This window comes from Gossypium hirsutum, chromosome A12 (genome assembly GCF_007990345.1).
Source record: "Gossypium hirsutum isolate 1008001.06 chromosome A12, Gossypium_hirsutum_v2.1, whole genome shotgun sequence".
Classification (NCBI taxonomy): Eukaryota; Viridiplantae; Streptophyta; class Magnoliopsida; order Malvales; family Malvaceae; genus Gossypium; species Gossypium hirsutum.
In genome coordinates, this window is record NC_053435.1 from 7404354 (window position 1) to 7476254 (window position 71901).

At 32.1% G+C, this 71901-nt stretch overlaps 7 protein-coding genes, 1 long non-coding RNA gene and 1 other non-coding gene across 11 annotated transcripts; 2 read left to right on the forward strand and 7 right to left on the reverse strand.

The window, feature by feature from the left end:
* Positions 1-4695: 4695 nt before the first annotated feature.
* On the forward strand, positions 4696-7690 carry LOC107927951 (ubiquitin recognition factor in ER-associated degradation protein 1). Of its 2 annotated transcripts, XM_016859090.2 has the most exons (10): positions 4696-4839; positions 5047-5091; positions 5187-5264; positions 5466-5490; positions 5578-5610; positions 5715-5836; positions 5964-6094; positions 6397-6617; positions 6993-7246; positions 7325-7690. In XM_016859090.2, exons 2-10 carry the CDS (start codon positions 5089-5091, stop codon positions 7418-7420), a joined length of 963 nt encoding a protein of 320 aa, XP_016714579.1. In that variant the 5' UTR covers positions 4696-4839; positions 5047-5088; the 3' UTR covers positions 7421-7690. The 2 variants fall into 2 exon arrangements, with proteins under 2 accessions (XP_016714579.1, XP_040938541.1); XM_041082607.1 differs by lacking the exons at positions 5466-5490; positions 5578-5610 and having other exon boundaries at positions 4797-4839.
* Positions 7691-8519: 829 nt separating this feature from the next.
* LOC107927960 (uncharacterized) lies at positions 8520-9697 on the reverse strand. Of its 2 annotated transcripts, none has more exons than XM_041082608.1 (2): positions 8962-9697; positions 8520-8854 (listed from the first exon to the last, which is right to left on the reverse strand). In XM_041082608.1, exons 1-2 carry the CDS (start codon positions 9305-9307, stop codon positions 8604-8606), a joined length of 597 nt encoding a protein of 198 aa, XP_040938542.1. In that variant the 5' UTR covers positions 9308-9697; the 3' UTR covers positions 8520-8603. The 2 variants fall into 2 exon arrangements, with proteins under 2 accessions (XP_040938542.1, XP_016714590.1); XM_016859101.2 differs by having other exon boundaries at positions 8520-8851; positions 8962-9669.
* A 449-nt stretch (positions 9698-10146) lies between these two features.
* On the reverse strand, positions 10147-13056 carry LOC107927969 (NADH dehydrogenase [ubiquinone] 1 beta subcomplex subunit 9). The gene is made up of 6 exons (XM_016859113.2): positions 12794-13056; positions 12673-12714; positions 12315-12396; positions 11639-11694; positions 10876-10948; positions 10147-10416 (listed from the first exon to the last, which is right to left on the reverse strand). The coding sequence occupies exons 1-5, from the start codon at positions 12923-12925 to the stop codon at positions 10907-10909; spliced, it is 354 nt and encodes a 117-aa protein (XP_016714602.1). The 5' UTR covers positions 12926-13056; the 3' UTR covers positions 10147-10416; positions 10876-10906.
* Positions 13057-17595: 4539 nt separating this feature from the next.
* Positions 17596-21665, reverse strand: LOC107927979 (uncharacterized). Its single transcript, XM_016859124.2, has 2 exons — positions 21550-21665; positions 17596-18711 (listed from the first exon to the last, which is right to left on the reverse strand). The coding sequence occupies exon 2, from the start codon at positions 18707-18709 to the stop codon at positions 17708-17710; it is 1002 nt and encodes a 333-aa protein (XP_016714613.1). The 5' UTR covers positions 18710-18711; positions 21550-21665; the 3' UTR covers positions 17596-17707.
* Positions 21666-22751: 1086 nt separating this feature from the next.
* Positions 22752-23983, reverse strand: LOC107939159 (uncharacterized). Its single transcript, XR_001695072.2, has 2 exons — positions 23315-23983; positions 22752-23039 (listed from the first exon to the last, which is right to left on the reverse strand). It is a non-coding gene; the product is annotated as an uncharacterized lncRNA (long non-coding RNA).
* A 10326-nt stretch (positions 23984-34309) lies between these two features.
* LOC107927988 (endoglucanase 24-like) lies at positions 34310-36580 on the reverse strand. The gene is given in 5 exon segments (NM_001327280.1): positions 34310-34918; positions 35007-35168; positions 35247-35546; positions 36168-36465; positions 36468-36580. Coding segments are annotated over 5 exon segments (1482 nt in total).
* A 27174-nt stretch (positions 36581-63754) lies between these two features.
* Positions 63755-65927, reverse strand: LOC107927995 (uncharacterized). The gene is made up of 3 exons (XM_016859149.2): positions 65213-65927; positions 64308-64514; positions 63755-64210 (listed from the first exon to the last, which is right to left on the reverse strand). Exons 1-3 carry the CDS (start codon positions 65741-65743, stop codon positions 64151-64153), a joined length of 798 nt encoding a protein of 265 aa, XP_016714638.1. The 5' UTR covers positions 65744-65927; the 3' UTR covers positions 63755-64150.
* On the forward strand, positions 65862-65933 carry TRNAP-CGG (transfer RNA proline (anticodon CGG)). Its single transcript has one exon. It is a non-coding gene; the product is annotated as a tRNA-Pro (tRNA).
* A 609-nt stretch (positions 65934-66542) lies between these two features.
* LOC107920719 (protein terminal ear1 homolog) lies at positions 66543-68494 on the reverse strand. The gene is made up of 4 exons (XM_016850554.2): positions 67811-68494; positions 67443-67583; positions 67207-67348; positions 66543-67124 (listed from the first exon to the last, which is right to left on the reverse strand). The coding sequence occupies exons 1-4, from the start codon at positions 68491-68493 to the stop codon at positions 66981-66983; spliced, it is 1110 nt and encodes a 369-aa protein (XP_016706043.2). The 5' UTR covers position 68494; the 3' UTR covers positions 66543-66980.
* Between the last annotated feature and the right edge of the window lie 3407 nt (positions 68495-71901).

Below are 71901 nucleotides of genomic sequence, written 5' to 3' on the forward strand. Positions count from 1 at the left end.
AGCATTAATTGATTTTACAACTTCATCATATGTTTTTGGATCCTCATCTATTAGGAAAGTATGAGAAATGGAATCACTTGTTGAATTTAAGTCAACAATTTCAATTATAAAAGAAGTAAGGAAGTTATGACCAAAACTAGTTGTAGTTTTCTATCTTTTAGTCCTCCTAGGATCATCATCATATTAAGAATCCCTAGCATGTTTACTAGTAGCGGAAGAAGCATGTTTGCTAGTTTAATGTCTGCCTTATTAAGAAGTCCACCACTAATCAAGTTTTTACATAAAGTAAGAACATACAAAACATTATTTAAAGCAAGCGTTTTGCCAGAAGTAAGCTTAAGTAAAATATTTAATTTACCAAGTACCTTCTCAATTGCTAGAATTACCCATGTAGACTTGTTCACCTTCAGCTACAATCTCAAATTCGGTGAATATCTCTCTGTTGGCACAGAAATATTTAGAAGCACTCGTGTTTACTATCCTGTAACACACCTCACCAGGCCTGGTTGCTAGACCCGAGTAATAAGATGCTACGACAAAATCCAACAATCAACAAATACTTTACTAAACAAAATCTCAATTAATTATCATTAAATCACGTATAATCAAATATATTAAAATTTTTGAATTCTAAAAGGACTTAATTGAGAATTTCAAGCATGAAAAACAATTGAAATGAAAAGTTTTCAAAGTTTAAAGGTTAATTTCAAAAATCCCTAGTTGGTGTCAATACCAAATCGATACCTTATTGAAAATCGATACCAAAATTTCAATTATGTTTTCTTTGCAAAACAAGGGTCTCGATATTTATTTCTTTTCAAAAATAGGCATGTTTAGCCTCATTTTAAGAAGCTTGGGCAAGTAAGTCACTTAGTTTGTTTTAGGGTTTTATTTTAGTTTTTATTTTATTTCAATTTAGTCCTTTAAACAATTTTTGTTCTTGTTTAACTTGGATTTGATTTCAATCCAAGCTTTTAATTTAATAATTTTTCTTTATTTCTTTTTGGATTCCAATTGCAATCAAAGTGATCTTCGCAACTGTTAAAGGAAATCCCACTTCTGCGCACAAATTGATATCAAAACAGATTTCTTTTCTTATTCCCTTCTTTTATTTAATTTACTGCTTTGTATGCTAAATATGAGTTTAAGGATTATTGCATTTAGATCCATGAGTATCTAGTTTCCTTATGAAGATTAACGAATGAATGTTTGACTACTTAACAGATAAATTAGGGTTTCAATCCGAGTAAGTTGGTATAAATTATGTGACATTAAACCCTAGGAAGTGACACCCCTGGGAAGTAATTAATGATAAACGAGATCGAGAGATAGTTTACCGAGAAAATTATAATTTATCCCGGTCAAAAAAATAAGGTTGAGAGGTAAGCGTGTATTGGCCGATTAGTTAATTAGTTAGAGTCGAGAGGTAATAACTAGTTGATTAATAGCTAACTCGATAAAACCGAAGTTCTGAAGTTAATTAGGAACACTGAAGTGAGTTAATCCCCTACTTGTTTTATTGGAATTCATTTCGATTGTTAATTGGTTGTTTTTATTTTAGATAATTTTAGGTTAATTTGATTAATCCATTTTCATTTGGTTTTTTTGTAATATAAATTTTAAATTAATAATATTTAGTCCTATTAGTGTGGAAAATTAATTTCAGTTTGATTCAACCACCCTTGGGTACGATCCTCGGAATGCTTCACAGTGTGTTTCGTTGTAACATTCTTTACTATATTACAATTTAACTCGTATAATTGCGGACACCGCTGTTTAATTATATATTTATTTATTGCAGTATTTCTAGTCTAGACGTTCGCATGTCTAGTGGCGGTCAATTAACACCGTGCTTCCAAATTCGTACACCCGAATGAGAAATAAAATCAAAAATAATTTTAAAAGTGGTCGAAAATTTTGGTTGGAAAAAAAAAACCACACTAGGATCAATTCTCAAGAAAGTTTGGAAGGATCACAAACGATCCAGCTTAAAACCCAAATTCCTCACCAAAACTTCATTTAATGTAATTTTTAATAAAATAACAAAAAGGATGAGGGAGACGAGAAGAGTGATAGAGGCTCTAATTTTCTTTTTTGGTGTTTGAAATATGAGGAAAATAGTCTCCTATTTATAGGATTCCCAAAGGGGCAAAATGATCTAAAAATTCAACGGCCATATTGCAACGATCAACAATTTAGAAGCAAAAAATAAATAAAAGGGCTAATTTCACTATTGCTCTTTTTCCCATCTTTCCAAAAATCTTTATTTCTTTTGCATTAGTGGGGATATGTTAGTAATGCAAAAATCTAACCGTTACAATATGATTGTTGGAATCTGACCATTACAATATGCTATTGGAATCTGACCGTTACAATATGCCATTGGAATCTAGTCGTTGCAAAATGGCCCTTGAATTTTGGGACCATTTTGCCCTTTTGAGATTATATTCCTCATATTTCACACAATAAAAATTAAAGTCGCTATCACTCTTCTCGTCTCCCTCATCCTTATTTGTTATTTTACTAAAAATCACATTAGATGAAGTTTTGTTTAGGAGTTTGAGTTTTAAGGGAGACTGTCCATGACCCCTCCAAACTTTTGTGGGAATTGATCCTAGTGTGGGTTTTTTTCCAGCCAAAATTTTCGACCACCTTTAAAATTATTTTTTATCTTATTTCTCGTAAACTTAAGAAGAGCAATATCAATTGTATTCTATCTTCCTCATTCAGGTGTACGAATTTGGAAGCACTATATTAGCCTTGGGGGCGACGTCCATTTTCGATTACACCGATCAGGGCAAAATCGCTTTTAAAGCAGTGGTTCTCCATGGCACAATATTTATTTATTTATTTATTAATTTGTCCCTTATTTTGTGTACTTGACAGTGTTAATGTCTTTATTTTGCAATAGTAATTATCCAACAAGGCTGTGTATTCGACCAGTTAAATTGATTTGATTTTTCAATTTTTATATAAATAATTAAATAACCAATTGAACCCGTCAATTCTATATGACTAAATTGAAATAATCAATCTAAATATCTTCGATTAAGGCTAGTTTGACATTGTTATGCAGTTTAAAAATGCTTTTAAAATTTTTTGTAGAAATACTTTTGAAAAGTTGTGATTAGTAAACGTGCTTTTGAAAAGTGTGTGGTTTATTAGTTTCATATGTTTGGCATTGCTATTAAAAATTACTGTTGGAAGTTAACATGTTTCTTTTATACAAAAGTAAAAAAATCAATATAATACTAGATATGAGTAATATAATAATAATTATTGTTAGTTCAATAATAACAAATACTATTTTTTTTTTGGTGAATTATAATAATATGATAAAGCCAGAACAACCAGCGTGACTCAAACTTAGACCATACTTGGGGCAATGAACACCCTTGACCATCAAGCAATCACATGATGTTCACAATTATTATTAAATCTATGCAACTTAAATGTTACTAAATTAATACATCATAACGTATCCAAGTTAAAACGAACTCATTAAACTACAAGCAATGATATTTCTTATAACTTCCATGAATTCATTGTCATCATCACTTTGTTTGTTAAGCACATTTTCTACCTCAGTAATATTTTCATATGTAGTATCATTAGTTTCATATTCCAAAAAATCCACATTATCTAGACCTTCATGTTTTTGGATAAAATTGTGTACCACTATTGTAACAACAACAATTAACCTTTGTTCTTCAAAATTGTAGATAGTGGCAAAATTGAAATCCCGATCTCTCTATTATGCTATCATTTGGGATTTAATTTTGGCATACTTTTGATCCTTTATTTTCACAATCACATTGGTTAGTCTAAGTAATTATCTTTAACTATTCCGATTAAAATGATGATGTTAATTTCTTTTAAAAATATCTTTGTAATATAAATATATATAATTTTCCATGAAGTTGGCATGGGTATTTTTTTTTTTAAAAGTCGACCTCAACATTTTAATAGGAATAATCAAGAGTATCAACTATTTCGACTAACTAATAATATTATGCAAATGAATCAAATTATATCAAATAAAATCTAAATTTAAATATGGTAGAGGAACCATAAGTTTAATTTAATCTAAAACAATCGAAACCTAACGCAACCATTTGTGATTTAATTTATTATACATTTGGATTTTTTAAAATATTATTTTGAATTAATTTTATTTAATTAAATAAGTAACTAACTATATGTTTTACTAAAAGTGAAGCCGAGAAAGAAACCTAGTACAAAATAAAGGAATACACCACTGGCGAATTTCTAGAAGGAAAAAAAAAACCAATCTCATAGCTACTATTATTATTATTACTAAATTGTAATGTGAAAAAAATACATAATAAATTTATTAAAAAATATTTAAAAATGAAATGAATATTTAGTTGAAATGGTAAAATTAAATGTTTAAAATGTAGTTCAAATCTTATTATAATTGAGTTTTTATTGATTTTATATATAAAAATAAAAAATAAAAAAACATCATAATAATAGAACTTACTTTAATAAATTTAAAATAAATTAGTGTTTAATAAGAGTAATTATTGATTTATTATTGTTATTTTAGATTGGGCATCTTTTAACTGTTATGGGCCAAAGAGCAGTCTGGTATGTACTTTGGGTCAGTTCCAAAATTTTCAGAATTTGGCCCAAAATTGATGATAAACTATCAGTTCTTTTAAATGAACGCGTGGCAGAATCTGAAGGTAGCGTGCAATAAACGCAGATAAAGCGAATCTTAGATGATTCCATTCACCACCTTACATAATCTTTCCTCTCCATCACTCCATCGATTTCCGATCAACGCACCTGAAATTGAATTTTATTTTCTCTCAGGTAATTTTATTCTGTTTTAATTTAGTCTTAGATCTGTTCACTTGTGCCATTCAAAACTAAATTACGGGATAAAAGTTTTGAATTTTAATTTAAAATATAACCTTTTCTCCCTTCAAAAGTTGTTGCTGTTGTATATAATATATAGATTTATGTATTGTTGGATATTATTGTTAATCTTTAGACTCATCTGATCTTTTATTCTTGTAGGGAAGTAAGTTATCCAGTTTGACTGTTTACAAGCATTACAAAATGGTAAGTGTTTACATTTTTAGAATGTTAATGCCTGCTTTGTTTGGGTTGTGGCATTGGAAATTGTTTTGAATTCAATTTTGAAATTGATGTGGCAGTTTTTCGATAGATATGGTTACCATGGGACATCATTTGAGCAGAGTTATCGATGTTACCCTGTATCTTTCATTGAAAAGGTCTGTAAAACTACAACTTTTTGTTATATTGTTGATTTGATTCAATATTTATATTCATTAATCTGTCATCAGCTTTGAAACCCCATCATACTTGATTATTTTGATTTGAAGGTTTATGATATTAAATCCTGCAAATCTTTTAGCTTCTTTCCCATTTATTCATGATTTTGGTCCTTTTTTTTTTCCCTTGTTTTCCCGCAGCCACAAATTGAAAGCGGTGATAAAAGTAAGTTTCCTGACCTTTAGTTCTTGTAATATGTTCCTTTTGGAGTATCACTTTCCTAATATATACATTCTTTCACTGTTCTTTCAGTTATCATGCCTCCATCTGCACTTGATCGCTTGGGTTCGTTGTTTGATATTGGCAGCACTTTTACTTTTGTAATTAGTCTTAGTTTCACATTAATCTGGCGGTATAATCCAAAAGTTAATTTATGACAAATTATGCAGCATCTCTGCATATTGATTATCCAATGTTATTTGAGCTTCGGAATGATGCTGCTGAGCGTGCCTCCCATTGTGGAGTGCTAGAGTTTATCGCAGAAGAAGGCATGATCTATATGCCATATTGGGTCAGTACATTTGTTGGATTATTATGCTTCACACTAGAATTATGGCATTGCTTTAGGTCCACTAAAATGGAGGAAATCTTCTACTTATATGATTCTTGACCCGTTGTCTTCAATGGTTATGATGTAGATGATGGAGAATTTGCTCCTACAGGAGGGAGATATTGTGAGGGTGAAAAATGTAACTCTTCCAAAGGGTACCTATGTTAAATTGCAGCCCCACACGAAGGACTTTTTGGATATTTCAAACCCAAAAGCTATGTGAGTGGATAGGATTGTGAATATATGTATGCTTGAGCCTTTGGTGTTTGATGGTTAGCGTAGAAAGGAATTTTGAAATTTTAGTAGTAAGTTATCAATTCATATACTCATATACCTTGAGAAGTTTGTGTAATTTAGATTCGTGTAAGCAAAATGAGTTTCTATGTTTGGTCTGGATTTGTGAGGAATGTAACTCCTTGAATCTGTTTTTTTCTCATGCTGTCATGGATGTAATCTACCTGTTGCTTTCCAAGTAGATTTAGACACCTCAACTCTAATCTCACTTTTGTTTCATAATGCAGCTTAGAGACGACACTCAGGAATTATTCCTGTTTGACTACTGGGGACAGTATTATGGTGGCATATAACAATAAAAAGTACTACATAGATATCATAGAGACGAAGCCTTCCAATGCAATAAGTATCATTGAGACCGACTGTGAGGTGGATTTTGCTTCTCCTCTCGATTACAAAGAGCCGGAAAGGCCTGCTGTTCCGACTTCAAGCAAGGCACAATCTCAAGGTGATGAGCTAATATCTTTGTAGATATCATGTAATGGTTTATCTTTAGTTCTTTGCTTTCTAACTCATTGTTCAGATTTCTAGTGCTGTATCTCAACGTAAGTTTTGCTTCTTTTTCATTTTATTAAAAGATTTCTTCTGGTATTCTAAGTTAAATATTCTACAACCACATAGCAAAAATATGCTTGGTAGGGATACTTTTCTCGTCTTGTTATACCCTAATTAATTCCGGTTCATGGGAATTTATGGATCTATGTTGACTGGTGAGATACAAAAGACATTCACATCTGTGTAGGATATTGCACTCAAGTTCATGATGCAACTTAGTAAATGTTTTTTTTATCTGTTCTGAGGAAAACCATTTTTTTTCCTTCAGTTGAAGAAGCTTCGGCAGAGACTGAACCAAAGTTCAGTGCCTTCACTGGTACAGGAAGACGGTTGGATGGGAAACCTCTGAAGCAACAGCCTCCTCCAGTTTCTTGGTCTGGGACCAAAGACAAGGAACCTGCTGTTTCCAATAGGAATAATAGGCAGCCTTCTTCAGGGGCTAGTTCACAAAGTAGCGCACGTCAGGCTCAGGGCAAGCTGGTATTTGGATCAAATGTCAACCGTTCTAAGGAAAAGAAACAGGTAGACCGCATGTTTTGGTTGTCTGGTTTAATGAAAAGAATGAAGCTATAAGATATGGTTGTTTCTTTTAATTTGCAGGAACCCGGAAAACAGGCTAAACAGGAGCAGCCTGAAAAGAAGGAAGATCCCAAGTTCCAGCCATTCACCGGGAGAAAGTACTCGTTAAAGGGTTGATTAAATCAGTCCTCAATTTCTTATGTTTTTTTTTTTTGTGGCTCGTGGAAAGTGACAGAATGATTATATATGCATCTTGGATGTTCTGTTATCAAAATACTCACCTGAGGGTTCTCATGTCAAAATGAAATTCCATTCTGTTGTGAAAGCTCGAGAGTTTTCCATTCTGTTAATACTCTAGGGAAGTAGGATGATATTGGAATTTGATTCCACAACGATTACGTTGAATTTATCTATTTATCATGGAACAGCCATTTCATTTGTCTGCAACCATTATTCATCTAACGTCACAAATTGACAACATCCTTTAAAATGCACTTGTTAGAACAAAACCTATGGGACTGCTGAACGTCTCCATTTTCATGGCTTTTTCATTTACAAAAAAACTAGTGAAATCATTTATTTTTAGAATTGAATTGATCCATGGGCCAGGCCCAAACGTTTTCCATGGCTAACGTTTCTGAAATGGTTTTAGCTAAAAACTTCTTTATGAGTCATTTTTTATGTACAAATTTCTGTTCAGGTTTTAGGCCTATGGGTTGTTGTTTCTTGAAAATTACTGTGTTTTGGGAGTGAAGAAAGCTGTTGATTGGCGTTTGAAACTTGTCTCATAAGAGCAGAGCAATTTGCAACTAATACTCGACTCTTCACCATTATTATGCGAAGACTGAGCTAAAAACCAGTCTTTCTTTAGAATTTGGCAGTTCTGATTCTTCATTTCTTCTCCGAAATAATCCTCTAAGACCCTGAACTTACATGCGAAATAATTGCACGTAACATACAATATATAACATCTGCTAATTTAAGAGGATGGCTGGATGATTTCTTTGACTGAACTGCCTGGTGGTGATAGTTTCAAACTGGTACATTATCTATTGTTTTAGGATGAACATGCTTATTATCATTACTGGAAATCTGATATGGATTTCGTCTATGTGATGTCCATGATATAAAACATTCTACCTATACCCAGATTCTCGGAAATGACATGATTTCTGAAGATTTTCTTGTTTGTTTAACAGGACAAACAGCCATATGCTTCCTTGTCTTCCACCTGCATGTTCTAAAGTGTGAAACAGGGAAAATTGGGAAACCATGCTTGCTGGAAAACTAAAGAATTTTCATGGGAAAAGCATTACAAGTCACAACCGTGATGAAATGTTGCATTGTTTCTGTCATTTTTCTATTGAGAACAGGAAAAAAATTCTAATACAAGCTCCTGAACAACAGCGAGTCCGATAATGAAATAAATTAAGCCAAATAAAATGGTGGTGACTCCGATGGAAACCGTAAGGAGGTATTGTTTGCTCTCTCCTGATTCGGTTGTAAGCCTAAATCCGGTGTACATTACCCACAATATCACGAACATGGTGATTACAGTTACCAGGCCTTGCCTTATTGCTTTCGACATCGTCCTTGTCTCCTGTTGTCCTGCTTCACGGAACACACATCCACCAACCATATGCAGTTTAAAGCAATTTTCCCACACAAATTTCCCAGATTATTCATTCTCAAAAAATAAAAACAGAAAGTGAGCCTACCTTGATGGACGCCAGATAGCTCCGGCAACTGTTCTGATATATTCAAAAGCATGTCAGCCAGAATGGAAAGGCCAACGATCAGGAAGAGAAAGCCGAAGATTATGGTGGAGATGCCAACATGGAAAGCCCGAGCACCGATGGCGCGGTATCGCCCAGGTTCAATGGTCAATTGGAAACCGCAGCAGATGGTTAATAAGAGCAACACCATGGTAACAACAGAGCCTGTTATACGCAACACTGCAGGCGTAGGGTTGGAATACCTGCGTTTCATCTTCTTCATCCTTCTCTTAAATTTATCATCATCCATCTCAGCTGGTCTTCCCAAGAGGAAACAAAGAGTAGGCATATATGAAAGGTAGATGAAATATTAGAATGACATAAAAAGGTTGGAATGGGAGGTTTGGGTCTAGGAATCACCGATGGGATTCCATTTGCATTTGCGGAAATGGTGGGTAGGTCATAGAATTTGCATGGAGATGAAGAACATGAATAACAGAGATGTCAATTGAGATGAAACATCAATCACCAACGTAATTGAAATTTCCAATTTGGAATCACGTTTTCATAAACGTCACTTCTCCCTTTAGAGGGAATGAATGAATATTCAATCCAATGGCGTATGGATGAGAGTATACATGATGTGGTGTGTTTTTAAGGAATCGAAGCTAATAAACCTCCTTGAAATGACATTTTCTTTTTCTTTTTTGTGATATCAAATTGTTGACCTCTCTTCCCAATTAGGCAATGAATCGATTTTGTTTGTCAAATTCACTAAATATATCCTCCGTATTCAATTTTTTTTTTAAATATTTGGATTTATTAAATTAACTCTTCTAAAATTAAACAGTGGATATAAATGACTGAATTCAAATAAGTCCAATAGTGATTTTGAATATAAATTCATATTTGAATCCAATATAATAAACAACTATAGCCAGTACCGCTTCAACTCTTTCTTTTTTTAAATACCCATTAGTTATGCCGGATATGGCACTTCAAAGCCTACTGATACAAAATAAAAACACGTACCAACAGGTTCACTAGGTTCCTACAACTTTTTTCATACTAATTATATCCAGTATGCCCGAAAGCTCATAGGTTGCAACCCTTTGATTCCAACGTCTTCAATGGCACAATGCACAAGTACCCAACGTAGGCATATAGACAAAAGATGCAAACATAAGATTTTGACAAAAAAGGATTCATGATCATAGTATTACTTTGCAAATGTCAACAACCATTTGGTACTTTCAATCTGAGCAATGATCTCATATCGTAAACCAGACACAACACTTAAGTCAAAAGGAGCATCAACATTAATGTTATTAAAGCTTCATCACGTTTCACTGGGATGAATACAAAGGAGTTGCTGCCAAGAGCGTATGAATAGTTCCGTGATTTTGGCTAAACGATTGTTGAATCCTTGCGTTGGAATCCCTCAAGGAGTCTCTAGACCTGAATCAACCAAAAATTGGAAAGTTTTAGCATCACAAAAAATAACAAAATGTTCAAAGCATCTAGTACCTACGTGATTTGACATGGCATTTTCTTAACAGAGGATGCTTTGGTAGAAGATTGGATCCTTAGTGCAAATATCATTCAAATTTGAAAAGATACTAACATGTCGAGTATCATTTATTTCGAGACAAGAACACACTAATCACTCCCTAAATAAACTAAATGATTTCAGGAGAGTGTATCTCGAAAAACCTTGAAATTATTTTCACAATAACACCCTGCTAATACATTTTTGCATGTATGTATTTTCAATATAAATCCAAGAGATTATCGCAACTAAACTTCTAAAGAAAAGCGCAACCAACCAGTGGCAAGTTGTAAGACACAAACCAAAACTTTGACAAGGGAATTATACAAAGAACAAAGAAAACCTAAATAACAAAGTAAATGGCTAACCTTTATTTGTTGGGGTAGAAAAGATCATGTTTTAATCATTTTCTTCTTTACCATAATCATATAAAATCTCAATCTGCATCAAGAATGAAATATCAGAACTGGATAAAAATTTAAAAAGCAATTAAATCAATCAGGAATTTTACTAATAGTTGCTTGAAAGCTCCTAAAAGGATCTAGGTCAGGTAGCTAAGCAACAGGGTAGAAACTCCATTACAGGACAAGATGAACACTCCTGTTCCCTTCACCCTATCTTTCTCCAGCAATTAGATCATTTTTTGACACCTACCGAGATAAATAATATACTCAAAGGAAGAAATGATTCTAAAATAGTAGGAAGAAAGAAGCTATCTGCTATAGAGAAACAAAACAAAGACAAGTGAAGAGGATTCTCTAATTACTTTTCTTCTAATCTGCAGCATGATGGGTTGATAATCACTATGAACATTGGATAGCCGTAGAGAAGGCCAATGGACAGAACAGAACAGTGCGGTATGTGAGAGGTGCAATCTCAATTTTCTCCAGCTAAAATACTGGATTTTTTAGATACCATGAACAAAGAAGAAACAAAAATAAGTGGATGTCTACTCTAAAAGCAAGAAAAGGATAGCTTACATTCATAAAGGTAGACACATGAATACTCCAAAAAAATAAAAATAAGAATGCATAGAATACAACAAGAATTGCAGACAAGTGAGGAAACATGCGAAAACAAAGAAATAGCATATTTGTTGGCAAATGGCAAGAACGGAACTAAAAGAATTACCCCAGATGGCGGGACAGGGTTTCGAGTGAACTTGGAACCACCAGGAGCCCAAGGAACTGCAAATGGAATTAAGATGTTAAGCTTCAAACCACATAACAGGTTTAAAACTGGAAAGTTAGCAACTTATAAGGAAATCGCAGTCAATCAGTCAAGTGTCACAACAAGAGCAAGACTTAACAGTAAGAACCAAGTACTTTTTACCAAATACAAGAATGTAAGTAGATGGCACCAAGCAAGGAGAGGTGAAGTACCATAGTACTAGTTTGGTAGCAATTCTCTTCACCTAAATACCTTGTTTCTCACAGTCAATGAAAATTCACTGGTAATAACCAAACTATTATTTATCTGAGATGGAATCAAAATCCTAACAAAGAGTAAATGAGTTACCATAAAAAATTCATCCTATTGTCAATTTTTTGAGCCATTTTCCTCTCAGTTGTTGCACAAGAACTTCAAAAGAACACACACGTATATATACAAAAATTCCTTCCACGCGAGAACTATTGAGATGACATAGACATTCGATTTCCAATACACTAACTCTGCCTTTGGTAATATGCATGTATCTTAGAGACCAAGTGTATGCATCAGAAAAAGAAAAGTTTCATATCCCATTACTTCAAACAGAAGTTCTCTTATAAAACCAACAACATTGAACATACTATTGTAATCTTACCAATATAAGGATCAGGATGCCGCCACTTATTATAGGTTGCTTCACCTGCAGCTATCATTTTGTCGATTGTGTCAAGATCTTCCTGCAAAAACCCAAATTATACAAAGCAACATCATCAAAGATACTTAGTGAAAAGCCAAAACAACCGCAAAGTTAAACCATTAAAAATATAATCACCATTTACATGAGTCCTTAATAAGTTCAATGCAGAAATTCAATGAGATCATTTTGTCATAATAGAAACAGAAAAACAGAACACCCAGTAGGTAAATCTTCATACAATTTATCACTGAATATGATTAATTAAAAAAAAAAGAGGATGATATAATGTGAAAATGGGAAAGGAATGAAGACGAACCACATGCTTGTTGGCTTCGAATTTTTCGCGAAGATCAGAGGCCTACAAAAAAGAAACTTAAAATCAAAGAATCGATCAATTAAGAAAGAAAAAAAAATGAGGGGAAAGATCTGAGAGATACATCTTGATAGAAGAGGTGGCGATGGACGGCCCAATTGAGGGTATCTTTGAGGGCACGGCGGTAGAGAATCCGAACCCTCTCTTTCTGAGCTGCTCTTCGAGCTAAATACGCTGCCGTCGTGGCTCCGCTCATTTCGGCTGCTTTTGCTTTTTCCCAGATTCTGGACTCTTCTTTCTCTGGCTCTTCCTACGCTGTTCCTGGTAGGGGAAGTGTTGATGTAAGACTGTACACACGGACTCATTAATTTTGAAACGACACCGTTTAACGTTTAACGTTTAAAGTAAAAGGGATTTAGCTGGTAATTTGTGTTAATTTTTGAGACTTTTTCTTAATTTGTTATTTAAGTTTTTTTCCATTTAGTACCTGAATTTGATTTTTTTTACTAATTTGATACTTAAATTTTTTTAATTCAATTAGATATTTAAATTTGACACTTTTTTTTTAATTTGGTATCTAAACTTATTAATTGTTATATAAATTACCAAAAACATTAACTATGTTACTTTTTTTTATAAGGGTATAGAAATAACTAATGCATGACTGATATGTGACACATAAAATGAAATTTAATGACAATAATAATTACATTTATTTGGAGTTTCCACTGATTTTCTAAATTATATGCTCGAATTTTACTTTTCATTAGGGTTAAGATTATTTTAAATAATTTAAAAGGGATCGCATGCTTAAATCATTGTTTGGTTTTCAAAAAGCTTTCAATTCCACAAAAATATCATCAGTATTAGAGGAAATCTAAGTTAAAAAATTGTACTTTGAGCTATACATGAAGAATGATTGAAGAAGAAAATTAGAGTTTAAAAAATCTAAAATAAAAGATACTCATTGTATTAAAATAAAAGAAATAAAATAAAAGTAATTGAACTTTTAGAATGCCAAAAAATATTTCATGTCATCCCTCGTATATCAATTATATATTAATTATTTTGTTACCTTGTAAGAAAATTATATTGTTAGCATATTAGAGTAATTTGTATAACGTATGACAAGTTTAGATAACAATTTGGACCAAAAAATATAGCTATCAAATTTTTAAAAAAATCAATTTCAAGTACTAAATATTATATTTATTCAAAAGATAAATACATATAAATCGATTTTTCTTCTTGCACATTAAAATTGTAATTTATTATAATCATATATTAAGAATTTAATGTGGGTCAGGTGAATACATTGTCACATCCCGAAAATCGGGTTAGAAGAAATTGGGTTAGTGAAATCAAAAGTGGTCACGCCCTATTTTGAATAAAGGTTGTGAAAATTATGTAAAGTAATTTGTTCTGATTCAGTGGTTAAGAGATGTGAGTAGTGTGTGTAAGGTTCTGAGTTTAAATCATTTCCCTTGAATTTTTGCAAAATCTCAATCTTTGAACCTCTGATTTATAAATTATTTTTGCTCAACTAATATTAAGAATGAGTTTGTTGGTTTAGTGACAAGACTTCAACTTACTCTTTAGTCTTGTGTTTGAATTCTTGCGTATGCAAAGTGAATTATTTTTTGTTTTAAACTCCGAGAAAAAAAATTTGATGTGATTAGTTAGTGGGGTAGTTTTAAAAAAAAGGTGACGAGGGATTTTCCTAATTTTTCTCCCTCAACCGACTATTTCTCACTCTCCACTCTTCCATTTTCTTTTCTTTTCTTTTCTTCTGTTTTTTTCTATTATTCCTTTGCAACCTTTAATCTTTTCTTTTTGATCAATTATGCTTGTATTTTGTCGTTGTTCTGTTGTTTTTCATGCCTAGTTTTTGGATTTTGTTCTTTGGTGAGTGATTTGGGCTTCCGAAATTGTGGTAAGTGATGTATAAGTATGGTCTTCTTTGCCATTGTTGTTATTAGTAAAAAAAATGTTCTTTTGGTAAGGTTTTATTCGAGGAATTCTTGTTGGCTCGATTGCTCTTTGATGATTTCTTTTGGGGGTTTCTGTTAAGGGAGGATCTCGAGCTACATAAATCTCTTTCGACTAATTGAGTACCTTAGTAATTGCTTTCTAGGTAAGGGCTGGTTTTTCTAGCGTTTTTAGTTGAATGAATGTTTTGAGTTCGTTGAAATTGTATTAGTTTACTTGATATTTTGGTGTTGTAATAGGAGTTGGTAGTGTTGCTTTTAAGTCGACATCGGAAAACAATCAAGTGTGTGTTTTTAACTCGAAACCCCCGCGAATAAATCTGGAAAATTTGGAAAAAAACCCAAGGAATTTAAAATTGTTCCTTGTCACACGGTTGTGTGATAGGTCGTGTGGCAGACCATATGCGTCACACAACCGTGTGACTGGACATGTGGGGGAACACGAGCGTGTACGATTACACGGTCAAATTAGGTAGGCCGTGTGGAGCACACGGGTGTGTGCAATTACACGGGCAAATCAGGTAGGTCGTGTGGGACACACAAGCGTGTGAAATCACATAGGCAGGATAGGGAACCAATGTGGGCCACATGGGCTGGTCATCTGGGTCGTGTGAAACCACACGGCGTGTGGCCCATTTTTCTAAAATTTTCATTTAGGGTTGATTTAATCTATAATTTGTAATTAAACCCTCCATGGGGTCCATTTTGCTTTAAAAAACTCGAAATGATGTATATGTGTTGTTATGTTCAGTATGTGAGTTACATGTATAATATATGTGTCAATAATTTTTGAAATCATGACTATTTTTTGTAAAGCATGTATGACATTTGTATTCTATTATCTGTTCTGATATGATAGCTGATTCGACTATGAGATATGTACGTATGTTATTATGATTTTGTATGTGCATTGAGGTGGGTTTTGATGATGGAGGAAATGTTTCAGGCAGTATTACTGCAATTTTGGCTATTAAACCATAATATATGTTTGGCAGTTGAGTTGCACCATTATTAGTAGCAGACCACCACGACCCGGTGTGATTGGATGGATGGACTTATGTTGTATTATTGGTGTGATTGGTTGGACGGAGTTAGTGTGTAACGAATGGGGGTAGGATTTGTTCTGATATGATATAACATTTTGATATGATATATGGTTCTGGTATTGTGTCATTCTTATATGATATTCGTATGTATGAACATTATAAGTAAAATTATGTGTTAGTATTTACATTTGTGTATGTTATAAGGAAATTCTGTTTTGTGGGTTGAGTCACACACTGGGCTTTTAGTTCACTTATTTGTTAATACGTTTCAGGTGAACTATAAATTTAGGATCAGACGGCTTGCAGGAGCTCAGATTGTTATCGGTTAAACATAAGTTGGTTTTTATGCTGCTTGTTGGATTTTGGTATTTTAACGTTAAACTACAAAATCGCATGATTTACCAAACTAAAAATTTGGCTTTCAAAATTAAAACTCAGGAAATTTTTGCTGCAAAGATTAAGTAATCACTTAAGTGTTTTTCTGTAAAAATTAAATGGTTTAATGTTTGCCTTGGTTTTGGAAATGATCTGCCAATATTGGTATTTTTAAAACACACGATTTCGAATTCAAATTCTGGGTTTGAGATAAGTGATTCCAGACTTAAGTTTTACTAAACATTTGTGAGAGTTTTTCCAAATTTTATGTTTTCGAAACGCACACTAAGTTTGATTAAATCGGAAGTTTTTAAATGAGTTAATGTAATTCCTCAAGATCTAATCGTAACCTCTAGGTCGGGTTTGGGTGTTACATATATAATTAATTATTGTTTAATAATATATTTTATTTAATTAAAGTAATTAATTATTTTCAAATATAATTAAAATATATAAATAATAGGGCAAAATCACCCAAGGTCACTAAACTATTTGAAAGTTTTCATTTAAGTCATTGAACTAGTTGAAAGTTTTTATTTAAGTCACTGGACTGTTTAAAAAGAAAAAACAAAGTCTGGCTAGAGAGCTCCCAAGTGATGATTCGACAATCGGTACAGTGGATCGATACTCATCGACATGTAGGAGAACATATCTTAGATGATATGTCTGTCAACGTTGGAGATTGAAGAAAAAAATTGTTTGGATTTTGATTCGCAAATTCATAACATTCAAAATTATTTTATGAAAAAAAACTTAATTGTATAAGAGCAAGGGAAGTAGAGCTTTTGATTGATGTAAGCGATGCAAACAAAGATGGCCATACAACAATAATTTTAACAGTCCAATGACTTAAATAAATATTTTCGAATAGTTCAATGAATATTTTGTTACATTTTAAAGTTGAGTGACCAAAACATAATAGTTTAGTGAAATTAAGTGAAATTACCCTAAATATTATAATAGTAATAAAAATTTAATTGTAATTAAACTAGCTGTAGATGAAAGATGTAATCAATCTCTCTCATTCTTTGCCATATTTTCTTTGACGCCACGATACACTCTTAAGCATATTCTAACTGATTGTCGATTATCATCCGGGCCCTCCATAAATTATGGGAAGTCGGATATATTTACTTTGTTGCCCTTTCAGGAAATAGCCAAGAAGAGCATAACCCGACAACTACCTCGTTTTAATAATAAGAGAGGAGTTTTTCCAACCCCATTATTCATAAATTGAGACACAAGTTTGCTGTCTACACTTGTACCACCCACACTAAATTATATTCTCATACATACATTACCATGTATAAGAATATTGTTTTGCTCTGATGAACTAACCAGCCCCTACACTAACAAAAAAACAGGGTTTTCACCTTAAAAGACGAAAAATGCTTCTTTGAGAATTTAAGTCCAAGGCCGGGCTATAATCACTGAGTTTCAGAAGTATGCGTGACGGTGCTGGGGAGACCACCTGGTCTTGTTTGAAATCTTAACCAAAACAATGGGGCATCTTAAACTGACAAAGCAACAAAACCCTTGTAAACCTCATCGGAAATGTCATAGGTTGCAACATGGTTAGTCTAGGCAATATTTGACAAATCTAGATATGTTTATGGACATAGAAATGAACTAAAACTTTTCAGCGTTTAAAGATAGATCTGCAATGCCCGCAATCAAATTATCCAGTGGTTCATCTTCCAGGTCTTTCAATGCTGTTGAATCATCAAAAGGCAATGGCATTGATGGAAAGGAAGTTTTTGTCTCTGCAGCAACCTTGTTCAACTCGTTAATAAGATCATCTTCCTCATCCGGAATGTCCAAATCCCATACCCTGAAGATATCCACTGTTGATGAATTCATCTCTTCTGCAGATAAGCTTGATTTAACTCCTGAATCAACAGCACTATCCTTTCTTTCATTCTCCTTGTAGGTGGGTCGGAAAGGATCTCCCCGAAACATTTTAGTGGAATCTTCCTGAAGAAATTGCAGCTGAGTACCAGTCCTCTTTTTGATAGGAATGTTGTTGGTGTTTATTCCATTGTCTCCATCCACTGGAATGTCCAAATCCCATACCCTGAAGATATCCGCTGTTGATGAATTCATCTCTTCTGCAGATAAGCTTGATTTAACTCCTGAATCAACAGCACTATCCTTTCTTTCATTCTCCTTGTAGGTGGGTCGGAAAGGATCTCCCCAAAACATTTCAGTGGAATCTTCCTGAAGAAATTGCTGCTGGGTACCAGTCCTCTTTTTGATAGGAATGTTGTTGGTGTTCATTCCATTTTCTCCATCCACTGGAATGACAAGAAGATCTTCATCAGTTCTCCCTGAGTAATTGGCAGCCTCTGCCTCCTTGATGGAAGGAGCTATACTGATTTCAGTTCCACTAAGAAAACCATTGCTTCCAGTTGCAGAAGAGTCAAGTGGCTCAGGTTGGTCACCAATGATCTCCAGCAAAACATCTTTGAAAGAAGACCAATTTCTTTCCAAAATTTCAGTATCTGTAACCAGACAAGAATTAACCCAAGCCAAATCCTCATCAGAAAGCTTATCTCCCTGCCGAGTGGATTCCAAAGATTGAAGGATAATGGAGGAAGCCAAGCCCTCTCTTGTGTCATCTTCTACATCCATTGCTACAAAATTTACAGTCAAGTTGTAAACAATGTAAATAACAGTAACCAAAGACAGCACCATACGTGTCGAACTTTCATCAAACCAAACATACTTGCTTCAGGAGCAATGTAAAACAACTATAATGCTTTCACTCGGCGAATGTTGAATTTTACGCATCAGACAAACCGCATAAATGAACCAGGTTACATTATTATTTGGTTAATACACTCCAAGATGAATATGTATATATATATATGTACTCATCCTGTAGAATTCATGTTACCATGAAACATTGAAAAGCAAAAATAACAAAATCGATTCCCCAATATAAGTTTTCATCTAACGATTCTCTGGAAAAACAATTTAAGAGTAAAAAATGGATATCATCAAGTAAAATAGGTGGCACACACTTCTTCAATATTGCAATCTGAAGTTTTAAGTTTGATTTCAAATTTTCAACTAAAACAAGCAAATTATAGGACATTGCAGCAATCTTCTCCAAACAATCATGGCCAAATAGTACCCAAGTGAGTCAAATTCTTAATGACAGATACCCTCAGCAGACGAACACAAATTCAAGCATAACCTTCTTCCCTTTTTCATGCCCAAGAACAAAAAGGCGTGATTAAAATAACTATATCTAAGAGCAGGAATTACACGAATCAAGTAACTTCTCGCATCAGCCATCACAACACCTTAAATAAAACTGAGATAATGTTGAAATTAAAACAGAAAGGTTTAAATTGATTTGCGAATTAACGATCAAACAAATAACTATAACAGCAAGAACTTGGAAGATGTCTTTCGTGGGTCATAACAATGGGGATGAATCTTTCATAAAAAAATTTAATGAAACATTAAAGAGCCATAACAAATTAATATAAAACCCTAAACCCTAAAGTCATGCATGAAATTTCCATGTCAAAAACACTGATGAAATGGGAAAAGAAAGTAAGAAGCAAAAAGAGAGAGAGAGAGAAGCATACATACCAAATCGAAAATATCAGCAAAATTTTAAACCCTAATTTGCATAAAAGAGAGTGGGAATTTATGTTCTAGACTTACTTTAAACTTGGAGGTGAAGGGAAGAAGACTTGAATTTGAGGGAAAGCTACAATGTTGACGGGAGGAGGCATGTGTAAAATTTTTTAAAATAGATAATCAATGTTGTTTGGAATGGACCGAATTGGCCCATTAGATTCTTGAATTAAAAATCAGTCGAAATATCAATTAAATTTATATTCCTAATTTTTAATTTTTAATAATTTATTCAATTAAATTAAATTAATTAATTAAGTCAAAAATTAATAATTTAATTATTTCGACTGTCAATAACCTTTATTTCAACACATAACTCTAATGAGAGACAAGTATATTAACCATCTAGATTACAACAAATCTTAAAGAAGAATTTAACACCATCGTCAATTTTTTTTCCTTTCTTGGTCTCTCTACTTTTCTCTTTCGTTTTGTAATCCTGAAGAGAACTTTTTGCCGAACTTTTGTCGCCAGCTGCGGCCTTTTGGTCAGCCGGCACTTCCCTTTCCTTCCCATTGTATCTTTGCTTTCATCTCTTTTTTCTTCCCCTTTGGTCTCTTTTCCCTCTCTTCACCGGTGGGTCGCTGCCTCGTGAGACTCTTCCTTCACTTGTTGCCCGATGCTTTTCGACTGGTGGGGTGATCTCTGATCACCACCCATCGTTTTCTTTCTTTCCTCTAAACTCTCTTATTTTCTTCCCCTCCCATTCTTTTTTCCGATATTAGAGGACCTCGTTTTCTTGTTCTCGACATAATAATGGTGTCTAAAGGTTTTCTTGAGTCTGAGTGGGTCATATTTCTCGGATCCTATGTGTTCCGATTTCTCAAACCCTTAGTGACTCGTTTTTGATTAATTTGTTTTATTTTTTGCAACTGTGCATCTGTTGTTTTTAGGTCCGCAATGTTGTTTCTATTACCACCGAGCAAGGACCTAGAAAGAGGTTCAACGATTCAAGGTGTTTTGTTTGCTAGCAGCCTTAGGTTTAGGTTGGATAGGCGGTGTGTTTATCTCTGGTGAGGTTAAAAATAACGGTGGCAGTGATATTAGTTACTGTGGCGGTGAGATTAGATACGGTGAGATTAGAAAAAGTGGTAGATTGTGTGTTTGGATTCAAACGCAGCTATAGCGGTGAGGTGAAAATAAAAAATGACTATTAAGGACATTAGATTAGAATTGATATATAATAGAAGTTTTTAAATATTTTACTTATATAAAATTATTAAAATATGTGAATTATAAATTCATTTAATAAAATATTAAAATGTATCTTCTAATATTTTATTATAAATATTTTAATGAATTATATAATCAATTTAAATTATTTATTAGATAAAATGATAATAATTTTTAATTTTTTATAGTTAAATATTCTTTTATAACAATGATAAATATTATTTTCTCAAATAGTAACATTATACTTGGATCAAATTTTGAAATATTTAAACGAATGATTTTTAATAAATATATATATATAGTAACATAAGACATAACAAGTTTCATTATTACTAGAAATTAGGTTATGATACAAATTTGTTTTTACAAATATTGATTCATTTAACTATTTACAATGGTTTCCCTTAACATTGCAATTTCAAGGTCACTTTCACTGTTAGAAAAACTCGATTCATCTCTATCAAAATGGCCTGAAAAGATTGGCATGTCGAGTATATTCTCAAATTGTCAAAAATCATCATCATTTGACCAAGCATGTTTTCGAATGTAATTATGCAAAACCATTGTTGCAATAACTTACAAGAAGAAACAGAAAATATGGTAGCAAGAAGAAACAGAGAATATGGGAATGAAAAGAAATTACTTACAAGAAGAAACAGAGAGACTTTGTGCTTCACAAGCTTGTCGGTCGTCGGAGGAGTTGAAGAGCTTCACAGAGAATTTGGCTATTTTCTTCACAAATCTGAAAACAAATAAGGTTCGGGAAGGAATTAGGCCAAAATTTCAATGATAAAATGGTAAAAAAATAAATAAAAATATGCCTATTTTCCCAATTGTCTTTAATTGCTGCTAAAAGCTTCAGTCCCGTTTCAGCACCAGCAGTGAGATTGAAATGAAATTTCATTGCACTGGACTGGTAAACCAAGCAGCAATTCAGTGAGGTTGGGTAACCCAACTGAAACTCACTGGTGAAAAAAGCGGTACCAAAGGCAGCCTTAGGGTGGGTTTGGATGGGCGATTGGGTGCGGTGCGGTGCGTTTAGCTTACTTTTTGTCTCACGCACAGTATCGCTACAGTATCTAATCTCACCGCCACCGTTGTTTTTACACTAACCGCAGGTAAACACACCGCCCATCCAAACTCACACTTAGTCTCAACAAATTAGTTTCGTCTGCAATATGGTTTGAGTCCTGCTTTGCTCTTAGTTAGATGGTAGTTTGCTCTCTTTTTATATGGTTTGACCATCTACCAAGCGTTCGTACGGTATTTACTATAATTTCTAATGGCCTTTCCATTATTGTTGAGACATTTTAAATTTCTTTCTTTATATTAATGTCTATTAAAGTTTATTATACCTGTATTCGTTGCATTAAACGTCTGCTTTATATATATTTTAAAATATTTTAGCCCAAAAATTTAAAATTTTAATATAAAAAATAATTTAAAAAACTTATCACTTTCATTTCCAAAAATTAAAAACAAATTCAATCAAGATGCTAATTATGAAATATACTAGTTTTGTCATTTATGTTGAAAACTTAACAATATAATAAAAAACAATTTTAATATGAGTCCTACGCAAGGCCTATTTAGTAGTGCTAAAAAAAATATTTCTGATTTCAAAAATATTTTTGATAAAAAAAGTTGTACTAAATAAGCTTATTTTGATTGAAATTTTTGAATTTTCACCCTCCAATACATAGCATTTTCTTTTTTTTCTTGATACAAAATTAAAAATATATTAAAATCATTAATTAAAAATAAAAAAAATATTTTATAAAATACTAATTACAAACATTTAATGGTTATATTTAAATATTTAAAATATAATTTACATATTCTAATTAAATTTTATAAATAATTAATTATTTATTGCTTAACAATATTTAAAATTTATATTTCATATGTAATGAACCAAAATTGCCCGGCCCAAAACCCATAAACAATAAACAAAAAAGAGATCAAAACAGTCTAATTTTTAAGCCTAAAATACAAAAAAAATATAAACCCAAAACAAACCCCAACCCTTTCTTGCGCCGTTCCAGCAGCCACACGCCTCCCCCGCGTGCCGGACGCCATCACCCCGCAACGTGCGCCGCTCCACCACGCCACGTCGGAGTCGTGCTTGATCACGCACCTGTAAACAGGCAAGAAACAGTTGTAAAAAAGGCTATAAAAGCCTTCGAAAACATTTGTAAAAGGGATCGATTTTTTTTTTACAAAAAGAATACAAGAGAAATATAATACAAGAGAAATATAATATAAGATACACACGAAAATCAGTAGAAAAGCGACCAAGAATATTTTTAAGGTGATTATTTACTGCAATTTTGTTCTATTTTTCCTTTTTTTCTTTTTTTTTCATTTAGATCCATAGCACATACGAAAGATCGAAGAGGAGAAGAGGCTTACCGTGCATTGTGCTCGCACCGTTGGAGGACCTTGCTTCACCGGTTACAAGCGGGTGGGGGGGTTGAAGGCCTGGACACTAGCCTATCGGCTGGGAAATAAGGAGATTGAGGAATGGAGAAAATAATAAGAAACTTTTAGGGTTTTTTAAGATCTTCTTAAATGTTTTAAAATATATATATATAAAATAAAGGTTTTTTTCTTAAATTTTGAAATAGCCATATTTTGGGGGGGGGGGAGAAAGAAGCCCGCGCGGTGACTCGATTAATAGGCCGGGTCCGCGCATTTTTACCTTAAATGGGTAATTTTTGCGCTCAGTCCTTCCCATATGCACTAGTTTTTAATTTGGCCCTATTTAAATTCTATTTGTTTTTTAAATTATCCTTGGATGTTGCGCATAAACTCATTTTAATCCACGCCTGAACGCTGCGTTTTGTGGGCTTGGAATACTTTCCCTATCGGTCCTTCCCCTTTGCACGCGCGCCTACTTTGGTCCCAGTTCATGACTTGTTATTTCTTGACATTTTATGACTTGTGCCCCATGTTTCGTTTTGGTTATGATTAAATCCCAAGCGTTTTATAACTTCAATTATTTTCATTTTTTTGTTGTGCTTATTAAATATTTTATTTATCGCATTACTTCCATTATTATTATTTTGTTTTTGTTTACTATTTCACGTTTTACATGCTTTTCAACATTAGATTGCTAATATATTATCATTATTAATATTATTCTTGCTATTATCGTTACTATTAGATATTATTATTATCATTACTATTTTTGTTATTATTTTTATTACTATTTCTGTTATTATTTTTACTATTATTTTACTATCATTTTTTTTATATGCTAAAGTGTTTCTTTAATATTACTATTATTTTTCGTTATTCTTATTGTTTTAAAAAACCTTTCATATAATGTGATCTTAAAATTATGTATGATATTTAATTAGGTTACCTTTATGTATTATTACATACACAAAATTTATATTAGCTTTATCTGCATACATTATAAATCTCATGTTGTTTCATATTTGTATTTTCTTAAGAATTTACTTATATACCATCTGTTTCTTTTAAAAACCCTATTTTACCAGATTTTTAAGCACTCTCATCAATTAGTATTTTCTATATTTTATTTTTATTTTCATTCATTTTATAACCGCTCGCATTTTAAAAAAAGCCCCTCTCAACATAAGGAAATTGTAACACCCCCTACCCGTATCCGTCGTCGAAATAGAGTACGAGGCATTATCGAGGAGTACGAAACACTTACAGATAATTTAAATATATTTTCATAACAACTTGTCTCGGTTTCATACTGTTTCATATTTAAGCTTTACTCACCAAAATATTTGAAATATCATTTTTATGCAAATAGCACACATGAGGTATATAATTCCATAATTATAAATGAACACATTTTTCAAACATATTCCATATTTATACGTCTTTGGTCAATGTCACGATTCACAACTCAGTATGGTTTTCCTTATTGAAATACCATACCTACATTTCACAACTCGGTATGGGAAATGCCATACCTACGTTCTTAACTTAGTATGGATAATATCATACCTACGTTTCACAACTCAGTATGGATGATACCATACCTACGTTTCACAACTCAGTATGGTTAATACCATATCTACTTTCACAACTCAGTATGGATGATACCATACCTACGTTTCACAACTCGGTATGGTTAATACCATACCTACTGTTAGAATTATGTGACCCAAATTCTAAGAGATTGCTTGCAAGTCAAGTTAAACAAAAATATATTTTCTTTCTAGAAGATTTAGTATTTATTAGTATAATATATTTAGCATTTATTAATATAGTTTATTTGACTTACTAATTTAGCCTATAAATAGGCTCCTTTACAATCTTAGTAAAAAGAGACACCCATTAGATTAGAACTCATAACACATTCAGAGAATTTTGTGTTTACGTTTGAGGGTTCTTTGTTTTTCGGGTTTTCGGGGTTTAGTTTTTATCTCCATCTTTTGTACTCTTCATTCTTTTGCCATTATAGTAAATTTATCTTTGCCCGTGGTTTTTTATCCTCTTTTGAGGGGTTTTTCCACGTTAAATTTGTGTGTTCATCTTCTCAATTTCTTCTACTATTTTTACTTGTTCGTTGCTTATTCGGGACGATCCTAACAAGTGGTATCAGAGCTAGTTTAACTTTCATAGATCAGCCCGGTCAGAGATGGCAGCAACAAGGTTTGAAATTGAGAAGTTCGATGGTGAGACAAATTTCAATCTGTGGCAAGTTCGGATGATGGCAATTCTAGTTCAAAATGGCTTGAAAAAGGTTGTTACAGGGAAAAAGCCTGAGAATCTAAATCAAACAGAATGGGAAGAGCTTGATGAAAAGGCCTTGTCTGCAATCCAGTTGTGCCTCGCGAATACAGTATTGCAGGAGGTATTGATGGAGAAGACCTCATTCGCCTTGTGGAAAAGGTTAGAAACTCTTTATGCGACTAAGTCTCTGGCTAACCGTTTAGTGTTGAAACAACGTCTATTTATGTTTCGCATGAACGAAGGTGAGCTTCTTAAAGATCACATCAGTCAATTCATTACTCTTTTAAATGATTTAAAGAACGTTGAGGTTCATATTGACGATGAAGATCAAGCTATGCTATTATTGTGCTCTTTACCCTCTTCATACAAGTCTTTTAGGGAGACCCTGATTTATGACAGAGACAAACTCTCGTTCGAAGATGTGAAGGGTCATTTGTTGAGTAGAGACAAACTCGAAAATGAGTTTGATTTGAATAGCAAAGCAGATAGACAAGCTTCCGTTTTGGTAGCATCAAAGAAACGAGACAAAAGGTGTCGCTATTGCAAAAAGTTAGGTCACGTCAAAGCAGATTGTTATAAACTGCGAAATAAAAGAGCTGCTGAGAGTAACGAGGAAGATGTAGCTGGTGCTAATTTGGTCGATGAAGGCGGTGATGATTTCTTGTCAGTGTCAACGAGCGATAACTCCAAGCTTACGTCTGAGTGGATCCTAGATTCAGGATGTTCTTTCCACATGTGTCCCAATAGAGAATGGTTCTCCATATACAGTTCAGTTGAAGGTGGAGTTGTGCACATGGGAAACGATTCATCTAGTAAAATAATCGGTATTGGTACTGTTAAAATTAGGATACACGATGGGACGATTAGGACACTCTCAGATGTCAGGTATGTACCTGATTTACGAAAGAATCTCATCTCCTTGAGTATTTTAGACTTGAAAGGATGCAGAATCAACATCGAGTCGAGCGACATTAAAGTATCTCGTGGAGCTCTCGTTTTGTTAAAAGGTAAAAGAACCGGCAGTCTTTATATTCTGGAAGGTTCTACAGTGACCGGTGAAATCGGACGTCCCTCGTCCGTTACGGAGTCAAAGTCAACTCATTTGAAGCGGAGGCAACTTGGTCATAGGAGGGAAAAAGGTATGACCGTTTCGTTGAAGAGAGGTTCTCTTTTGGATGCAGGTTTTGAAAAGTTAGGGCACTGTATTCGTGAAAATCAGACCCGGGTTAGTTTTGATTTGGCAGTGCACAAGTCGAAGGCTAGAAGTCTTCCAGCTTCTAAGCATAGATTCGACTCAGTTAATTCCCTGCATAGTTCAAGATAGGCCCATGGCGGGTTTTGGCAAAGATGGCATTGAAAGAATTTGTGTCAAGGTGGAGATTGTTAGAATTATGTGACCCAAATTCTAAGAGATTGCTTGCAAGTCAAGTTAAACAAAAATATATTTTCTTTCTAGAAGATTTAGTATTTATTAGTATAATATATTTAGCATTTATTAGTATAGTTTATTTGACTTACTAATTTAGCCTATAAATAGGCTCCTTTACAATCTTAGTAAAAAGAGACACCCATTAGATTAGAACTCATAACACATTCAGAGAATTTTGTGTTTACGTTTGAGGGTTCTTTGTTTTTCGGGTTTTCGGGGTTTAGTTTTTATCTCCATCTTTTGTACTCTTCATTCTTTTGCCATTATAGTAAATTTATCTTTGCCCGTGGTTTTTTATCCTCTTTTGAGGGGTTTTTCCACGTTAAATTTGTGTGTTCATCTTCTCAATTTCTTCTACTATTTTTACTTGTTCGTTGCTTATTCGGGACGATCCTAACACCTACATTTCACAACTCGGTATGGATGATACCATACCTACGTTTCACACTTTGCCATGGATCAACCATTATCTTTTCCGTCAATTCATCTTATCACTGAACTGAAGTGCTCAATTTGGTCATTTATTCAATTTTCATACTTTTACATTATTCACGATTTTATCATCAATACATATGAAATAACACATTATGAAATTCATAAAATTAACAAATGGTCACTAAAATTTAGTTATACAAACTCACAAGTTTGATTTTTGTATTATAACGATAATTATAATTTCATAATAAATATTCCAAATAAAACATTATATCATTTCTAATTCAACATTTATCGATTATAATCGGGCATGTAATCAATTTATACACACGTCATTCATATATATATATATTCCTCCTCCTCTCCATCCACATCCTTGGTATAAATAACACACTTGTAAGGAAGCTTATCCATAATTTTCACTAATTATTTATGTGAATATTCAAGCTATCCACCCGTGTCATAGTCACTAAATTATTTATATCTGGAGCTACAGAACTCCAAATTAAGATCTGATAATTTTCCCTGAAACTAGACTCACATATATTCTTACTATAAAATTTTCATAATTTTTGGTTTAACCAATAAGTACAGTTTATTCTTTAAATTCACCCCTGTTCTGCTGTCTGACAGTTCTGACCCTTCTTCACTAAAAATTAATTATCTCCTCGTACAAGATTCTAATGATGTTCATGTTTGTTTCTATTGAAAATAGACTCATTCAGGATTCTATAAATATAAATTTAAGCCCTTAATTATTTTTAATTAATTTTTTATGAATTTTCAAATTCATAACAGGGGAACCCGAATTCATTCTGACCTTGTCTCACAAAATTTATTATATCTCATGATTTACAAATCCATTGCTTACATTGTTTCTTCTATGATAAACTAGACTCAATAAGCTTTAATTTCATATTTTTTTCAACTCCTAATTCGATTTATACAATTTATGGTGATTTTTCAAAGTTAGTCTACTGCTGCTGTCCAAAATTATTTTAGTGCAAGCTGTTTATTATCATTTTTCCCCTAAGCTTTTAATAAATAACAATTTCATCCCTACTCAATTAGCCTCTCAATTGAGCTGATTTTTCTCAATTAACACTTTATTATATTACTTTAAACTACTTTACAACCTTTGGAAATCATAATTTCAGCACTAGACTTTAATTCCAAACATTTTCACAATTAGGTCCTAAAATCAATTTTCATCAATTTTACTTGATAAAATTATCATATATCTAAATTAAAGCTTCAATTATATGTTTATTCATCATATTATTCCAGCACTCATCCATATCAACTTTAAAAATTAACCATGAAATCAAAAACTAATAAAATAGTAAGTTGGACCTAATTGTAAAAGTCCAAAAATATAGAAATTTCTAGGAGAAAGCAAGAATTAAACTTACATGTAGCTAGAGAATTAAAACCAGCTTGAACCCTCTTCCATGGCTGTTTATCAGCTGATGAAATAAAGAAAAATGAAGAGAATTCTAGATATTCCATTTGGTCCCATTTTTATTTAGATAATTTTGGGAATTTTCCAATTTTGCCCTTATTTCACCCCTTTTCCTGATTTTTCTCAGCTATTGTCGCCCAAAATATCTCCTTTGGGATTATTTTTACTTTAGGTCCTTCCTCATTTGACAATTGAGCTATTTAATCTTTTTTGTAACTTTTACACATTTTTCAATTTAGTCCTTTTTATTTAATTAACCACCCAAACGTCAAAATTTTCTGACAAAATATTAATACTACCTCACTGACACGCCATAAATATTTCTAAAAATATTTATGGCTCGGTTTATGAAGTCGAGTTCTCGATACCTCATTCTCGACCCAATTTACCTAATTAATTCTTTTAAATCACTCACTTCACTAATTCAAAAATAATTCTATATTCACACTTGCCTCGTAGGTATTAATTTATTAAATTTTTGACTCATTCGTCGGATTTAGAGATCTCAAATCACTGTTCCGACACCACTGAAAATTAGGCTGTTACAGAAATATTTCGTGTTTGGAAGTTTGAGAGATCGTGCCCAATCGTGCTGGGTTTCGATTTTTTACATTCAACTGAAATATGGAATACCTTTGTGAAATTTCGTCCACGTTTTCTTAAATTAAAACGAGGCAATATTTTGTGTTCGGGAGTTTGAGAGATCAAGCCCAATCGTGCTGGGTTTCGATTTTTCATTCGACAAAAGTACAGAATATCCTTTTGAAATTTCATTTATGTTTTCTTAAATTAAAATGAGGCAATATTCTGTATTTGTAAAATCGATAAATCGTGCCCAATCGTGCTAGGTTGCGATTTATCGTTTGGCCAAATAACCAAATATCCTTTTTAAATTTCAAATGCATGAGTTTCGAAAATTATGAGATGATCTTATACTGAGGGTTTGAAATGTTGTATCAAATCGTGCTGGATATGATATTTTATTCCTTCTGAACGAGAGAATCTCGACTTTCAACCTAAACGTTTTTAAAGGAATCGCATTTTAAAATCTTTTTCAAATTTTCAACATTAGGACGTTAATTGATCAGTACGATACCAATTTTGGGCGTTGCGAGGGTGTTGATCCTTTCTCGCGTGTAACCGACTCCCGAATCCGTTTTCTAGTTTTTCGCAGACCAAAAAAAGTTGTTTTAATAAACAAAAATGCTTTATTAAAATGATCGATCACAGGGTGACCCGATCACACCTGAACAAAAAGGATTGGTGGCGACTCCATACCTCGTTTTAAATTCGATCCCCGTTTTTCAAAATAAAAATGGTTTCGACATCATATATAAAAATATTAACAACAGGTTATAATTATTTTTTTATATTCTTACTAAAATATAATAATATTAACTAATTTAAATATTATTTAAATACATATTTATTACTTGATAATAACATGTCTAAAATGGATATTTTATTTCTCAAAAGTACTTTTTGACAGCAATGTTAAACACTCAAATTTTAAACTAAACTTTTCAAAAGTAAATTTTAAAAGTATTGCCAAACTAGTAATCAGTTAAATGGGAAAATTATCCTCCATATTCTAATTTAACAAAGGAGTATTATCAATTGGAAAGTAAACTTTTCATAGACATTAATAAGTGTCTCATTTATTTTTTATTTTTTTTAACATTAATTTTAATACAGGTTCTTATCATATATATAATTTTATACAATGTCTAGAATTATTTATAGTCCTTCTCTAATCTTTAAATAGGAAGATAATGCGTTTTAGCGCACACAAACTCACGTCCTCCTGCACTGACAATAATATTAATGTCAATTGAACTAAAACACCTATCAAAATTCTAACACTGATTATAAACTATAGCAAAAAATAATCCTTTAAAAAAATTAATTTAATCTAATACTGTTGAAGTGGAAAAAATATCATAGTAAATGAATGGCTTGAGCCCTAAGCCCCACCTAATGAAACTTGAGACTTGAATTAGAGTTTAGTGGGTTAGCCTTAACTTTGCTGTTTCCAAATTTATAAACGTCATGAAGCCCATATTTTGAGAATTAATAGTGGTGGGTGTTTAATCAAATCAAATCGAGTAAAAAAGATTTTGATTTAATTAAGTTAATGTGTTTTATTTTATCATCCTAACTGGATTGAAAGTTTTTCGAATCGATTCCAATGAAATGAAATTCTAGTTGAGTCAAATTGAGTGAAATTATTTGAGTTAAATTAAAAAATTAAACATGTCAAATTAAAACCTTATTACAATATAATTAATTCCATGTTAAAACACATAATTTGAAACCATATATATTTTGAAAAATTTTCAAAGAAAAAAAAAGATACTTTAGTATAATAAACTTGAATCATTAATTAACTTTTTTAGATATCAAAATTACTGTTTTAGAAAATTTTAAAAATTTTAACTTTCTTTATATATTTTTTAGATTTTTTTAAAAAAATTATAAATTTTGAAATTTTTATAAATATTTTCAATTTTAAAAATTATTTTGAAATTATTGTTGAGAGAGAGACTAGTTTGCATAGTTTCAAAATGAACAGAAATCAAAAGGGTATCTGCACCAATTTGTTATTTGAATTATTCTAATTATTCAAGTTATTCGAAATTTTAAAATTTAACTTGTATCGAACTCAAAATCCAAATTCCTTATTCAAATTGACTCGAAAAAATTGAATAATTCAAAATTTAAAAAAAAATCTATTTTTTAATCGAATCAAATCTTACTAACTCCTAAAAACTACCTAACAATGTATTCTAACCATGGGTGAGCAAAATCCAATTCGATTCAAAAATTCGATAAAAAATTTCAATTTTTGAATTAAATAGTTCGAGTTACTTGAGTTAATCAAGTTATTCAGATCAATTCGAACAAAAAATTAAGTTTTTTGGTTTAACTTGAATATGAATTACACAATTCGAGCTATCCGACAATCCGAATAAGAAAAGGCAAAACTACGTTGTTTTGATAAATGTTTACTTTTTTCAAAAGTTAAAAGTCAAAATCACTAAGTTGCAAAACTACATCGTTTTGATAAATTTTTACCTATTAAGTTAAAAGACAAAATCATTATATTGTTTATGTAGTTAAATAATCTTGTACTTCGTCTACTAGTTAAATAATCGGTCCATGTAAACGCAACATTGAGTATAAATAATAGGATTCGTTAACTCGACTTGACTCGATTCGATTCGATTAGAAAAAAATTCAAATTAAGTTCAATTACTAAAATAGGATTTGTCAACTCGACTAACTTAAAATTTTTTGATTCAATTCGACTCGACTCGATCGAATATTCACCCCTAATTCTAACCAACTCTTTTATACAATTCCTACTAGTAATCATACTTTCGATAATACATTGATTAAACCCATATCCTTTTAATTGCTTCAATACCATTGATATTACTTTAATATCCTTTAATTTTTATTTTTATTTTTTTACTTATATAATCATTACTAACCCTTTGTATTGAATTTTTAACTTTTAATTCCAGTTCTAAACCCTTCCTTCTCTCCTTTCAAAATGGTAAATTTATTCTTTTAATCTCTTCAAAATTTATAAAATTATAAATAATGTAATGATAAAATTGTACATTAACTCAAAAGTTTATTATTAATTTTTGCTCCCTAAAATAATATCTCCTACCCCTTAAAAAAAAACTCAACTCAAACCAGAATAAATAAGAAAACTCACACATCTACATAGGATGAGATTCAACCATCAAATTCGAAATTCTCTACTCTTCAACCTTACCATCAAATCAAATCAAAACCTAGTTTGCTTAATTTTACTTTGTTTAAAAAAAAATACACATCCAAAATTATTTAGTAATTTTGTATAAATTCTTATGGTTCCACCATCAAGCATATAAAAATTTAGTTTGCCTGCTGGTTTCAACAAGCTTCCTCACCATTCACCAATTTCATGTATGAAAATGAAAACAGCTGTAATTACATAAATAAATAACTACTTAACATGTGATCTAAACTTATCTGAGCAACAAGTGAGTCCCTCTCCCTCGTGATTCTAAATAGGCAAGCATGTGATTAGTCATTAATCATCTGTATTATATAATAAGATCATCACATGTTCCTCTTTAATACAAGCAATCATTCATTAACAACTAAAATTCAGACATGTATAGAATGAAGAATGTTTCATTAATGGAATTCAAAGTTCTAATTTGGTTGTCTCATCGGTTCCAGTTTTACACTTAGGACAATATTTGTTGTTTCTAAATTGCAACCCAAAAAAATGGACTTGAACCGACATTTAAATTAATTGAAACCTGTCTGGCTAAAACAAAATCATTTGGTAAATAAAAGACAATGATTAACCAAGAAGAAAACAAGGCCCCCTACCATTATTATTGAGAAAACCTGTAAAGACAGAAATTAGGTAACATTGTCACAGGTATTTCGACCATACTATCACATGTCTACCCGATGGAGATAGGCCCTTAGATTAGGATTAACAACCTAAAAGACTGAGAGCTACATAATAATGAGGAAACTGCAATGCTATGTATTACGGATCTACACGGTGTGCTAGTTTTCTGCCGGCAAGGCTGTGAGACCTTTTAAGATGGCAGGTAAGAGTATTGGAATAAAAAAAGAAAGGGAAACATGAATATGGGCCGATGGGGATGATAATCAGTCTTCGATTGTACATAAATCATGGTAGGTGACACATAAAATCAATGTCCCTAACTGCTGTAGGATAGGGACAAAAAGATGGTTGGTTCATTACAATATGTTATATATCTACCCTTGAAGTCCATGCGGTAGGTTAATCTTAGATGGAGCCAGCCGGATCATTACAAACTATTTCAGATCTGATCCAATTCGAATATAAAAATGTTTTTAAAGTATGGAACGCAAAAATATTGATACATGGGTTAATTTTGTTTTTAAAAAGGAAATATGAACATCCATCCCACGTAAGAATGTTTGGGGGATTAGTTAGTAGGAGGAACTCTTTCAGTAATCAGCTTTTGATGTTCCCAAGTATCCTACAAAGTGTTGTTATGCCAATCAATTAGGTGGTCCAATGGTCTTACATCTCATTTTCAATTCACAAAAAGAAACCCAATATTCACAAATTTAGCTTCATGTCTAATTTATGAATAAAAGGAAAAGATTCTTTCTAGAAAAATCACAAGGAGTTCTTGTGATTCAATATTTAAAATTATAAAAATAGTAGTAATAATAAGAAAAGATGGTGATCTGGCTTAGCCTCTTCCCTCTTTTGCTTCACTCAAGATGAGAGACCTTTTTCCAGCTTCTAAAAAGATCATGAAATATGTACAGAATGTAGTTGGATTTGGTGCTAACTAGGATTGGGATGCGCTGCAAAGTAAGCTAAAGCACCAACAAATGGTGCATTGATGTAAGTAGTGGGCTCTGATTTCCTAAAATCAGCTCTATCATCGCCATAAACATCATCTTCTCCAGGCCCTCCCACTATTGCACCGACCAAAACATTCGGGTTAGGGTTGGTCGAATTAAAATAAATGGAACCGTCCTTGCAAGCAATGAACTCAGGATGATCTTTAACCGAGGGTAGTGAAGAGCCACGATGATGAATCCGTTGCGGGAAATAGTTGCTATAACCGACCATGTACGATAATCCCATCGGGTTCTCACCTAAGATGTAATCAACTTGTTTCTTTGCTTGCGTCCGAAGCAAAACCGGAGACACGAATTCGTTCCCGCAGTTGACGGTTTGTGAAGTCCGATCGAGGTATTTAGCGAAAACGAGGAGGATGAATGAAATGGTGGTAGCATGTTGTAAATTGCTGCCTCCGGGCTTGTAGATGAGGCCGCCAGGGGTATACTCGATATGGGATGAAGATGAATCGGGGATTAATGTGCACATGAAGCTATCAGCTGAGGCTTTGTATGATTCAAGAGTGTACATGTTTCCATCTAGCACTTCCTGAAAACAGGGGAACACCCTAAGTCAACATACAAACTACTGATTCAATGCTTGAAACTTGAAAGAAAGAAAGAAACTGAGGGTTAACCTTGGAGACAAGAATGTTTAATCCAGCATGCTTATTGTCCCACCCAAATTCATTAATATTGTCATCAGCACCAAGGGTTTTCCCATTGTTTTCCAAGTAACTAAGGTAGGAATTGTCTTGTGAAGCCCTTCTTAACCATGCTGCTCCCCATAGCAATTCATCCTATGTAAATCACATAATCAAATTAAGCCAATTCGAATCTATTTTTACTAATGTTTCTTTTAAATTATTTCTACTTACTTGGTATCCGCTAAAATCACAGTAAAATGGGCAGGCACCGTCCCTAATGTGAGCATTGTCACTATAAGCACCTCTAAAATTATCGGCAAATTGGAAAACCTGAACAGCATTCCCTAACAACGTATCCGCATATCCTGGGTCTACTGATCTGAACGCCATGGATGAAGCTGCGAGAGCGGCCGCCGTTTCACCTGCCACATCGGAAGCTGGGTTCGGTGCATCCACAGCGTAAACAGACCGGGCCGTGTCCATATCCTCCGGTCTTTCCCAACAGCTATGGTCTATATTTGGATCCCCAACCTTAAGTGGTAGCACAGATTGCGTGAGAAATGAGCGCGTGAGAGACGCTACACATCCTATCTATATGGAACATCAAGGACTATGGGGACCGATAAACTTGACCTATCCAATTCAATGTCTTTAAAAAAGAAAAAAAAGCTTAAAAAAGGAGACAATGGTCTTAGATTCCAACTTAGCATTAACAGTACACCCCAGCATCAAATATTAAACAACAACATCTAATTTCTTTATGTGTAATTATAGAGACGCACGTGATCTAATCTACCTTTTATGTATTTTACTACAAAAAATAAGCATTAGTTTTTTTTGTCTTTTCAACAGTTAAAACAAACATGGAATTCGATGTTTAATCTAATCTATCTTTCCCAAACTTGAGCTTTTGTTTTCTAAAGAGTAATACTGGCTCCCATGATCTCCAAACAAATGAGCATCCCAAGAAAGAAAAAGTGAGATTTGCAGAGGGAAATTTCGTTTGAAAACGACAACCATGATTGGAGCCATTACCTACGTAAATGGCAGTGAACTGAAGTTTCCAAATTGCCCTCGCCCAAACAGAAAGGACATAGGCAAAGTGAAGAGAGGCAGGCACTGGCAGAACAATAAAATTTAGGTGATTAATACCTGAACGAAAATCCGGTTAGTCTGAGACACAGTTTTGAGTAAATAATCAGTGGCCCAACGAATCGCCACAAGCGCATTCCTCAGCTCATTTGGAGGCATTAAATCTCCGAACTCAATCACACTCCAGGCCAACATTGTGGTGGTGAACGCCATTGGGAACCCGAACTTGACATTGTCACCAGCGTCGTAGTATCCGCCGGTTAAGTCCGTGTTGTACATCCACCCATCGCTCAATCCCGAGTTACCCCTCCATCCTATACGTTGATCTTGTGGCAAAAAACCCGAGCGTTGGCCTTCGAAAACAGAATGGATTTCGACAGTGCGTCGGCGTAGTCAAGGTAGCTGGATTCAACCAAAGGGGAAAACCCATGGAAAAAAATAAGATATAGGAAAAGAAGAGATGAGGGTCCCATGGCTTGGAAGTGGAACTGTGGTGGTGGTTCTTCCCTTTGAGGTTGGTTTTTTGCTTTATTTTATAATGCCAAATGTTAGCATTAGTAGGAAGGGAGGATTCACGAGGGTGAGTGAAGCAGCGCCGACACTGATTTGGGGTTTTGTCAGTGACGTTTCACATGCCCATCACAAAACGTGAGGAGTGTAACAATTTGCTTGTAAACTTAAAAGGCCAAAAGCAAAGCAGTGAAGAAGGGCAGGGGGCAGACCATGAAGGTCCCTTTTTTAATTATTATAAAAGAGAAAGTGAAGAAGCTGAAACGGGGCTAATTATTCTACTCTCAATTTGAAGGATGTTTGCAACACCCGACGGTTTAATATTTCTTTAACTGCTAACTGCAACAATTTAAGGCCTTCTTTGGTGGCTGCCTCCACAATGTTTATTACTATTTTTATTTTAAATTGATTATAAAATCTTCTCCATATTTTTTTCAAGGCTTATGTATAAGAAAATATGAAAAAAATTAAATTTAATAAATTTAATTCTCTATCATTAATAAAAAATTTAATAAAGCCCTCTGTTAACTATTTTCATCATTAACCATGTTTACCACTAAAAACATTGACGAACTAATTAAAAGGTGACATGTATAGCTTATAATTTAATCTAATATTTTTTCATAAAAATATTTTAAAAATTATAAAAAAAAGGAAAATTATAAAAATTATTAAAAATTAAAAATATTTTTTTAAAATGCTATTAAAATTAATATATACTTATAAATATTATTAAAAAATCTAATAAAATTTAATAAATTATAAAAAATTCATAAAAATATTTAAAATGTCATAAAAACTTTTAAAATTCTTAAAACAATTATAATAAATCATTAAAAAATACTTAAAATATTAAAATTGATATAAACATATAAAAATTATCAAAAAAAAATCATCAAATTTGAACTATATTGGATCACTCAGTTGAATCGGCTAGACTGAAATTGACTAGGGTACTAGTCTTGAGAAAGCCATTAGATTGGTTGACCTGAGAACTGAACGATTAAACCGTTTTTTAAATATTTTTTATGTTTTAATATTTTATTTAATTAAATTAAACTAATTGGTCGACCTGATAAACTGGTAGTCTGACCAATTCGACCACCGATCTAAATATACCAAAAATACTTAATTTTGATTTTTTTTCATTAATTTTATAAATTTTAATTATCCAACAATTAGCATATGTCAATATAAAACATTCCGACTAAGGTTTTCAGAATCGGACCAATGGTTGAACCGATCAGGCTATCAATTTGTCAATTCGACTGGTCTATCCAATTTAATTAAATAAAATATCAAAAAATAAAAAACTGGTTCAACCGCTCATCTCCTAGGTCAATCAATCTAATGACTTTCTTTGGACTAGTACCCTTGTCGGTTTTTGTTAAACTAGTCCTACCGATTGATTTGATCCTATTTATGTTTTTATGATTTTTTTTATATATTTTTATAAGTTTATACCAATTTTAAGTTTTTTAATAACTTTTATAATTTTCAATAATTTCTTATGATTTTTTATAAGTTTTTAAGAATTTTTATATGTTTTTATAAGATTTTAAATATTTTAAATACATTTTATTAATTTTATAAAATTTTATAATTTATTAACATTTTTATAATATTATATTAATTTTGAATAATATTTTAATATTTAATAATTTTCATAATTTTGTCCTGATATTTTATTTATTTTTATGAGAAAATATTAGATTAAACCAGAAGCTACAACATGTCATCATCTAATTGGTTCGTCAGTTTTTTTAACGGAAACTGTTAACGAAAGAACTTGATTGAATTTTTATTAACAATAAGGACTTAATTGGGCGTGAATTCAATACAAGGACTTAATTGATTTTTTCGTATTATCTTAAAGGCTTTTTAACATATAAGCCTTTTTTTTAATACAATTTGATAATTTAAGAAATAATTAAGGGTTGGTTGAGTTATGTATAAAAGAAATTATATAAATTTAGAATATTTTATACAAAAAATACGTTATTAATATAAATTTTCATATACTGAAGGCCGACATACAATGTTCTTATGCATTTTAAATATATTTTATTTTCTATATTTCATTAAAATTTAATTAAGTGTTCAAATATGTTGTTTTAGTGGGATCTTATTTGATTCTAAAAATAATAAATGCTTAATACTTCTTTTGGCCCCTGTATTATAGTTAAATTATCATTTTGATACTTATACTATTTTTTATTAGTTTAGTCCCTGTGCTTTCATTTTGTATAATCCATTACCTCAATTCAAATTTTGTTTTAAAACAATTTAACCCAATCCATGTCACATTGCCACATGTCAAAAGAGTAAAAAATACTTAAATAAAAAATCCCAAAAGTTATTAAAATTATAAAATTATGAAAACTAAAAAGTCACAAACTATTTTTAAAAATCATAAAAAAATATTTTTTTTATAAATTATAAGTATGTGAAACTTAAAAATGAATTAAAATTTTCATAAATTTTAAAAAAAATATTTGTTTGGAATTTAAGGTTTCTAGAAAAATCTAGAAATTATGAAATTTTTTAAGAATTTTATGGTTTTCTTTTTGCATTTTTATGAAAATTTTGATATTTTTTAAAAGGATTTTGAGCTTTTTAGTAAAAAATTACTACAAAATTCTTAAAATATTTCATAAAAATATAAAATATTCTTAAAAAAGCCTAGAATTCAAAACAAACTTTTTTAAAATTTTATGATTTTTAATTTTTTTTAAGTTTTAAATACTTATAATTTTCAAAAATAAATTATAATTTTTTTATTTTTTATTTTAAGATGTTTTGGGTTTTTTTATTTTTTTATCTTTAAAAAATTTGTATGTGAGTTTTGATTTTTATTTTTTGACACGTGGGAAAGCGTCATTGGTTGGTTTAAATTTTTTAACAGAAATTTGGGTTGAGATAATGGAATTATAGAGTTAAAGCGTAGGGGCCAAATTGATTAAAAAATAAAATATAAGTTCCAAATTGATGAAAAATATTACAGATAGCAACTAATAATTTAGAGAAGAATTCATACATTTATGCAAGAAAAATGATTAAGTAGGTACTTCCTACCACATCAGCTATTTGTCTCAACTAATAATTTAATGTCATATAGATATACTTTTTACGTGTAATTGTTGACCAATAAATTTTCCACATCAGCTATCTTCTTTCATCTTTCCCCCATCTTTGTCTCTCCTTCCACCCAAAAAGGGAAAAAATCGACCATGGAAGGTTTTTTTTGGCTTTTTACGAATTTGACCTTATAAATTTTAAAAATTATGAAAATGACCTAATTTCAATATTAATTATGGGAATGACATGATTTTTACAGTGAACTTGTATGTTGCCACTTTCTCAGGCTGCACCACCCTAAAAATTCCCTCAATCAAGCTTTAATCATTACAAAAAATAAAAAATAAAATCTTTTTTTAGTGTCGCCTAACAAATTGGCAGCATCGGACTGAAGACATTCAGGGACCTAATAAAGAAATTACCCTTTTTAGATTGGCTGAAAAAAACGCCACTTGAGGTATGCTGCACAAATTAAACTTTTTTGTCTATTTGCATATTAGGTCTATCTCTTTTGAAATTAAATTTAAATAGTCCTTAAAAGATATAAGAATAACAAAAATAAACCTTTATCATTTTTTTATTTTTTCAAAAACAAAAAAAAACATATATATATTTCTTATTTAAATTACCCAAATATATCCATAAAAAAATTTGCTCCAATTTATCTAAATTTAAACGTTTTCGATTAATTCCCCGACATATTTGAATTTATATAAAATTGAACAAAATTTTCGAGGGATTTATTGAATAATTTAAATAATAATTTTATATCATTTTTTAAGTTTATTATTTTTAAAAAAGATTAAAAAAATGAGAAGGGTTTTTTTTTGTTATTCTTATATCTTTTAAGGATTCTTTAAATTAAATTTTAAAAGAAGATAAACCTAACATACAAATAGATCAAAAGTTTAATTTAATGCAGTCATACTCTCATATGGCACCCTTTTTTAAGCTAATCTAAAAAGCATAATTACTTCGTCAAGTCCTTGAACGTTTTACTCCTACATGCTTCAGTCCGGTGTCGCCAATTTATTAAGCACCACAAAAAATTTATTATTTATTTTATTTTTTAATAATTAAAGAATAATTAGGAGGATTTTTATGGTGATGCTGAAAAATTTACTATGAAAATCAAGTTATTTTCATCCATTTCATAATTTTTTTAAATTTATAGTTCAGATTTTTTTCCCAATTTGTTTCCTACATAAAATTGTTGGTACACGTTTCCTTATGATTAAAATAATTAAAAATAACTTTTAATTTATTTATTTATTTGCTTTCACGATTGTTTTGTTTTTAAGCCAAATTTGTATTAATAAAAGAAAATAAGTTAACCTCAAGGCTGTTCGTACTTTTGATTACATTCGGTGGCAAAACAGGGGTTCGCAAGTGCTGGGCACCATAAAATGAAAATTTTTATATGATTTTTTTAAATTTTAAATTAATAAAAATAAAATTGTATTTTAGCCCTTTAAAAATATAAAAATTAATTTAATTAATTAAAATTTATAAAGATATAATCTATTAAAATGATGAAATTATATTTTTTTATTATAAAATTTATAATCTAATTTCAACCCTAAAAAATTTTCTGATTTCATCTTGGATTACATCTTAATATTGGATTAACATGTAAACACGAAATTGAAAGGAAAAAACAAATTACAAAGTTGAAGGTGATTTTATGAGTTATTACTTAAAGAGCAAAAGTAGAATTATTAAAGCATTAGAAGTGAAGCTTGAAAGAAAAAAAGAAAAGAGCTAGAAAAGCAAGCAAACATGGGTTAGTGAAATGGAAGTGGGGCATTCCGAATGTGTACATGGCTTAAGACTTAAGAGAGAGTGAGGAGAAATAACAATATTCTTATCCCTTACCCAAAGGCAACTATCGCCAAAAGTGGCGGTGCTGCTTTGATAAAATTGATGGACTCGCTAGAACCTTTATTTTGACTAATAATAAGCAGAGATTACTGATTGTGACTGGTGTTTTACTAAACAAAAATGATTGTGACAGCTGAAAATCATTTTCCTTGAAGCAATAGAAATGAAAAAGCTGCAACACAAGTTGATGAGCAATTAAACGCCCCACGTTTCAGGGATGATGAGTTTTCGGATAATGGATGTAACTATGTTTTATATTCTTTTAAATTAAAGTTTAAAACATTTTAATATCTTAATCTAGAAAACTTTATATTTAAATACCACTTGGAAGCCTTATCCAGCTTATCTTTTTGGTTCTTGCGAAGCTCCTTTTTGGCGGGGGCGGGTGAATTTGCCATTGGTTCAAGCAACAGAGTTTTACCAGCTTCGTTGAGGGGAAAAATTAACATTGGCATATGATATGAATTATATGATAGTAACTCATCTCAGACAACTCCACATACCAACCTCATCAATATTTTGCAGTTGATTAACACAATGTGGATGGGGTAGTTGTAATTAAAGGTCAGCATTTCATCAAATATAATCAAGTAGGTAAGTTATATTTTGTCATTTTAAATTAATTTGAAAAAAATTTTAAATTAAAATTTTGAGTTGAGTTTAATTAAATAAATTTGTTTGAGTTAAATTAAAAAAATTAATGTGTCAAATTATTTTTTTTGACGATATGATTATATTCCAAGCTCTATATATTTGAAAACTCTTTCAAATGATAAATTTGTTTTGATAGTTCACTTGTTTAAGTCATTGATTCATTTGGTTGGAATCTAAAATTTTTATGTTTGGTTGATGGAATATAAGATTATCTAAAAGCATGTTTTATTAATTTGCTCTCAATTATTAATTAGAGTTAATTACACTTGACATCCAGAAACCCTTATTCTAAATTGGTTCCTAAACTTCAAAACTATAATACTCCATACCTGATCTGGTCATTAGATCTGAGTTACAGGATGCTACCACAGAAAACAGAGAATATCACATGCAATTCAGACTTAAAATCAATTAATCATTTCATAATCCATACAAAACATGACTTATGAACTAATCTGAGTTCTAACCGAGCTTACGAAAGCTCTAAAACAAGTTCAAAATTGAATAAGGACCAATTAAAACTTTTAAAACAAAGGGCAAACATTAAAATAGAGGTCACACAATTGTGTAACTAACTTTGACCATGTGGTTCAAAAATTACCAAACGTACAGTACCCATATGGACGTGTGGCCAGCTCGTGTAAAGTACATGTTTGTGTGCTAGCCCATGTGGAACAATCATGTGCCATTTTAAGTGTTCATCATGTACGAGATAAGCCTATGAATCAAGTAATGCCTAAGTGGCCACACATCTTGTACAAGAACCAACCAACAATCATGCCAATACACGAATTAACCAATTACAATACTAATTATCCATATCACATAGAATTTCCTCTTCACCAAGTTTGATAACCTAAACATTAAACATTAATACAAACAAGTCACATACTTCATTATACCATTTCCAACTCAACTCAAAACATATCATATATCCATTTCCTAATCTTCTAACTAATATGCCTCAAGGCACCATCACAAACATAAATCAATACCAAAGTACTTTCTATTTCATACCAAGTTAAAACATAGCTATGAATGTGCCATATGTACAAACAAAATGCCAAAATTCTATCATTTATCAGCAACCATCTTACCAATATAACCACCTATAAGTTTAACACCGAAAACTATTTTACATGCTATGGTTATAACATCCAATTCAAACATCTATCTATTATGCCATATACTCTAACAAAATCTCACATATTCAATCGTTGCATAACATAACCAAACTTACCAAATACTCATATTATTTCATCACATACCAAACTTAATAACCATATTTAAGGATACTATTTCAAGCCATGATTAAACACATCAACATACCAACAAGCACACATACATACTTTGTGCAACACAAATCATACTTTACTTTTACAAAACACTTATATACAATTCAACTCCTATTGCATGACACATAATCAAAATGAACATTTAAAAGAATATCGAAAATAGAGGCTGGATAGTGTGATCTTTAAGATGATCCGACAGTTGAGTTCCGTAAAATGAAAACTACAAAAAACGAACCAAAGTAAGCTTCAAATAAGCTTAGTAAGTTCATAGAATTTAAAATGATAACTTACCTCAATTCATATTAATCTACATTTAATTTAACTAATTTATCTATATCCCTGTCACAACATGTCACATTTACAAGGTGAGCTTTTTGTACATATAAACTATTAACCATCCATTCATTTTAATGTCAATTCTAAATATCAGTTAAACATATACACATAATTTGTTCTGTTCAATCATATAACATTTCAATAACCATATAAACCATAAATCTTGTGGAAACAATCAATATATTTTCTTTTAAACAGTAATTATTTTAAACAATAATTAGCCCAATAAATTAAAATATAAGATATAAATACGCAAGTAACTACATCACACCAAGGCACAATAGTGCAAAGCCCATAGGCACACTATCATGTCATATAATATTTCATCCCTCCACCACACCAAATGACTCAAAAGACCGTTAACTACACCACACTAAGGCACCGTAGTGTAAAGCTCGGTAATCTGCAACAAATGTAAGATTCTGACGTAAACTGTGACATCTCCGTCAAATCTTTTAATCCGCATCATCTTTTATACATATCCCGTACTAGCGCTCAATCAACCCTATTGGCATGCAAATTGTATCTTATCCTACATTTATCCGAGCTTTATCAACATATCAAGGCATTTATTTAAAGTTCAATTCTTTTCTCACATTTCCACAATTTAAATACCATTTCAAAATATAATCAATATGCTATAAGCTATTAAATTAAATGCATTAAACATATTTATAAACATAATTATCCCGTATGAACTTACCAAACATAAACAATAGTAGAAGAAAGGTCAGGGACTAATCTGTAATTTTTTTCCTCGGTTATCTACTGGTTGGTTCGATTCTTAATCTATATAATAATTAAGTTCAAGATATCAATTCCATATACTTTATAATAGTCAAATACATGCATATGAACTTTTAATTTTGTTTTATATAATTTCCCTAAACTTTTATATGTTATTTAATTTAGTCCCTAAAACCGGAACTATTATATCTCTCAAATTCAAGTTTTATTCTACAATTCAAATTCAATTCCATCCCTATAAAGCCCTCTAAAAGCATGAATTTCAGAAATTTCATATCAAACTTTATGTAAACCTGGCCCGGTTGCAGGGCCTAAGTTACAAGACGTTAAATCAACATTGTCACAATTACACATGCACCCATGGCTTCGAGCAAGAACAATTGTTATTAGTTTAAGCCTTTTCAGAGGTGATTACGACTAGACAAACATCATATGACCTCAGAAGCAGTTTAATACGAGCTTAAAGATCATTTAGCAAAAATTACAAGGAAATCAAAGTAGGTATTGATACGCAATCGTAGTTATCGATATTTATCAAGATAGGTATCGATACCGTTAAGGAAATCGATACCATTTTAGCATACTGTTTTTTTTCAAAATTTGAAACCAAACATTTTATCGATACTTGGGCACAGGTATCAATATTTTTAACACGAGTATCGGTACTTGTGAAAGGGTATCGATACTAAATTGAGTTATTATTTTCCTACACTTTCGTTCCAACATTGAAGTATCGATACTTATGCCTTAAATATCAATGCCCTTGTACAATTCGAAAAAAACACAGCAAATCAAGGCAACATTCAAACTCAAGCGTTTTCCTCCTCAACATTCATCATCAAACATAATATCCTACATCAATTTGACCATAATTATTGTCCAAAGAAACATAAATACTTTAACTATTCAAACCAAAATAAAAACCAATAAAATAATGATAACATCCAAACAAAACTCTAGAAGTCCAAAGATTAATAAACCAACAAAAATATAATAATAACTAGCCAAGGTTCTAACCACGTTGCCATTATTCCCAAAAGTTGAAAAAAAATGTCAAAGTCACCTACTCAAATTTACTATAGCCTAACTTGGATCTCTTCCTTGGGCAGCATCGTCTGCAATGGTTTAGAAAGGAGTGTGTGAGCTTAACAAGCTCAGTGAATGATTATAATTACTGCCAACTAAACACAATATCATACGTTAAACAAAAGCATTTAAAACACAATTACAAAAGTACTCAACTATTGCGCTAAACTAACTTAATTATGCATCACTTACACATACATTTGACTTCGTACTCACATATTTATATACATAGTATATTTCATAACAATTTGTTAATTGATAATTTGACAACTTGAGACTATGAAACATAAAAATAGGCTCTATCACCACATATTGGATACATAGATCTCTAACATACCAATGACTTGAAGAGTCGAACATATCCCATAAGTGTAGCATCAAGCTATTGCTCTCCAACACCAACATATCCTAATGAATAGAGCTTAGCTCACATTCCCTTATCCCTCCAAATTATCCTAAGCCTCAATGCCCCAAATCACAACACAAGAGTGAATACTCACAAAATCTTATGGCATGCCAACTATATCCAATAGTCTCAAAAGATCATAAAGCCAAAGTATCCACAATTATACACATATTTACTTATCGTTTTCTGCATATTTTCACCGCTCTTTTACAACATACACACAACAATGTCACAATCACTTAGCATGCTTACCATGCATTTTGTTGTTGCACTTACAAGTGCTAACATATGACTCAATGAGTTATAACCATAATAAGTCACATTTGCATACATAATACACTAGTTTCATATAACGTATTAACATATTTACATAACTACAATTTTGCAAAATACACAAAAGGAGTAAGAAAAATTACATTCAAAACTTAGGATAGGGGTTTAGGCTACTCCTAAGCTCTCATTTAACACTATAAATAGTCTCTACAAATAGCGGTTCCAAAACACTCACCGTTCACTCTTACGTCTATTTGCCAAAGGTTCAAACTAGCTTTTCCTTGCCTTTTGCCTTGCTTATAGAGGGCTCTAACGGTTTCAAATCTTCTCACATATTAACCACACAACATGCACAATTCATTAGTAGCCATACCACTTCTTAATCAAACAAAAACATAGGTCTAAGGCTAGTTCCTCTTGGAACTGATATCTTCAACTAACATAACCGAAACTCAAATATCTTCATCCATATTCAATCCTATCACTTAAAAACTATTCTAAACATCTCTAGTTAGTCACCCAAGAAAAATTCTCAACCTTAAAAACACCCAAAACTTCTAAGATTTACGGTTCCAAAAATTATGACATTCATGGCCATTCTTAACGAAAACTTAACAAAACCTTCAAATCTTTTAACAAAACTCTAAAGTGAGATTAAAAACCTTCTAATCATATTAAAACAAATTGAAAAATATATAGAAACAATAGTCTTGTTTAAAAATATAAAATATGTTAACAACTCCAATTTTGACTAACATGGAAAATCCTTAATTAAATTGATTAAAACTTGATTTAAACGGCTAGATTACATAAAAAAACTGTAAAAAATATAAAACTTTACCCGATTGAAGAAATGATGAACAATTGATTGAAATTTGAGAAAACCCACTTGGAGAATATCATTGCAAATCAATGGTATTTTGGCATTCTTCTTTGTATTTAAAAGGATGTTTGGAAGATGATAGAAAACAAAGGATTGGAGTAGTGAAGAATAAAGATTGAAGAATTGTATTTGGGGATATCTCTTTCTAACAGAAGGCACAAAGAAAAGAGAGAAGATGTGTTCCTCTTTTTTTTTCTTTTCATGTCAAGAATAGGGTGAAAGAGGGAAAAATATGCTGATTTTAAAACTGAATATAATTGTTTTTAAGCTACTCTTAAATTAAACCTTTTTAAAAAATAGTCTACTTTTTTAAAATGAAAGTCTTTTCCATATTATTTTCATGAATCAGTTTAAATTTTCAAAAGCCATAGACCAAGATATTTTTCGGATTGCATAATTTGAATTTCGAACCCTATTTCATGCCACAATTCTAAAACTACCATTAAAACTTCTAGACCCAATTTCAGATGTGACAACTTTTCCTCTCTAAAAAGAATTTCATCCTCGAAATTTACCTGAGCTAAACAAAGAATTTTGTCTTCGACTTCCCAAATAGCCTCCTCTGTTTTGTGGTTATGCCATAAAACTTTAACAATAGAACACTCTTATTTCGCAAAGCCTTCTCCTCTCGAGCCAAAATCTCTATCGGCTTTTCCTCATAAGTGAGATTAGGTTAAACTCTAATCTCCTTTACTGGCACGATGTGCAATGGGTCTAAGCGATACTTCTGGAACATTGACGCATGGAAGACGTGATGGATTCACTCAAGCTATCGCGACAACTTGAGTCGGTAAGCTACCGAACCAAATCTCTCAACAACTTCGTAAGGTCCAACATATCTCGGACTCAACTTACCCTTTCAACCAAATCTCAAAACCTTATTCCAAGGTGAGACCTTCAAAAACACCTTATCGCCAACTTGAAACTCGATATCACAATGTTTCAAACCCGTATAAGATTTATGCTGATTCGAAACTGCCTTTAATCTTTCACAAATCAATTTCACCTTCTCTTCAGTCTCTCGCACCAAATTCGATCTAACAATCCGCTTATCATCCAATTCCATGCAATACAATGGAGTTCTATACTTCCTACCATATAATGCTTCAAACGATGCCATTTGAATACTCGTCTGAAAACTATTATTGTAGGCAAATTCTGCTAAGGACAAATATCGCTCCCAACTACCATTGAATTCAATCACAAAACTACACTTGAATTACTCTTTCTAATTAACCATCTGTCTAGGTGATAAGTTGTACTGAAACTAAGTTTTGACCCTAAAGCCTCTTGCAAATTCTTCTAGAACTTAGAAGTAAAACGTGAATCCCTATCTGAAATAATAAAAATTAGGACTCCGTGAAGACGTATAATCTCAGCTATATATAACAAGGTTAGCTTCTGTAAAGAATAATTAGTATACACAACCAAGAAATGCACACTCTTTGAAAACCGATCAACAATTACCCACATAGAATCTTTCTTCGTCGGGGTCAAAAGTAAAACTGAGATGAAGTTCATGGTGATCCTTTCCCATTTTCATTCTAGAATCATAATCGGTTACAGAAAATTTAAAGGATACTGATGTTTCACTTTCACCTTCTGGCAAACCAAACATCGAGTCACAAAATTCGTAACATCACGTTTCAAACTAGGCCAACAATACATCTCTCATAGATCATGATGCATTTTTCCACTATCGGGGCACATAGTGTAAGGGTTACTATGTGTCTTGGTAAGAACCACCTATCTCAAATCCACATCACATGACATACAAAGTCTTCCTTGAAAATTCAATATACTATATACGTTGACATCAAAATCTCCCTTAACACCTTGTTCAACTTGTTGAATCTTCTTTACCAAATCCTCATCTAATAATTGTTTCTCATTAATCTGTTGAGACAAAGTTGGCTTCACTTGCAGTTCAGCCAACAACCCACCATCATCGGTTACAATCAAGCGCGTAAGCATATCTCGCAATTTCGTCATTGATTTTCTACTCAATGCGTTCGAAACCATTTTATCCTTGTCGGGATGATATTTCATTACACAATCATAATCCTTTAAAAGTTCAATCCATCGTCTCTGCCTTAAATTCAACTCCTTTTGAGTGATAAGGTACTTAAGGATTTTATGATCTGTATAGATAATACATTGTTCACCATACAAATGATGATTGTAACAACTCAAATTTCAGTGGTGTCAGAAAAATGATTCAAAATCACTAAATATGACATGTGAGATTAGTAATTTAGAAATTAATAAGTAAAAGTTAGTTGTGATTTTAGAAATTTTTTCGAATTGGTGAATTTTGGGGAATTAAAAGAAATTATTAGGTCAAATGAGTCAAGAACGAGGTATCGAGACCTCAAATTCATAAACCGAGCCATAAATATCTTTATGAATATTTATGGAGTGTTAATAAGATAGTATTAAAGTTTCGTTAAGAAATTTTAACATTTCGATAGTCAATTGAATAAAAAGGACTAAATTGAATAAGATGTAAAAACTGTGGAAAGTGATTAAATGGCTTAAATAATAAATAAGAGGGACATAAAGAACAATTTTTCCCAAAATAAAATGGGTTGGACAGTTAGGTAAGTGAATGGCTGAAAAATAGTGTGAACTAAGGGAAAAATAGTAATTAAGTTGAAATTAAATAGTTAAAAATTGGATTAAATTAGAATATCTAGAATTCTCTTCATTTTTCTTCATCCTCTTCAGCCAAAAATACCATTGAAGGGTTTTCTTAAGCTGGTTTCTCATATTTTACTACATGTAAGCTCAATTCTTAATTATTTCTTGTAATTTTTATGATTTTGAGACTTTTATAATGATGCCAATCATAAGTGTAAAAACCACAACAGCTAATTCCAAGTTGTGAGTCGAATAATTACGTTAATAAGTCTTCAGCTGTGTCGAGGCATAAGCTACAACCTTGCCTTTTTGCATAAACATACAATCGAGTCCCAAGTATGAAGCATCACTATAAACCACAAAATCTTTCCCAGGCTCCAGTTGAGCCAATATAAGCGCTTTAGTCAAAACTGCCTTGAGTTGCTCAAACTTTTCTGTCTTTCATTAGTCCATTCAAACATCATGCTTTTCTGAAGTAGTTTCATTAAGGGTGCATCAAAAAGGGAAAACACTTCAATGAACCTATGATAATAACTAGCTTTACATTATTACATTTTCGTCCCCAAACTCAAAACTAACCAAAAATTACTTTACAAATTATTCTTTAAACACATGTAAGCTTATAATAAAACTATTAAACATAAAAAAACTTCAATTTTCATCAATGAAACCTTAAAAATCTTTAATAGTTTTGAAAATGGAGATGGAAGTTAGTTAGGTTAAGCTACAACGATCTTAAAAACATAAAAATTACTAAAAAAGGGCTTGAAAAACCTACTTTGCAAGTAGGAAGAAGCTTGGCTGAATTCCTTGCTCTCTAAAAATAGTGGAAATTGGTGGGAGAAGAAAAAACGATGAAGATGACATGTTTTCTTAAGTTTAATACATTTTATTTTATTTTTAATTTAATTTTAACTTTTATTTCCGCCTAATATAAGCACTAAATGTCCATGGCTCTTCAGGATGGTTAAATTGCTTTATTAAGCCTTAAAAATTCATTAATCAAGCACTTTAGCTAATGAAAATCAATACTGATTAACTTTTACTGCTTTTATAATTTAGTCTTTTTTCCTTAATTAACTATCAAATCATCAAAATTTCCAGGCCAAACCTCAATCCACCTATATAAAAACTCCGTAAATATTTAATAATAATATTTAAGGGCTCAATTTATAGAAATAAGGTCCCGATACCTTATTTTCCAAAACCACTGACTCTAGGTTCAAACCACTTATACTTTGACTATCTAATTAATTAATAAAACAATTCAAATCACAATTCACTATATCACTATTTGACTCGTAAATATTAATTAATAATATTTATGGACTCACTCGTCAAAATTCTGGTCTTAAAATTATTATTTCCAACACCACTGAAAAATGGGTTGTTACAAAAACAATCTAAATACACCCCTAAACTATCGAGGTTATATTAATCAAGTCCTTTCATTACTAAAATCATTATACCTTTAAATGACATGTCTAATCTTATGTGACATAATTTTAAATTATTATACCACCTCTGTAAACGCCTACACATGCCCCATTTGTGTGAATGTCACAGTTGGTGGACCTCTGATATTTAGTTGCTCCACGATAGGCCTCTTCTCTAGCGAACCTCTGTTGTGAATTGCCTCTGTCAATAGTAGATAGAACCTCATGCCTATTAATCGTTTAGCTATCTTAATATGTCACGTTATCAATCTATAAGGTCATGTTGTCACCCTTGTAAGAAGACAAGATGTGACCATATCGTTAGTAGGATTTTAATACATGGTGTGCCTTTTATCCCATTTATATAAGCATTCTCATTACATTAAAGAGGGATCCTATTTATATAAGCATTCTCCTTACACTAAAGAGGGGGATAATTTAGACACAAAAGAACATATTTTTCTTTCTTAGCTTACTTTCTTCCTTCCTTTCAACCCTTCTTTCCTTCACTTCTACCCACCAAATACGATAGTTCTCTGCCCTACCAAGGTAAACATCAACCATTATTCTACTTTGCCTCTCATTGTTGATTCTCATCGTCAACAAAAGATATGATGAGCGTGGCGCACCATGACATACCCAAATAGAAATGTTCCACTAACTATTAAGCTCAGCCCCGAAGTCGACCACCAAGTGTTTTCGAGAGATACCAGTGGGTATACCAAGAATTAATTAAATTTAATTTTTTTAATAAAAATAGTGAAGAAATTGACACTTATTTATGGGATAAGTGTGAGCATAAAAGTATTCTCTAGCTAATGTGGGATTCAAATTTAAGTTTTAACAGATTAAAATTAATTTTTAATAATGAAAAGTGAGTTATGGGAGTATTCTCTAGTCAATTTGGGATTAAAATTGACTTTTTAATGACTATAGTGAAGAAGTTATCTATGAGAGTATTCTCTAGTCAATGTAGGATTAAAATTAAATTTTTAATAAAAATAATGAAGAAATTGTCACTTTCTTATAAGGTTAATTAATATATATGAGTGATCTGAAGGTGTTCAACCCTAAAGACCCAGATTTCACAATTAGCGAAAACTTTGAGTTTTCTTACTTTTTTTTTTCTTCAATCTACAAGTTCAGAAGGATAAGGAAGTTTACCAGTTCCTAATCTTTCTACGTCTAAACTCAAATTCGCACAAGGACTACAACATACAGAACTTCCCTCAACTATATCCTCTTATTCTTCAGAGTGACTGAAAAAGACGATGTTCAAAGAAAAAAGTTTGAGAAGTAGAATTAAGAGGAATTATGTTCCCACACACACCTATATGTATATATATAAACTCCCTTGGAACGGTCTCCATAGACTATTCCCTTCACTTAACCATAATTATCATGTCTCCTACTTAAAAGCCAATTGGTTAAATCCCAACCGAACCAATGTTGAGATACAAGTATTTGAATTTCAGCCACTAAAATTTCTGATTTACCCATTGGGGTCTCGCGATTCCTAATCCCCTTGATTTAGTCCTAATTTTCCTTAGTTTTGGGCTGAATAGTGATGTCTAGGTGTTATAAAGAGTATGAGTAAGAATCTTCTCCTAAGTTTCTATAAAGTGGTTTTTAGGTTTTAAGGTTTGAATGACTTTGATTTAATCGATATATGGTTGTCGTACATAGTTGTTAGGACGATAGAGGCTTTAACATTTGGAAAAGCTAAGCTGGCATGCATGACGGAGATCAAGTGAGTTCCTATCCTCCATCTTTGGGTGATTGATAATATTGAATTACGTGAATTATATGTGTTTATGTCTATTCTGTGCTGTTTGAAATCGTGGTTATGAATAAACATAGTGAGTGAATATGTTGCATATGCCTAATAAAGTATGTATAAATGAGTATGTTTGGAAGCGTGTATAATGGATGTCAATTAGTTGTGAATTGACATATTAATGGATGGTGTACTGTATACTATAGAAATAAATGCAATTAATTACATGAAATGGTTGAATGTTATATAATGCGAAATAAGGAGGAGGATGCCTTAGCGGGGTTGTTGAAGATAGGAAAATTTAGCGTATTGGAGGAACAGTCGGATAGTTCGGTCACCAAGGAAGTTGGGCGACATTGCGAAATGATATCGACTAGCTCGCTAGAGAGACACTGTAATGGCAGTTTATCGACTCTATAGAGCAATACCAAGAGATTTTAAGTTACCTTAAGGATCAAGGTATGTTTCATTAATTTCATATGAGTTTACTAAGCATCCATAATGCTTATCTTGTTTGTTTTTCTATCTCTATATAGGTTATTTTACGAAACGGGTTTGTCGAATTAACCCAGGGCTCACACTATCCAGCCTCTAATTCAGTAGTCATTTAATTATTCCAGACTTGATTATGTGGTATGTAATTAGGGTTGGTTTTGTACTTTTTTTTTGTTTTGAATAATTATAATTTTGGTCTCATAACGATATTGAGTTTGGGATGGTTTGGTAAGTTTTGCAAAAGTGTGTGGAAATTGACATTGTGTGTTTGAGACAAGTGAATCGTTAAGTTCTAATGTTCCATAAGTTGATATATTATGTTTGGATTTATAGGTTTGTTTGGCTTTGAATGTGATTTGGTAGTATAAGTTTTGGTATATGGAAAATGATATTAAAATGGTGTCAAATGGTAAGATTATGTATATAGGCCTTGATGTGGATAAATGTTGATTTTGGAAAATGATGAAAAGAGTATATATAAAACATTTATTTTGGGAATTGTATATGATATGTAAATAGGTGCATATGGTTATTTGTATGGGAAAGATGAAAACATATGAATTGGTTTCTTTTGATGTGAATATAAGCGTAATTTGTATGGGTAATAATGTTGTTTTGGTTGGTTTGAATCATAAAGATGCATATATGTCTTAGGTAAGTTTGTATGCTCTCTTTGATGAGTTTTAGCACCTTGAAATGATGTTGGTTTAGTGAATGTGTAGGGATTGATGTTGTGGCATGTTTAAAAGTGAATGACTTGAATTATTTGTTGTGTTGTGGTGCTAATTATGGCATGTTGGTTAGGTATTGATGTTGGCTCAATGTATATTTTAGGACCTTTTTGAATGGTTAAGTTATTTAGTTAGTGATTTATTTTTGCACCACACCGTTTGACACACAACCGTGTGTCACACATGGACTAGTGACACTGCCATGTGCTCTTTAGAAATTAGGAAGCATATGTACACACGGTTCCCGGATGTCACATGAGCTAGCCACACACCCATATGAGCACTATTGAGTTGGTTATCTAGATTTCACACAATTTCAGTCTATTACACAGCCCAACTACACGACCATGTGATTTTTGGGTGAATTTTTGCATTTAGGTCCACACGGCTTGGATACATGACCATGTGACCGATGTTTTCTGAAATTTCTATATTTTTTTAATTTTCAATTAAGTCATTATTTGTTCACGAGTTAGTTTAAGAGCTTTCGTAAGCTCGATCAAGATTAGAATTTAATTGTATATTATAATATTTGGATGTTTATTATATGATTGATTATTTAAAGAATTTATTTATGATATAATTGATCTGTAATTTTGGAAATGTTGCAAATTAGTCGTAGTTAAATTCTAGGTTGATACTAGAACTTATGTAAGCTCATATAGAGCCCTAGTAATTTCTTGTTTATTTGAAATAATAAATGTGAATTGAATGTTTTCTATTTCGACATTGACTGTAGCACTCCATAGCTCGAGTCCGGCGACCAGACCGGGTAAGGGGTGTTATAATTTTCTAGCTAATGTGGGATGGAACTAAGTGAACTATAGGAGTATTCTCTAGTAAATGTGGGATTAAAATAAAAATTTTAATAAAAATAGTGAAGAAATTGACACTTATTTATAGGGTTACAATTAGCATAAGAGTGTTCTTTAGCCTATATGGTATATAACTAAGTGAACTATGAGAGTATTATTTGGTCAATGTGGGATTGAAAGTAACTTTTAAATGAAAATAATAAATAAGTGAGCTATGAGAGTATTCTTTAGGCTATGTGAGATTAAAAATAATTTTTTAATTATAATGGTGAAGAAATTGACACTTATTTATAAGGTAAATGTGAGATATTGGAGTGTTGTCTAGCCAATGTAGGATTAAAATTAATTTTTAATGAAAACAGTGAATACGCGAGCTATGAGAGTATATTTTAGTTAATGTGGGATTAAAATTAACTTTTTTAATGAAAATAGTGAAGAAGTTAGCTATAGGAGTATTCTCTAGTCAATGTGGGATTAAAATTAAATTTTTAATAAAAATAGTGAAGAAATTATCATTTATTTATAAGATAAATGTAGCATTAAAACTAAGTTGTTAATGAAAATAGTTAAGAAACTGACACTCATTTATAGAGTAAGTGTGAACATGTGAGTGTTCTCTAGCCAATATGAGATTATAATTAACTTTTTAAGGGATTAAAATTTATGGAGTTATGCCTCGCATTTTCGGCTTTTCTTCTCCCAGTTAAACACTATTTTTAGTTTCCCACTTTAACTTTAATTAGTGTAGGTTATTTTAATATTATTTGACCTACAAATTTACCACCTTAGAAAAATAACCCATTTCACATTTAAGTATTAACTTTTATAAGCTTTTAGAGAATTTGCATTTACTTTTTGAGGGTTTTTATTTTGGGTTTCGAGGTTTAGTTTTATCTCTATTTTTGTACTCTTTGTTTTTGCCATTTTAGTGAAATTATCTTTGCTCATGATTTTTTATGCTCTTCGAAAGGGTTTTTCCACATAAAATATCTGTGTTTGATCTTTTCAATTTTCTTTGTTATTTTACTTTTCATTGCTTAATTGGGTTTATCGCCAACAAACTAGTATTAGAGCTAGTTCAATTTTTGCAATCAACCTATTCAAAGATGGCAGCAATAAGGTTTGATATTGATAAGTTCGATGACATCAAAAATTTCAATCTTTGACAAGTTCGGATAGTGGCAATTCTGATTCAAGGCGATTTTGAAAAGGTCCTTACAAAAAAGAAGCCTACAGACATGGGTAAATCAGAATGGGATAGGTTAGATAAAAAAGGCTCTATCTACGACTCAATTATGTCTAAAAAATAATATGTTGTATGAGGTTTTGATAGAGAAAACAATATTCACCTTATGGAAAATGTTAGAAACCCTCTACGGGACTAAATCTCTAGCTAATTAATTAGTGTTAAGACATCGGTTGTACACGTTCTACATGAACGAAGGTAAGCATCTTAGAGATCACATCGATCAATTTATTACTCTTTTGAATGATTTAAAGAACATTGAGGTTCAAATTGATAATGAAAATCAGACTATGCTATTATTATGCTCTTTACCTTCTTCATACAAGTTTTTCAAGGAGGCCTGATTTATGGCAATGATAATCTCTCATTCAAGGATGTGAAGGGTCACTTATTGAGCAAAGATAAACTCAAAAATGAGTTTGGTTCATATAGCAAGTCAGATCGGCAAGCCTTGGTTTTGGTAGCATTAAGGAAGCGAAACAATAGATGTCACTATTATAAGATGTTAGGTTACGTCAAGGCAGATTGTTACAAACTACGAAATAAAAAAGCTACTGAGAGCAACAAATAAGATTTAAATGGTGATAATTTGGATAATGACAAGGGTGATGGTTTCTTATTAGTGTCAACAAGTGAAAGCTCCAAGCTTACATCCGAGTAGAGCCTGGATTCAGGGTGTTCTTTCCACATGTGTCCCAACGTGGACTGGTTCTCCACATACAATTCAATTAAATGTGGAGTTGTGCACATGGGGAATGGTCCACCCAGTAAGGTAATCGGTATTGGGATTGTTTATATCAGGATGCATGATGGGACAATTAGGACACTGTTAGATGTCAGGTATGTGCCTGGTTGAATGAAAAATCTCATTTCCTTGAGAATTTTAGACTCGAAGGGTTGTAGAATTAACATCTAGTCAAGCGATTAAGGTATCTCATAGGACTCTCATTTTGATGAAAGGTAAAAAGATTGGCAATCTTTATGTTCAGGAAAGATCAGCGGTGACCGGTGAAACAAGACGTCCCTCGCCTGTTAAGGAGTCAAAGTCGACTCGTTTGAAGCGAAGACAACTTGGTCATAGGAGGGAAAATGTATGACTTTTTTATATAAAAGAGGTTCTCTTTTGAATGCAGGTTTTGAAAAGATAAGGCACTGCGTTCGTGAAAATCAGGCCTAGGTGAGTTTTGATTTAGCAATGCACAAGTCGAAGACTAGAAGTCTTCCAGCTTCTAAGCACAACTTCGACTTAGTTAATATCCTGCATAGTTTGAGATAAGCCTGTGGTGGGTTTTAGCAAAGAAGGCATTGTGAAAATACGAGTCAAGATGGAGATTTGTGGATTTATGCCTCATATTTTTTGGCTTTTCTTCTCCCAGTTAAACTCTGTTTTTAGTTTCTCACTTAAACTTTGATTAGTGTAGGTTATTTTAATATTATTTGACCTACAAATTTAGCCTATAAATAGACCATTTTTCTACCCTAGAAAGATAACTCATTACATAATTATATATTAGCTTTTACAAGTTTTCAGAGAATTTTGTGTTTATGTTTTAAAGCTTTTTATTTCGATTTTTGGGGTTTAGTTTTTATCTCCATCTTTGTACTCTTCGTTTTTGCCGTTTTAGTGAAATTATCTTTACCCGTGGTTTTTTATCATCTTCGGAGATGTTTTTCCACGTAAAATATTTGTATTCGATCTTTTCAATTTTCTTTGTTATTTTACTTGTTCGTTGCTTAATCTAGTTTATCCTCAACAAAATTAATTAATTTTTAATAAAAATAGTGAAGAAGTGAGTTATGAGAGTATTATCTAGTTAATGTGAGATTAAAATTAACTTTAAAATGAAAATAGTGATAAGTGAGCAATAAGAGTATTCTTTAGTTAATGTACCTATTTATAAGGTAAATGAGAGATATGAAAGTATTCTCTAGTCAATGTGGGATTAATATTAAGTTTTTATTAAAAATAGTGAATAAATTGTCACTTATTTATAGGGTAAGTGTGAGCATATGAGTATTTTCTAACCAATGTGGGATCGAAATTAATTTTTAAGGGATTAAAATTATATTTTAATGAAATAGTGAAAAAATTATCAATTATTTACAAAATAAATGTGAGATATGGGAATGTTCTCTAGTATGTATTTTTTATCTTTTAATTCTAGGTTATTTCAAAACCAATGTAACTCTTTCATATAAATGTATTACTATATATAAATAATTTTAAACTAAACTTTTTCTCATAAATTTAATTAAAGAAAAAAACTCCAAAAAGCTTATGAAAATAGGAAAAAAATTTACACTTATTTGTAGTGTAAGTGTGAACTATAGAATGTTTTCTATTCGATGTGGGATTAAAGGCTATATAAAGAATTGTTTCATGTTAACAAAGTGAATATGTCATGTGTCAAAAAATTAGGTTATCCAACTCAGTTGAGAGCTTAAGATATTGTAATATAATATATATATATGATTTGTTAAACTAATATTTTTGAAATTTTATATTTAAAATAAATAGTTAACCAGATAAAAATAAATTTAAATAAGTTAATTATCCTTTTAATTTAATTTTAATAAATTTTATGTATTTAAGTCTATTATAAAACAATAAAGAAATTTTGAAAAAGAGTTAATGAAGAATTTTAAAATAGTTTTTAAATTAAAAAATAAAAAAAATTAAATATGAAATTAAAAAATGTTTTAAAACTAATTTATAACACTTTATTTGAGGCAAACAGTAAAGAAATTTAAAAAAGTTTAAAAGAAATTTAAACATGTTTTTTTAAAAAACAATAAAACCAATGTAATAAAAAAATAACTTTTAGAAATTTAAAAGCATGGTAAAAATAATTACAACATTATTTGTGCATTAAATATTTAAAAAACGTAATTTAAAAAAGTAAATAATAATTAAAAAATAATCAGTTTTAAAAAAACATATTTTTAAAAAAATATATTATTAGCAAAAATGAATTTTAAAAATATAGTTTCAATTATTTTTTTAAATACTTTTAAAAATTTTAAAATAACATAATTTTTAAACATAAAATTAATTCACGTTTTAAAACTAGTTACTTATTTCAAAAAAATGTAATTTCATATTATAAAAAAAAGAATTTTTAATATATATATTATACGATGAGAAGATAATTGTATGTTGGTTAGAGATTTTTTAGGTATATTGTGTATAAATTTTTATAGAATAATTTGATTTATATTTCAATTTTAAACAAAAAAAAAACCACTATTATTCTATTTGAACTTATCATTAATAAGGGAGAAATGATTACACGAGTCCTTCTCACCACTTGGTCCCAACCGGTTCAACTAATCCACATGATTTTTTTTTCCCATCATGTTTACATTAAGCATAAATCTCCCCATTATTTGTTTTATTCAAAATAGTACAGCATCGCATTCTTTTTTCTATCAACTATACATTTCCATCTTTATCAAAACCTAGGCTTCTTTTTCTATAAAAACAAATTCAGGATTGTCCAACCAAAAAAAAAATACTTTTGCTTGATTCCTCTGTTATTTTTATCAAAACTGTTAGTAATTTGTTTTATTTTTTAAAAATTTCTTTCTCCCTAAAAATGAATTTTTTTTTACTTTACTTCCTCTAAAAATAATAAATTTTTAATTTAATTTATGATAAATAATAAAACATTTATAATTGACCACCTTAAAAAAAAAATTTGCCTCCCCGCGTTCCTATCTTTTTTAAAATATTGTATTTATGGGGCTGAATTAAAGCGGTCCCGAGAGTTGAAAAATAGGAGGAGAGTGATGGAAAGTTGATACAAATTTTGGATTTCTAAAAAAAAAATAAAATCAATGCAAATTCTAAATATTATTCAAACATATCATGTTTTTGGCCTTTTTGGGGAAAAAATATTTGATAGAAGAAACTCATTTCCTTACATCGTCTTGTATCAAAAGAAGCGATGAAAAAGTCACTCAAGTCCATAAAGAAGAAAGAAATTATTACGTGTCCTGTATTTAATTTCAATATTTTAATTTATTCATCATATTATATTATATGTGTAATCTATAAAAATAAGAAATAGTTTAATATATTTTAATTAATACATATTATTAACCTGTGTATCACATGAGTATGAAAATTAGCATTATTAATAATTTTTGTCACTAGTTTTATTAAAAAGATAAAAGAAAAAAAAAGCAAAAGTATATTATTTATTTATACACAAAAAGGTAATTTCTTATTTCATTTACTCTTTTGTGAGAGTGTTTATGTGAGATGATGACTGTACCTTTAAGGGCTTGCTTAGCTCTCGTTTGGACCAATCCAATAGGGCTAGCTCCAATCCGAAGGTGAACCATGAATTTAACAGCAGTTGATCCCATCCCATCTCATAGCCTTTGTGCTCATCAACTGCGCCCATTCAAGCTAAGGTTGCAACCTTAATTCATTTGGTTATCATTTTTTTGAATCTCGAAATTGAACCTATTGGAAAATTTGATTTATTTTATATTATTTTTAAGTCATCTCAAATATATTTATATTTTATAATATATAATAGATATAATCATATAAACTCAGTCCAATGACCCAAACTCGATTAATCAAAAAAATTGATCGAATCAAAATCGATTTAATTTTGTCAATTTTTTCAACTAAAGTTGATAAGATCAATTTTCTCATATTAAAATCGATTAAATCAATTTCAAAAACCAACCTATTAAACTAATCGCACTCCTCTACCTAGCGTAGAATTGGAAAATTCTTAAAATAAAAAAAGAAATCATAATAGCTAAGTTATACCATAATCTCTAACATTATACTAATACCAAAAATTCCTAATGAAATACTATTTTTGTTTCTGAGTGCATGGTGGAATTTTCGATTGCAGGGCAGGGGTATGGCAATCTGAATTATTTTTAATTTTTTAAAAATTTTGAAAAATTTCATTAAACCTTCAAAACAGTTTCATTTATTTTTGGTTTGATATCTTGTAATAAAAGGTTTGATGCTGAATTTGAAGTTATGTATTGAATGATTGTTAAAAAATCTTTGGCTCGCTGAGTCACTCTTTTTGTTACTATAGAATGCCTCTCACTACGTTTTGAGAAATTGTAATGAAATTCTAAACATTATTTTTTGTATTAATGAAGTAATTGTTCTTTCATTTGGAAGTCTTTAATGAAGTTCTGGCCAGAAACCATTGCGACTGTCTACTGGTCCGTTGGAGATGGTCGTCTAATAAACTTTTGGAATGATGTATGGCTTAGGCAAATGGGTTCCTTTTGTGATTTCTATATAGGTCCAGGGTAGCCAAAGGACCTTGCGAGTTTGTGACATGGTATCTTGAAAGTAGAAGCTAGGATAGTCATGTTGTACGGAGTCATATTATCTTGCAATTTTCAACCGTAATGCTTCCGTCACCTAATGCGGGTCAGGATTGCCTAGCTTGGAAATGGATGAAGAGAGATGTGTTTTCTTCTGCTGAAATATAGGAAGTTGGTCCATGTTGAAGACATTGCTTCTCCTGTTGTTTGGAATTTGATCTGGAAAGCGAAGGCACCTCAGAGGGTGAAAGTGTTCTTATGGATATTGTGGAAGAATAGATTGTTGATGAATTGTGAAAGAGTGCAATGACACATGACTAGTGATGGTGATGGTTCTCGATGTAGTAGTGTTTTCGACATGGCGGTCCATGCAATTCCGGATTGTGCTTTTTCTAGAGCTGTATGGCTTGCTATGATTCCAAGGCGAGTTTATGATAATTTTTTTCTCTTTGTCGTTCAATGAATTGTTCTTATGGAATTTACAGAATAGAGGGAGTTGTGGTAACGCTGATATTGACTAACAAACTCTGTTCTCAATTTTATGCTGGATTCTTTGGAAAAAAATGAATTTTTTTTTGTTTTTTCTATCAATCATAGTTGTGTTCAAGCCCTTGTAGATGCAGGTTATACGTAGGCAAGGAGTTATACATAGACAAATTTGAAATTGGCCTCGTTCGGGGAGAGATTGGATAAAACTTAATATGGATGAGGTAGTGCCACATAATGGACGTCATGCTTCCATTGGAGATGTACTTCAAGACTTACTAAATGGTTGAGTGGTTACTTAATGTCATTGGGTAAATAATCCGTCTTCAAAGTTGAGGTTAGAGCGATGGTGGAAGACTTTTTTATAGGTTAGGAAAAGGGGTTCAAGAAGATTAAAATGAAATATGATATTGCTTTGTTGGTAGAGTTGTTGTAAGTGATGACGCTAATAGTAAATTGGTAGAATTATGTCTTTTACAACAACTCTTACATAGACGGTGGGACATAAAAGTGTGTCACGTCCAAAAAAGAGCATAATAAAGTTACAAATTAGTTAGTAATTCAATCTTATAGTTATTTGAAGAAATTCTAATTTCGATATAAGATTTATTACTTGATGATCCTACATTGTCATTGCATGCTTAATGTAATCACTTTATGCTATTTCTTTTTACCAAAAAAATTCAAATTGATTTACTATAATGAATTGTATAAAGTTAGGGATAATGCTGGCATCGTACGAAAATAATATGGGAAATAATTTAAACATAGTATACTATGAAAATTAGTATTAAGATAATATAAATATATAACCGTGTGAAAATTTACGTGTAACAGATTTTTAACATATAAAAATTAAAAGTTAATAAAAAATGCTAACAACAATATCAATATATATGATTAAATCTTACTTAAAACGAGTTCAAATTATGTGAGTTTCACCCATCCCTAATATTATATAAAAAAATTTATGGCTTGACATAAATTCAAAACACAATATAACACGAAAATAACAAACACAACATAAAAAAATAATTTAGAGAATAACATAAATTTATGATAAAAAAATAACATAAATACACGAATGTAGCAAAATCAAGAAGAAAACAATTATTAACATAATTATTGGAAATACCCAAAATATTGGAAATAAAAAGGGAGAAAAACTATTTTGGTCCAACAAAATAAAAGAAAAAGAAACTAGTTCAGTGTTACCATAATTATCCCTTAGAAAAAGTCAATTCCTTGCCTCAATTGTCACAATATCAGCATCCTATAATCTTAAATTGAGCTCTTTCAACATTTAGAGACTAACTTTTATATATGGTTATACATACACTTTAAAAAACACCAACTACATGACGAACATGAAAGAAACAACATGCAAGAATAAAATACAAAAACAAGACCCAAAAAGGACATCCAATCTTAAACCAATTAACAATAAAGGGGACAACTTAAATTGCATATAAAATCACATGAAAAAACCTTAACGATATATGCATATATTTTAGACTTGTTGATGACTATTTCCATGTAGCAGACCATGACAGGGAAAGTAACATGACACAGGACATATATTTAGCTCAAACTCATATAATTTGCCGTCTTTCCAACTAAAATCATGCTGCATAATATAATAAACATAAGGAGACAGTCACACCAGAATTGCCTAAACCCTATGCTCATTATTATGACCAAAAAGAAAGTTGAAACTGTTTTAACTGAGAATTCAAAAAGCATATCGAATCTACATATACTTGGAAGCTAGAAACTACTATTACATATCTATGCCTTCCTCAACCTACAATCTCCTTTAAATCCATCACAAATTCATATCAACATTCATTGCATGCGTCATACTTGTCGAGGAACCAAACCTTGCCACGGATTCTATTTACTTGATGAAATCTGTCACCAAAAAAGTATCACTGGGGAATAGTGGAAATCATTATTCAAACCCTGCTGGCTCCCCTTCTACCGCGTCCAGAGAATCTAGGTAAAGGTCCTTTGTTCTGCATATTTCACAAGGGGAATTAGAGGGGTTAAGCAAAAAGGCTACAATGATTACAAGAAAGTAAAATTATTTTGTTTAGTATCTTAAGTCTTTACCATCAATGTAGGTTTCAGCTTTGATTGCCTTCTGATGAAAGCCCTTTGAAACTCTTTCTTTTTCTCTTCAGCCTTCATTTTGGTGAGACTAGGCTTGTATATGATCACAGTCCGACCAATTTGTCCAACGACGACTGAACCGGTTGCTTGCTCTAGTTGGCTCACCACATCCTCTAGCTCTCCAGGACAGGTCCGGTGAATTTTGATCTGTTAACATACTTTGAAGTTAAACACAGATATACCATTTCTCCAGGACAGCTTGTGTTATATAATAAGGGAATCACACCGCATCTTCAACAATAGGCAATAGCAATCTCAATGGCTAACAAACATTGGGGATCCAAATGAACTTTATTTCACAATTAACACAAAAATCAAATTGGGATGCTTGATTTTCCTTTCTCTTCACTTGGCCAGTTTGAACTGACTCAAGTATGATATGAAAAAAATTAACTAAATTGCAAAATTACGAAACATGATGATTGGGGAAAAGAAAAAAAAAACATGAACGAACACAAATGTGTGCTAAAGCTACTTATGATTAAATTTTTATAAGCAACACGAAACATAACTAGAACATAATACAAATAGATAGATATACAAACATACAAATTGTCAGGTTTCACTTATAGTCCAAAGTTCCTCGGACTAGGACTCAAAGAAGACACAGTTCAACCCAAAGCAAACAGCAGTGATAAAGAAAAAACATCTAACATTTACTACCCATAACTTAGAATGCATCAAATGGCATGAAACAATAACTTCAAGCAAAAATATAATGACTAAAGTAAGTTAAGACATTAAATTTCAAATAAAGTTAGTTCATTTATTATGATAGTTTGAAGAACATCCATTAACAATGTCAAGGAGTTTAAACCCTAAAACCTGAAAAGAAAAAGAGTTACCTTCAGAAGCTCATTGGCTTCAAGAGTCTCAAGAAAAGAGAAAATGACATTATCAGTAACACCAGATTTGCCCACCAGTTGACACTTCAATTTCTTCCCTAAACCATGAGCGTAAGAAGCCAGCTCTTTCTTTTCCTTAACCGTTAGATTGGGTAACTTCACATTCTTAACCTCGGTATTTTCGGCGACAACCTCCGAATCCAAATTTTTAGGACTTCCCTCTTCCCCGTTCTCACTCCCATAACCACCATCATCATCTTCTTCATCTTCCTCATCATTTCTATCATGTTCTTCAGATTCAAATTCTAGGTCTTGGTCTTCGTTCAGTTCTTTGTCTAACAAGGATAAAGGGTAGCTGTCATTGTGGCTTGAATTTGAGGAATAGGTTGTAGAAAGAGATTGGATTCGAGGGAGCGTGAGGGAAGAAGAAGAAGAAGAAAGAATGGGATTTTGAAGGATTGGGAATTTATTGTGGAATCTGGTGATTGAGAAGCAAAGGGGTCTTAGGAGTAGACCAAGTGTTGCCGCCATTACTATCTGTCACTGCAGGGTGTGATTTTGGTACAACGATATTTAATCAAGTGGATGACGATAACATTCATTCACAGATAACGAACATCTTACCCATGAAGATAGGAGTGGCCGTAAAGGGTGTTTGGTCTAGTGGTATGATTCTCGCTTCGGGTGCGAGAGGTCGCGAGTTCGATTCTCGCAACACCCCTTCCTTGTGAAATTTTGACTGTTAATACTATTCCCCATGTCATCGAGTAGTATAGATTCTAGAGGAGGAGGGAGGTTTTTATCCATCTCATCACGCCTTTTGCCTCATCAAATCAAATTATTACTATACACCTAAATGATTGTCTGAGAAAAAAGTGTGATCAATATTTTGGGCAGCTCAAGATTATGAATGAAATCAGCAATGGGTACAATCCACAGTCTGCCACCGCAACTTTCATTTCAATGTCCAGTCTCCACCCCCATCTTTCAATGCTCCCTTCACTTTCCCAATACCTCATTTCAACTCCTACCCCTTTATTTACGCAAAGGTACACGATTCCATAGACTAGTGGATCTCAAGTGTTGGTTTATTTGTATTTTAAGGCTTATATCTCTTTTCAATGGCGAAAAGGTTTTCTATTTCAAACCTATTACTTCAAAAACAAAAAGTTGTTAATGGAAACCTTCAACTACAAAGCTGAGACGTCTCCTTCCAAATATGAAGGAGAATGGAAAAACCAAAGGCACAGGCACAGGCACAGGCACAGGCACAGCTTCCTAAAACGATCCATTCCAACCAGGGATTTACTGCTCTAGTAAAAATCGGCATTTTCCTCCTTTGGTGAAACGGATTTTCAGTCCAAGGACTTCTTGTCGTTTTACAGCAGTTTTAACATACAAACTTGATTGAATGGTGCCCCAAAAACACCGTCAAGGCGTACACCCACATAACTACATGCAGCTTTTGTGCTACTCGAAGAGAGGGATACTGCCATTACACTTAGCGGACTATATACATTTACATAACACCCAACCAATTACAAGGTGGATTTCGCCACCTGCCCTTTGATTTTACATCTGATCCAGGTGCCAAGGTCCACCCCATCACATTGTGACCAAAAAGAGTCTAATAACAAACTTAAGAACACAACCAAATTGAACACCAACAACAGAACTAAACTAAACAGTTAAAAAAAATAAAAAGAGGCCACCACTGTTTTTGTCTCATACGGCCATACATAGTAGTATCCCAGACATGTCACACTAGTTACTTAGAACCTATGCATCTTCCAACTATAGTTTGTTTCACCGCTTGCTTAGAACCATCACGTGCTGGATTGAAACTCAGTGGTTGAAAGTTTTCACTAGGAAATTCCATATTCTCAAAGTGCTTCACTAGCTCCTCTCTCCCCTGTTTAAATGTTGAATTCACCAACTTAAGTACTTAAACAGGCTTAACTTTGTTGGGTTTATAGATATACAAAAATGTATACCTGAAGTTTGGCGCAATGTATCTCACGAATCTTGTTTGAGTTGATACAAGGCCAATGTTTATTGTGCCAAGCACGGGAAAACTTCCTGGCTGCTTTTGGGTTCGTGAAGTTTACGAATGCATAGCCCTTGTTTGACTTGGTACTACAATCATGGAAAACAATTGAGTATTAAAATTATAGGTAAAATGAACCAAGTGAAATGAAATGATCAAGGAATGTGAATTTTTGTAACATACACAAAGTCTATCGGAAGGTATAGAAAATCAAACGCTGTCAATGAAGGTTGTTCATCTTCATCTGCACTACCAATCTGAGACTCGGCCTCTTTATTCGTAAGCATGCAATGCTGGTCAAGAACATCCTCCAACATCTCTCGTCTACAAACCCCAATATCCAATAATTCATTCAAATGTTTTAAGCAGACAAATCTATAAAGATCCGTAAGGCAACCCAGAAGATCTTCACAAGTCTTAATCAACAGCAAACACTAATAAAAAGCAATCAATAAATGCTGAAAAATAATCACAGGGAAGACGAAAAGACAACTAAAACATTCATAAACCCATAACATTGAATATAGTTGAAACCAAAAGATTATATATACGTGTATCTGTTGGGTATGTTCTTTATCATGACCGTCGTTTCCAACCCGTCAGGCTTTAGAGGAATGGGTGGATGTTTCTCTCGCTTGTTATACTTATTACCAGCCCGACCTCGAGCCTTCTTTGGGCAAGTTTTAGCAAAATGCTTCTTGTCTTGAGAACTGTAACTGCTAGGCTTCCCCCTACATTGTTTCTTGCGAGCGTAGCTACTATTACGATCAACAATTACAAACCCTTTTTTCCCATATCTTTTATCGCTCTTCCAGTAAGGTTTATCTCTAACGCTTGGCCTGGTACCTCCCAAGTTTTCCTTTCGAGCCGCTGTTCTAGGCTCCGGCGCTTCGTCGACCACCATGGTAGTCTTGAATGGTTCCAGCAAGGGAGAGACTGTTTCAGTCATGGCCACAGATGCAGAAGCCGCCTTCTCAGGGATGAAGAAATGGGGCTGAAGTGCATGTGGATGAGGATAGGTGTATGAAAGGTGAGAGACCGTGGAAGCTGACAATAAAGGATGGGTATAATAATGAAGAAATATTGGAGTTGAGGGTGAAAACACGGGAGAAGAAGCTGAAAGCAGACGTTTCCTTGCAGGGAAAAACTCAGGGGCTTCTGGGTTTAAGCTCCAGTTTCTCATCCCTATGTTGTGGGGAAAATCTTGGGCAACATCAGCTCTCACGGTCGCCATGTTCAACTGTAACACGCTAGCACGGTTCTAAGGCCATTGACCCTTGACCTTCCACATATATACTAACCCTATAGTTCTACCTTTTCCCTATATATTCAAATTTATTCGGCTTTCTTATTTAAATAATGTAAAAAAAATTACCTCTATATCCAAAAGTTATTTTTCAAATAATTGTTTTAGGGTGCCTCTGTAATGGAGCATTTTTTCCGTAAATGCCTATTTCTAATTTTATTTACAAAAATGAATTAATTTTTATATTATTTCCTGGAAATGGTCGAAATATGTAAAATGCGTGTATATAAAAGTATTTTTAGGTGAAATTTCAGCAAATTACGTCTTTGAGAGAGCGATTTTGCCATGTCAGCACAAAATGTATTGATGTGGAAGCATTTTACTAATGTGACAAAATCGCTTTCCCAGGGACGCAATTTGTTCAGTGTTTTTTTTCCAACGGCTATTTAAATTTTTGACCGCTGGAAAAAAAAACTATAAAAACCCCTCCTATTTTTTTTCACACAATATTTCTTTTAAATTTGGCAAAAAAGCTCTCAAATTTCTCTCTAAATTTCTCAAAACTCTCTTTAATTAATTAATTATTTTAATTATTTTTCTAAATTAGTATTTTTTATAATTTCAAAAATATTTGATTGTGTTAGCAATAACCGGGGAATTAATTTGTTTCAATCATAAACATTCCGTCGAACAAATGAAAATGGTAAGGGTTAATTTTAAATTTTGAATATTATTTAATATTTTTTTCATTTATGTAATTTAATTAATTTTTATTTTATAATTTTTTATAACAGTCTGTAGATCGAGTGTTACAATTATATTCGTAATATGTATGGTCTTCCATCACCGTTGATAGAAAATTACTTGAGGGAAGCGGGTTTTTGGCACGTAGCCACTATAAGTCAAGGGTGCAAGTTGGACTCGAAACTCATTAGCACGTTAATAGAGAGGTGGAGACCCGATATGTGCTCCATGCGGAGAGTGTACCATCACTTTGGAGGACGTGCAGTTACAATTGGGATTGTCGGTGGATGGGTCTACACTCACCGGGTCCGTTCAATCTGCTAATTGAGGAGCCGTATGCTACGATCTTTTGGGTGCGATTCCGGATAATATTTACGGAGATCGGATCGAGATAGCCTGGTTACGAAACATATTCCCGAAGTCGGGGAATGATTCAACTGAAGTAGAAAGAATATGATATACTCGGGCATACATCCTTAAGATGATTGGAGATTATCTGATGTCAGACTTGTCACGAAACCTCATACATTTGAGGTAGCTACTGAAACTCGTTGATTTTAGAGCAGTTGGCGAATTTAGTTGGGAGTCTGCTGTGTTGGCAACATTGTATCGAGAAATGTGCGGGGCGATACCACCAAATAAAGCTAAAATTAGAGATTGTCTATCACCACTACAATCATGGGCTCGGTTTCGCTTCTATTTTTACGTCATCGAGTGAACCACCCATATACATTCTAACTTATAACGAGGTAAAATTTGAATATAAATTTTACAATTATTACATAGATTTAAAATATAATTGTATGCTAAATTTTTTTTTTAATTAGGTGGAACCATTCCACGAGTTATGTTGGAATACCTACCGCCCTTGAAGATATACGGCTTCTATTAGACAAACGGTCGGAAGTGCAAGTAAGTATTAAATAAAATATATATACATAAAATAGTCGTTTCATTTTTAGTATTTAGTATTATATATATAACTAATATTTTTATCACGTTCTTATAATTTCAATGGACATCATACGAGGATCCAGCAATTCGGACAGTAATTCCAAATGAATTCTTTCAAAATCTGAACATTTGGCATGTTAAGGTCCCATTGGTCAACTATGTTACTGTCGAGATGTACCAGACTGATAGAGTGTTGTGATAATTTAAATTCCAACAATCAATTCCCGTGACACTTGAGGTGCTCGATGATGAGCACAAAATCAATTTACAGTAATCGAATACGAATTGGCCGGTATTTTTCTCGGAATATATTAAAATTTGAGAAAATCGGTATGATCATATACCTACTCGCTAACTGATCATCGTTCTATAGTTAGCGTGTGAGCCAGATTTTATGCCATGATTTTGGATCTATGATAAGTCATATTTGTTGTCGGAAGAGCAGAGGTGTCAGCAAATTCATGTTGAAAGAGAACGACGGGGTCCTTTAAATCCAAGAAAAAGAGATGACGGCATGGGCTCATCAACAGCTCCGACACAATCACCGGGCCCAACTCCTCAACCAACAACACCCATATCATAGCCTCTTCAGATTATGCTAGCCCTTATATGTTTCTTTTTCCAATCCTATGCCAAGTTGGAATGCATGGCCCTGTGCATCTCCTTTCCCGATGACTCCGACTCAACCGATAATTTATGAGTCATTATCGCAGAAGGGGTCGCACGAGGCACTGTCGGGGAGCTCATCTCATTACCAATTCCCATTGCCTTATAGGATTCAAACACCTCCGATGTGAGTGATGCAAACACCTCCGCATTCTTTATTCTATCAAGGTGGATCATCCTCCCAACACTCACAACTACAACCCCCGCCTGAAGCTGAGCCAATGAGGAATCCAACGAGTAACCATCGACCACCCCCATGTGGCACTAATTCCGACCGGCAAATATATTGATTTTTTTAAAATATTTGTATAAAGTATTTTTATATTGTTTCATTTAATAAAATACAAGTTGTTTTTAATATTTTAATAGTGAATTATTTTTACATTTTTAATAAAATAGAAGTTCTTTTAAACAAGGCAATAGAAATAATGCAACATAGTTTCATTACAGCAATTATCAACAATTTCGATTTGGACATTATTGAATTGTATGACCTGAGTTCTTACACCATCCGCACAACTTTTGTTAGTTCGTTCTTTCCCGGATATTCATATTATTACGTATTCTACTCGAGTAAGGTCAACCTTTTAGTTTGCGACACAATTCTCTATCCGGTAATAACTTAAAAGGAGCAAGCGATACAAACAACCACTTACGTTCATTTAGGACCTGTGGGAATATGTGTCTCCACACATTGTATATGTATTTTATTTTGTACACTTTGTCGACATATCTCATAAGATCCAAACGAAGATTCTGACAAGCTGTAATTGCATAAGCGCATGGATAACGAAATGTGTCAAACATCCCACAGTCGCAAGTCCTATTTCTCAGGTGTACACAATATTGCTTGCCGATAATACTTTGGTTCGGTCTGTCAAACTCTGTCAAGAAAAACCATAGGTTGTCGCAATCGTAACAAACTATGTGCATGGTGTCGGTCCACACATTCGCTTTGTAATATCCCGAATTAGGGCCTAATTGGAATAGTGGTTTCGTGACCACAAATCCGAGATAGAAATAATTATTTTA

Coding starts and splice junctions, on each gene's coding strand:
- LOC107927951 (XM_016859090.2), top strand. Junction 5,611..5,714: donor ATCTGCACTTGATCGCTTGG/GTTCGTTGTTTG, acceptor CAAATTATGCAG/CATCTCTGCATATTGATTAT. Junction 6,618..6,992: donor AAGCAAGGCACAATCTCAAG/GTGATGAGCTAA, acceptor TTTTTCCTTCAG/TTGAAGAAGCTTCGGCAGAG.
- LOC107927960 (XM_041082608.1), bottom strand. CDS start 9,307: ATGCCTACTCTTTGTTTCCTCTTGGGAAGACCAGCTGAGATGGATGAT. Junction 8,855..8,961: donor GCTATCTGGCGTCCATCAAG/GTAGGCTCACTT, acceptor TGTTCCGTGAAG/CAGGACAACAGGAGACAAGG.
- LOC107927969 (XM_016859113.2), bottom strand. CDS start 12,925: ATGAGCGGAGCCACGACGGCAGCGTATTTAGCTCGAAGAGCAGCTCAG. Junction 12,397..12,672: donor TCGAAGCCAACAAGCATGTG/GTTCGTCTTCAT, acceptor GGGTTTTTGCAG/GAAGATCTTGACACAATCGA. Junction 10,949..11,638: donor ACCCTGTCCCGCCATCTGGG/GTAATTCTTTTA, acceptor TTCTTGATGCAG/ATTGAGATTTTATATGATTA.
- LOC107927979 (XM_016859124.2), bottom strand. CDS start 18,709: ATGGATGTAGAAGATGACACAAGAGAGGGCTTGGCTTCCTCCATTATC.
- LOC107927995 (XM_016859149.2), bottom strand. CDS start 65,743: ATGGCGGCAACACTTGGTCTACTCCTAAGACCCCTTTGCTTCTCAATC. Junction 64,515..65,212: donor AAGCCAATGAGCTTCTGAAG/GTAACTCTTTTT, acceptor GTATGTTAACAG/ATCAAAATTCACCGGACCTG. Junction 64,211..64,307: donor AGCTGAAACCTACATTGATG/GTAAAGACTTAA, acceptor TGAAATATGCAG/AACAAAGGACCTTTACCTAG.
- LOC107920719 (XM_016850554.2), bottom strand. CDS start 68,493: ATGGCGACCGTGAGAGCTGATGTTGCCCAAGATTTTCCCCACAACATA. Junction 67,349..67,442: donor TACCTTCCGATAGACTTTGT/GTATGTTACAAA, acceptor CCATGATTGTAG/TACCAAGTCAAACAAGGGCT. Junction 67,125..67,206: donor TACATTGCGCCAAACTTCAG/GTATACATTTTT, acceptor ACATTTAAACAG/GGGAGAGAGGAGCTAGTGAA.